Source organism: Tenrec ecaudatus, chromosome 7 (genome assembly GCF_050624435.1).
Source record: "Tenrec ecaudatus isolate mTenEca1 chromosome 7, mTenEca1.hap1, whole genome shotgun sequence".
NCBI classification, from domain to species: Eukaryota; Metazoa; Chordata; class Mammalia; order Afrosoricida; family Tenrecidae; genus Tenrec; species Tenrec ecaudatus.
The window spans coordinates 45,595,933-45,668,021 of record NC_134536.1 but is presented as its reverse complement, the minus strand read 5'-3'; the positions used below and the strand labels follow the sequence as shown (position 1 = coordinate 45,668,021).

General features: G+C 45.8%; 1 non-coding gene across 1 annotated transcript; it reads right to left on the bottom strand.

Annotated features, from left to right (window-relative positions):
- Window positions 1-51,327: 51,327 nt before the first annotated feature.
- LOC142454147 (small nucleolar RNA SNORA81) lies at window positions 51,328-51,492 on the bottom strand. Its single transcript, XR_012785667.1, has one exon. It is a non-coding gene; the product is annotated as a small nucleolar RNA SNORA81 (small nucleolar RNA).
- Between the last annotated feature and the right edge of the window lie 20,597 nt (window positions 51,493-72,089).

Here is a 72,089-nt window from a genome sequence, read left to right as displayed (position 1 = left end):
TATGCCCATGACTACTTCTGATTGTCAGGAGACACTCAATACACATAGACCCAGTGAAACAAAACGGACTGTGTTTGGGGCCCGCTGGAGCTTCTCTTTAGTTATGACTCAGTTCTCATTGTCTTACCTAGCATGATAGTATTCTCTCCCCTGCATGCTTAAGACGTTACATTAAAAATGAGCACCTTCAGATGGAAGAAAACACTTCATGACTCTTGGGGACACATTAGTCTCATGGACTAAGTACGAGGTCCTCTTTGGAAGCGGGCATACGGTCCTCTTCATCAGAGTGTATCTTATGAACTGACGAGTCATTGTGATGTGGTGGGAAGGTGCTAGGATGAGAAGAATGACTCCAATATAGACACTTGCTATGACTGGGTGACTGTACACAGTGCTGTCACAGGTAGGTGAAACCGTTACTTTTGCAGACACAGTCACAGGTAGTTTAAAGATATAGTAGACTTGGGGCCTTTTATTTATTGTATACTGTATTTTCATAAAACAGGAAGCGTAAGCGCATTATCTCGTATCATAAAGATTTCTTGTTTAAATATTGCTGTTAACTGCTTTTGGGGCAACTAGGTATCTACAGAACCCACTGTCATCGGTCAATTCTGCATCAAAGCTGTGAATCTGTACATCTTCACTGGATCTTATGACTGTCTCATCTTTCTCCCCCGAGCAGCTGTTGAGTTTAAACCACCAACCTTTCCATCAGCAAGCCAATGCTAACCTGACAGTGCCATCAGGGCTCCTGCAGGTGTCTGATAATATAGCTGTAGTTTTAGGAGAAATCAAGCACTTTTCTATTGGGGGTGGTTGGGTGTTATGTTGTTATCGTTTCCACCTTAGAATTTGGCATTAGATATTGTGACACCTTATGACAACATCTCAAGCAAGGCTGACTATAATGCAATGGTTTTGTTTTTCTAATACAAAATATATTCTCTTCACACATGGAATAGTAATCTGGTTGGCATCCTGATCATAAAATAAAATCCAAACCCACACTTCTGCTGTTGAGTCGATGACCAAATAGTCTCAACTTTCTCCCATGAAGTGACTTCTGGGTTTGAACCATTGACCTTGAAGTTAGCAGCCCAATGTCTAACCCATAGCATCACCAGGTACTTTTAAGTCAGGAAATGAGACTTGAGTGGTAGTTACATGTTGTGCTGTAATCTGTACGGTCAACAGTTTGAAACTATCAAGTGCTCCATGGAATAACGATGGGATTTTCCACTTCCAAAAGGAGATTTTTGTTTCTATGGTCATAGAAATTCAGTAGCATTTTACAAATTTTAAGCATTTTTTTGTTTTTCCAAGAGAAATGAAAAATGCGCTATATACAGTTGACCCAGCAATACTACTTTAGAGACTCTATTTTACAGAAACAAGGGCAATCATGCAAACTAGCCATGGTGGTGCTGTGGGTTAGGCGCTGAGATGCTAACTGTAAGGAAGCGCCCGTACAGCGTGGTGCCTGGAAACCCCTTTAGGGCTGCCAGGAACCTACGCAACTCAGCAGCAGTAAATTTGGAATGCGCCAAAAATAAATAAATAGATAAATAAATAAACTAACCCTTTTGCCATTGAGTCCATTCCAACTGAGGACAGAGTAGAATTACCCCTGTGGGTTTCTAAGACTGTAAAAGAAAAGAACAGAAAGACCAGTTTTCTCCTGAGGAGCAGTTGGTGGTTTTGAACTGCTGACCTTGTGGGTAGCAGTCCCAAACAGAACCCACTATGCCGCTCAGATTCCTTTGGTTTGGATAAGCACACATAATGGAGGAAGAATCCTGAAGCATTGCGTTTAGTAGCAACAACACAACACAAAACAAAAAAACACCTGGCAATTATTTTAACTGCCTAGGTATGTATGAGAAGAATATTTGAATAACATAAGACATTTTCCATCCTATTGCCCTGTATACGTACAGATAAAATTTTAGATTAAAGTGAGATCATTTTTTAAACATTGCTCTCTTTCGTATTTACACTATCTCCCGGGACGCCCTCCATGCTAACACCGACAACTGTTACTCATTGTACCATGAAATGAATACTCGATTGATTTCACTCATGAGATTGAAATTAGAAAGAAGAAAGCAAATAGAGATTATTGTGTTTTCTTTATACATCTCTGACTTGTTATAATAAGCATGTATTATATTTATTATTAAAAGTTATTTTCACTGAAGTTAAAAAGTATGATAGTAAATGTTTATCCAAAAAGACTAGCTTGATTTCTAGGAGAAAGAGACAATAATTTGAAACCAAATTTCTAAGTATGTTCAGTTTTCAAACTGACTATATTTGCTGACAAATTGGAGATGCGACTATAAAATACTTGTCTGCTTTTGTCTTTTATTTTCATAAACTAGATTCAAAAGTGGTTCAAGAAGTGCAGTTGTCCTAGACTTTTAGATAAACTTAACAGCACTAGAACGAACACATGCTGGCTGGCTTGAGGGGGAAAATAATGGTTGGTATATAAAGTATAGTATATTTTGAAAGTTCAGTCCCAATACTTTAAGGACACATGTAGGATGTGTTTGCATCTACAGATGTGTGTAGAAAACACTCAGCACATATGAATTCAGTAGCGGTAAAGAAGGATGAAGCCAAGCATCTTAACCAATGACACCCACCATTGAATAGCTGTAATGAATTTTAAGTTATTCTCCTCTATCCTTTATTTATATAAATTAAAATTAGTTTATCTTTCAGACCATTGCTATTACTCATTACTTTGTCTAGATAGTCTTGGGATTTTTCACGATTCAAATGCCATTGTAAAAAATGATACTGACATACTTTCCCTTGTCGGGTTACCCTTGTGAGACAGGCATTTTAAGTGTTACAAGGAGGTGCTGTTACTATTACAAAGGTTATGATAGAAAAGATAAAAGGACTTGGTTGGGAACAGTAGCTCCGTACATGAGAAAAAAATGTTGCCCAGTTCCAGAAGCACTGTCACCGGAGTGAAGGGAACATAAATGATCTCAGGTCACCAGATTAGTGCAGATAATGGGGAGCAGCATGTGAAGGCACACAGTCCCTCTATGGCATTAACCAGAGGAATCCACAGCGTGGGGTACTCAGAGCAGAACAGGGGCAGATCTGTCCTGTGAGCTGGTTATCTACAGAGGACTGGGACTGCGTCCAGCCACTCTGATTCTCTAGCGAAGCAAAATGGCTTCATCACGTAGAGCTAATTTGGTAGAGTTCATGAGGTGCACAGAATTGGATCTGAAGCAACGTGTCCAAATGACCTCCCTCCAGATCGCACCAGGGCTCAGAAGCCTGTCATCCCCCTTCGCAGAAACTCTTAGCCTTGCATTTAGGGTAGTTTTTCCTTCTTCCTGAGATGCAGGTTGGGCTCTTCAGAACAGTTCTAACGTAAACAATGATGATGATAACAACATATTGTGTCTGAACATAAGAGGTTTGTTACCAGTTTCAGGATTTCAGGATAGAAGTCATTAACAGTCCTTGTTCAAATAGTAGTCTTCAGTCCTTTCTAGCAGATGGTACTGTGACTGGACATCTTTACAACGTCCCAGTGTGACTCTGATGTCTAATTCTGCCAAGGCCCAGCAGCGGTGGAACATATTACCTTCCCAAGACAGCTCTGCCTTGCACTGCTTTGGCGTTTGCAGAAGTGGACTTCACGCTGAGAGCCCCAGAGCACGCCCCGCAGAGTAATCAATTACATTACTAACAGCCACGATGACCTCAGTGAGCGATGCATGCAGCCAAGAGCAGCTACATGTTACTGTCAGATAATTAGTGTTGGGATTCATTAAAAGTGGGAGTGAGAGCCCGGAAACAACCCATTACTCATTGTCATTGGAGTCATGGGACAGCATAAAAGCTAGCCAAGCAACCACAGAAAGCAAGAAGCAGGAAACAGACAAGAGATCCGTGAATTGGTTACTTGGTCATAGCGCTTTATTACATGCACACAAACTCACTGAAAACACACGTGTGCATGCGTATAACACACACACCCCAAACATACACACATACACTTAACCTATACTTGCACATTCACACACACAAGTTCATTAGCCTTCGTGGTCACTCCCATGATGAAATGGATTCCACAACTTTTCGTGCGTACATTTGCTGACCCATTTCCACACTCATGCTTGGGTCTAAACTTAAGAAATCTAACTACCTTAATAACCAACCCAATTTAAACACAATGAGCCCAAAGCTCTCCCATTCCAAACAATTCATGTCAAGCTATGGGTTCTGGGTAAGATGAAGAATGAGTCAAAGTTCCAAAGTGGGCAGCCACTACTGCGTACATTGCTTTGGAAGTATGGAGAATGTAACTCTTTCATTGTATTTCTCTAATCTAGAGAAATAATTTTAATAGAATTGTAGCCAGGCTCTTTCTTTGTCACATTACTAATTTAGTTTTGGGATCCAAACATACATGTCCATGATGGAAACATTCGTTTGAGGAGATTTCATGTAGTAATTTTTATCTAATTAGGACTCCTGGGGGGAAATGTGGAATATTCACAGCAAAGTTAAAATATATGATTTTCTTGCCCTTCACTTTGTTCACACAATTTCCAAATGAGCCATTATTTAAAATGACCTGCACAATTTGTTGTAACAAATGTGTTAGTCTGGGTTGACTAGAGAAGCAAATCCAGAAACACTCACCTATGTATAAGAAAGAGCTTTATATCAAAGAGTAAATGGATATCAAGAAAGCATCCTAGCCTAGTTCAGATCAAGTCCATAAGTCTGATATGAGCTCATACGTCTGATACTAGTCCATCAATCCCTCTTCAGACTCACACAGCCTCATGGAATGATGCAGAATGCAGGGAAATCACAGGCCTGTGGGTGAAAAGTCTTATGTATCTAATGGCAGTCATCACAGGGCTGGAGCAGGACTTTGTCACATGGCTTGCTAAAGTCTCAGTGTGGCTCCACAAGGCTTGTCACCAGGCATACTTTCTTGTCAACAGAGAGTGTGTGTGTGGCCTGCCTCCAGGGAGGGAGAGAGAGGGAGTTCCCAGAATCCTTATCAGAAGGCCACCGCCACAAGGAGGCATCATCAGGCTGGGACCTAATTGACAGGCTAGACCCCACCCCTACACTTAGTTTTCAAGTTGACGTGAAATTATCTAACTACTACAACATACATTAAAAAAAATTTAAACACCTTTTTCTTTCTTTTTATTGTAACTTAATGTGTGAAAGAAATGCATACATCTAACACTTTCAGATAGATGCTTATTTCGTTTCTATGCTCATTTTAGTTGTTCAATTAGCAATCTTTTAAAAAAGTATTGACCCGCAGTTAGCATATTGCACAGTTCAATAGCTCAATCAGATTAAGGGTTGTGCAGTCATCACCACCATCAACTTTGGAACCGTTTCTTCCTTCTGGTGCCCACTGAGGTGGACGCCCCATTTTCCCCACTCCCCCCTTCTTTGCTCCCAGGCAGTCATCAATGCAGCTACTGTCTTCACAGTTCCAGCCATCCCATTTCCCTATATAGATAAACATGCCGTGAAACGGGGGCAAATAAGGAACCAAAAACAATGACCATTAAAGAAATAGGTGAAGACCTAGGTCTAAAAGAAAGCAGAGAATACATAATGCACATATATGATTGGCACTAGGAATGGTAGCTTACAGCTAAAGCAAGTGAAGCTAATAAAAAGTGGTTCTTGTCAAAGAGAGGAAAGAATTAGGAGGCAAAGGGCATTTTTAGAGGTCTAAATATAGGCATGTAAATATGTAAATACATTTATATATGATGGTGGGGAAATAGATCTATGTGCATATATTGATAGGCTTAGTATTAAGGTAGCAGATGGACATTGGGCCTCCACTCAAGTACTCCCTCAATGCAAGAATACTTTCTTCTATTAAACTGGCATTCCATGATGCTCACCTTCCCAACAGGATCGCTGAAGACAAAGCAGGTGCAGAGGCAAATGTGGTGAAGAAAGCTAATGGTGCCCGGCTATCAAAAGATATAGCATCTGGGGTCTTAAAGGCTTGAAGGTAACAAGCAGCCATCTAGCTCAGAAGTAACAAAGCCCACATGGAAGAAGCACACCAGCCTTTGTGACCATTAAGTGCCGAAGGGTTCAGATATCAAGCATCAAAGAACAAAAATTCAAATCATTGTGAATGAGGAGGAATTTGGAGCGGGGACCCAAAGCCCATCTGTATGCAACTGGTCATCCCCTTACAGAAGGGTCATGGGGAGGAGACAAGCCAGTCAGGGTGCAGTATAGCAACAATGAAACATGCAACTTTCCTCTAGTTCTTAAATGATTCCTCCCCCTTCACCTCCCAGTATCATGATCCCAATTCTGCTTTACAAATCTGGCTAGACCAGAGGATGTACACTGGTACAGATAGGAGCTGGAAACACAGGGAATCCAAGACAGATGATACCTTCAGGACCAGTGGTGAGAGTGGCAATACCGGGAGGGTGGAGTGAAGGGTGGGGTAGAAAGGGCGAATTATTACAAGGATGTACATATTACCCACTCCTTGGGGGACAGACAATAGAAAATGGGTGAAGGGAGATGTTGGACAGTGTAAGGCATGATAATAATAATTTATTAATTATCAAGGGTTCATGAGGGGGAGGTACCGGGAAGGAGGAGAAAAAATGAGGAGCCGATGCCAAGGGCTCAAGTAGAAAGCAAATGTTTTGAGAATGAGGATGGTAACAAATGTACAAATGTGTTTGACACAATGGATGTATGGATGGATTATGATAAGAGTTGCATGAGCCCCTAATAAAATGATTTAAAAATAAATTTTAAAATACTGGTCCTTGTCATCAATGCGTTTAGAGGGGGTGTGCTGGAGCTTTCCGATTTATAATTCTTGTTCACTGTATATTTTCTTTGCGCTCCCTACGTGTGAATCCAACTGTTTACTTCCATATCTCCACTGGGGTATGTTAAGGCCATTCAGGCTCAGCATAAAAAATCCCCCCAATTTTACATATTTATCTACACACACACACACACACACACACACACACACAGTCACCATAATTCTCTGTCATAATCTTTCACCATGAATGTTGTCACCATCCATCCAAATATACATCGGAGTCAAAAATCGAGATTTCAACTCTTTCCTCCAACAATTCCCTTTTATCTAACTAAACATCATTCTTTGTTTTCTTTCTAAATATCTCTGAAGTCTCTTCAATGTTTCTCTGTCTCCTTCACTACCACTTCAATCTGAGATATCGCTATTGTAACAAAAAATGCTGGGGAGGATGCTGTGGGTTATGGATAGTGCAGCTGAACACAAAACCCACGGTTCAAAACCATCAGCTGCTCTGTGGGAGACAGATAAGACTCTATGCTCTAGTAGCTACTTATAATAGTGGAAATGCATAGAGGCAGTTCTACTCTGTCCGATAGGGTCGTTATGAGTTGGAAGTGACTTGGTGGCAGGGAGTGAGCCTACTGCCCTGTTTTCAGGATCCCTAGTGGCACAGTGGTTATGTGTTGGGCTGCTAACCTCAAGGTCAGTAGTTTGGAACCAGGAGCTACTCCTTGGGAGAAAGATGGGGTTTTTGACTCCCCTAAAGAGTTGCAGTCTGACAACTCACGAAGGCAGTTCTACCCTGCCCTATTGGGTTGTTATGGGTTGGCCTCGACTCGATGACAGTGAATGAGAAAATTGCACTCTTTTCGGAGAAAAAAAAACAAACAAACGAACCTCAATGCTAAAAACATTTGTACCAAAGCCTATTACCTAACATAAAGTATAGGCTGGTTCCAGCACCACATAGGGGGCAGTATAGTCCACTTTAGGAAAAGCCTTCCAGTGGCAGGAAGTACAGCAGTTACAGTACCAGCCTCTTCTTTAAACTACTAACGAGCTTGTATGTCTTGAAATTGTGATTTGGGTGAAAGTTCATGGAGCAAATAGGTCTCCATTCAACAATTCATACACATGTTGTTTTGGGATATTGATTACAATCCTGACAATGTAACTCTTAGCCCTTCCTCCCTGTGTTACTCATTCTGTCCTATCCCTTCCTCCAGTCTGAGCTTGACCCCAGAAAAAGTGCCACACTTGCGCTCTTTGTTCTGATTGTTCTAAGGAGCCCATGGGAGCAGTGCGATTGATCACCTGGTGGGCTGGTCTGTCTTTACCTGAAAGTTGACTCAGGAGGGAGATTTCCGTCCCAGGTCTGAAGGGCGTCTCAAGATCATAGCCTTGGGGATTCCATCAATTTCTATCAGACCAGTTGGCTTGGTCATTTTAATTACTGCTTTTTTCTGTTTCACATTTCTCTCCCACTCTTCCTGGGACTCCTATTGAGATCCATTTCAGAGTGGTCGGCAATGGGTGCTGTCGCCATCTAGTTTGTCTAGTCTCAGCGTCATGGAGGTGGTGGCTCACTTTGCACTAATTGTTTCTTTGAGTTTTGGGTTTGTTTGCTTTTTTGCTTTCTTCTTTGCTCTGAAACAGGAGAGATTACACCTTGAGGGCCTCTTACGTGGATTGAGGGCCTCTTACGTGGATTGCAACTTCAGCAAAGAAACCATGACATATACGTAAGCAAATATAAATAATCCTCCTTAAACTATTGAAACTAAATTTACTTCTCATACCAGTAGGAAAGAATCATCCCGTCAGTAACAATGTTATTCACATGTAAGAGGGCATACCATAGTATCACATTTTTGTCTGGCTTCAATTCATTAATCCTGGTTAGCTGCTTGTTGTTCTTCGTTTTAGATTTCACATCTATCAGGTAAACGATAAATTTAAGACACCTAAAAGTAACAATTTATGTCTGAGAGTCCCGGTGGTGTAGATCCGCAGCAACATGTGGTTTCCTTGTGTTGAAAATGAGGGGCACCAGACACCGCTTCCCCGCTCCTGTGCAGCCAACGGGGCCATCAGCAAGAGGCTCTCCCACCTTCGGTCGCCAATGAATTTCTCGCCTCCAGACAGGATTCCTCCAGCTCACCACTCATCTTCAGGATTCAACTCAAACAGCACTTTTTCAGGAAAGACGTTTCCCCCTGAGAGCTAGGAATAGAGCAGTGCCGCTGGTGGGATGTTCATCAATCTCTCAGACACCCAGCAGTCCGGAGGCATCACTACAAAGCCACCCACGGGGGAGGCCCTACAGCGGCACTCTGGCACATAGCACACAGGGTTCTGGAAGCATGGGATCGAGTCCGGAGAGAGGGGTCATTAATAAGCAATGAACAGGAAATCTCCAGGGGTGGGGTGGCAAGGGATACTTGTAGTTGATCAGTTTTGCCGCTTTGTTTTGAACCAGGATGGTTAAACCACCGAGACGTCTTTGAACGACATGGTATTTGCCAGTTCAGAAAACAGGAGGCATCGAAGAGGTTACAAAACAAAACAAGCCAAGCCGGTGGCAGGTTCAAGGCCTTCTCCGCTGGTGGGGCGCGGGCTGGCGGAGGGGCGCGCTGCACTCGCTGATGAGTGTACTTCGGGGTCAAGATCCAGCATGCTCACTGGGGTAGCAAAGACTGGCATCAAAACATTCATCAAAACGCAGGCGGCATTCCAGCTCCTGAGCGCAGTATCAAGCCTGCGCCCGATTGCAGCGTTAGGCCATTAGCCATCTAATGCAAAGCCACGAAGGCTTTCAGCTCTCCCTGGGGACCCCGTGGGAGGAATGTCTACCTTGAGCCGGCAACTCAGACCTGATGTCTGTCAGGCAGCAGCGGTGGCGCAAGCTTCAGGGAGGGCTTCCGTTGTCAAAACAATAATAGCTGTAATTTTCTCTCCCTCTATTTACAGGAAACAAACTCTTCCTTCCTGTCCCCTGCGTGTAGCAGAAAATAGACAAGGCAAGCAGATGCCCAGCGATGGCGGAGGAGGACCCCAGGCTGCAGCTTCCTTGGAGAGAAAACAAGCGCCCCAGAAAGGCTTGGGGTGCAGGAATGGGGAGGCGGAAGGGGGGAGGGAGGTCACATATCCTGATCCTGGGACTCTTCCCGACTTGGCCTTTCCGGACCTGCCTCCTCTCGCTCTCCTCTCCCTTTGTGCCTTCCCCACGGTGGCGCTGAGACTTAAACGAACTAAATATGAGCCGGGAACTCTCCAGCCGTCAGTATTTTTAAACTCCCGGGGCCTCCTGTTTTTAGACTCACGTGACGTCAATTAATTAGACCCAGAGAATTTCTCATGGGAATCCAGGACGCCTCACTGCACCGGCCAAAGCTCAGATGTAGCTCTGAGGGTTCGCCCCGTGTCAAGGTCGCGCGCCCTTTGGACTGCGAATCGCAAGGTCGGCAATTTGAAACCACCAGCTGTTCCGTGGGACGAAGATGAGGCTGCCATCTCCCCTCACTGGCGGTAGTCTCAAAAACCCACAGTGGCAGTGCTGTCCTGTTCTCTGTCACTGGGTGCCGGAATGCCTTTGTGACAGGGACTTTGTGTTTAGTCTGCTAACATGGCCCCTGAAATTCATGTGCTATCCTGAAGACAGGGAAGCAGCGGACCCTGCGAGCGCCCTGGGATGGACCAGGAGAGTCACCACCATGCCCCTCCGGGAGACGCTGTGGTGGGCCTGTGGACATTTGCAGGGTGCCCATGTAGCCAGACGTGGCCTGGAGGTGAACTGCTGGGTGTCTTAGTGAAAATCTGGGGAGCTTGGCAAGGGAGACCCATCGCCACTGAGTCATTTCCAACTGACAGCGATCCCGTGCAGGACTTCAGAGGCTGTCAATCTGGGAGCCGACAGATTTATCTTTCTCTCATGGAGTGGCTGGTGGGTTTGAACCACTGACCTTGCCGTTAATAATCCAACATTTACCCAATAGCATCACCAAGGCTTAAAAAAAATGATATAAGGCAAGGAACTCGGGCGGCACGAGTTCCATTTGGGTTGCTGGCAGAAAGGTCGCCAGTTGTAAACCAACAGTTTCATCCGGGAAAGACCAGGCGTCCTGTTCCCATAAAGATCTACAGCCTCGGAAATCTACAGGGGTAGTTAGACCTTGTTTTAAAGGGTCTCTATGACAGTGGGGTTTCCTCAACTTTCCTCTAGTTCCTTAATGCTTCCTTCCCTCCACTATCATGACCTCAATTCTACCTCAAAAATCAGATTCGATTGCTCTCTTTTTATAAGACATCTCTCAAAAGTTATTTGGAAAAGCATCACTCCCACCGCACCCACACTTCTCGGTGATGGTCTTGTCAGACACAGATGATTAAAGAAGTATTTTCCTTCCTCAAACAGGGTCACAGGCACAGGACCAATGACTTCCAACATATTGCTTGGGGGCGATACAATTCAAACCGTAACACCCTTCATTGGCACGGCCCTCAATATTATTGTCTTTGCCCATTACCCATCTCTCCTCGCGATGTAAGGAGCGCGGATGACTCCCGAGAAATGTCCAGTGATCTCTTTCTGTGATGAATTATAGCCAAGAAAACCTGTTATATGGGGAGTCACAGAACAGAGTAGTCGAATCCACTGCTGTGGAACACAACCACACAATGGCTCTTCAAGGTGTTCTAGAAATATGTGGCCCTGTGCCTGCGCCCCCTCTTGAGGAGGTTTGGCAGCATAGTAGGTTAAGCATTGGGCTGTTAACTGCAAGGTCAGCAGTTCAAAATCAACAGCCACTCTGTGAGAGGAAGTCGAGGGTTACAGTCTCGGACATCCACAGAGGCAGTTCTACTCCTGTATCCTACAGGGTCCCAATGAGTCAGAACTGGAGTTTGGTTTGGGGTTTGGTCCCCACCTTCAGATGTTAGTGTTTCCAGAAAGTGTGTGTCTCTTCTTCCCACCCTCCTGCTGAGGCTCTTTCTCCTGGGATTAAATATATCCTGGGATATATTCTTGGATATATATTCAAATATCCTGGGTAGAAAATGTTTTATTTTATTGAAGAAAATTTCCAAGAGGTTTCTGCACATGAAATAAATTATCTTTGAGGGTTGTATGAATATAGGGGAATGATTCAGGCACATATTAAGTGGGGGAAATTGCCTGTAAAGCCATGATGGAAAATGAAATAGTCCTGGACAGGGCCGTTTCTCATGGAGACTCGCTGCAGGCAGCTGTTTGTATTGTGTGCTGTGTCACCCCAGGGCTCACCATTCACACAGTACTGGCAGATTCCAGCGACTTGTGCTGGAGGGAGACTCCTCTGTTCTGTTTAATACAAGAGCGCTGCCCACTCAGTCCTCACTGTGAGGGTGGGGAACGAAGCTTTCCCACATCTCCCCTTCTCTTGTTCTCCACCTGTTGTCAACTAACCACCCTGCAGAGAGGGCAGACTTTTTGTTGAAGGAGCCCTGGGGGCATAGTTGAAAATGGGAAGGTGAGTGGTTCAAATCCACTAGCTACTCTGCCAGAGAAAGAGGTGGCAATCTGCTTCTGTAAAGATTATGGTTTGGAAATTCTATGGGGCAGTTGCACTGTGTCCTGGGATCATTATGCGTTAGAATGGATTCCTTTAGCAGTGAGCTTTTTAACTTTGTAGCAGATTCCGTTAGAAGCAGAGGCATCTTGGTATACCAGCTACTGAAGTCCCTGAAACTGACCAGGGGGGTGAGGAGACCAGATCACAGTTAGCTCTCCTGTACCAGCATGAGCTGGCTCCGGCACATTCCCCTTTGTAAGTATTACCTTTTAATAAATATCAACACATACTAATTACTCTGTGGGTTAATATTACTATTATCCAGCCTTATACATGTGACATCCCTGAGGCATAGAGAAGTTATGCTACTGCCCAAGGTGACAGACTAGTAAGCAACGGAGCCAGGCAGCCTAACTGCAGAGCGCGGGGGCACGCACACACACACACACACACACACACTTCGCCCCTAGTGCAGACTGCCGAAAGTAGTGCAGGTGCTCAGCAAAGGATTTCTGACTCCTTTGAGTCTACATCCATGCCTCTAAACAAGCAGACCATTTGATGGGATCCATGTAAAATCATTTTACCTAGACACTGGTAGGTGTTTGTGCAGGACTGAATCACACTGATTCCCAAATCTGTGGCGGACATTGATTGTAACATGGTAGTTTTTTTCCCATTCCAATAACAATTGTTCTCAATAAGTATATTACTCCTTAAGGTATTGTAACAGTCAGGGTTCCCCTAAGAAAACCTAACTAACTGACTAATCATGTATCTTTTCATAGTTAGTTATCAGAGAAAGTGATATATATATATATATGACTTTTGAACAAATATTGAAATAGATACTTATTACTGACTGATGGCTGAAGGAAGAACAAATTCATCCATTGCTTTCAGCAACAGTTATTGATAAATTAACAAAAAAAATTAGGTCTAAATATGACTTTGGGGGAAAAGTGACAAATCAGTGTCAGATATAATCAAATAATAAAATGTTTTACATTAACTTTTGTCTGTCGCCTATAGACTATCTGTGAGGGCTTTCCCCAAACAAACCACCCCTGAAAACTCTCAGCAATAAAGTGTTAGGTAAACGTGTCACAAGGTGACAACTTTGAAGGTCAGTCATCCTTTTGGTGTGTAAATATTGTTATAGGAGGTTTTTGTTTTCTTGTTTTGAATTCATCATGCTACTTTGTAATCACATCTGGAACATCATTGCAACAGGCCAAATGAATCACCAGACGACTTAATGTGAGACAGTTAAGATCATTTTGCCTAGAGAGTTCCGTGCGGTTGTACTAGACCGAATCAGACTGACTCCATAGCCAAGCGACATTCGCAGACATTAATTGCGGCAAGGCTTACCATGGGTATCGAAGCATTTGAATTTCCATCCTGCATCTCTGATGACTCCCGCTGTACACGATCCAGTTTATTGAGCACTTGATTTTACCAGTCCGTGCTATTACCATCCCTTCCATGTGTTACATACGGAGAAACATGCACAGCAAGGTCAAATTGCTTCCCAAGGTCACACAGCTAATAAGTGGCACATATGGGATTTGATTCTAGGCCATATGATTCCATAGTTGGCTTTCTTTAACTTTCTTGATGTGTGAAGAGCGTGGAAATCACATAAAGTCAATTTTGACATGCTTCACACTGTGTGTAAACTGGTTTTAGTCATTAGCATTAAACCAATCATGATTGTGAAGATTTTTAACTTGTGAATATGTGGGTTGGAGGTCCAAATGCAAAGTAAAGAATAAAGAAAAAGTGATTTTACTCAGATCATCTAATAATAAACATAATGAAACAAACCAAAGTAACTAAGAATAAATACCCACAAAATCAAAACTCAAACACGGGTATTGAGTCCATTCTAACTGAGGGTCGCCCCCTACACAACTGACAAGAACTGCCCCATAAGGATTTCTTAGCTGTAATTGTGATAGAAGCAGATAGCCAGATCTTTCTTCCACAGAACTCCTGAGGTGGGCCTCAAGTGCCACCTTTGGGAGCAAAGTGCAAACCATTTAATAGCAAAACAGCAAATATACCAAAGTCGTCGCCCTCGTGCTGATAATAGAAAGTAATTAAGATCCTCAGACAATATTTCAACCAGATTGAGTGCTATTCCTAATTACAGCAACATACTGGTTCAAGCCCAGGAGCCACATTAAGCTCCCAGGTCAGGGTCTAAAGAGGTGCCATCTATTAGTGAGTGACTGGAGGGCTTGATTTCATTGGGACACGAAGCACGTTGACTCTCTAGGTTTTGATGCACGATCCTTTGTACAGCCCAAACTCCTTGGCCTGATCCACTCCATCTGGCAGGATATTAGCAAAAGGCTTACAGGAGAATCGATGCTCTGTTTGTTGAGGTTACAGTTATGCTGTTAATCCTCTCTGTTGGCATCTTTAACTCGTCGGCCAGATTATCAAACATTTTATTTCCAAAAAAGACAGATAAAAGAAAAGCCGTGACAACTCTATAAATGGACATTTGGGGGTGTTATCTGTTCAGCTGACTGTCTCCATACGCTCTCACTATCTTCTCTGCTGCAGACACAAGCCACAAGACAGCGAGGATGCAAGGAGTGCTCGGACATATTTCAAATAGAATTATCTCCATTCCTTTTCCTTTGAATGCACCATGAGAAAACTGAGCTCCCAAATGCTCCTCTTGGGTCTGCCTTGACAAAGAGCATTCTTGTTTCTCTGCAGCCAAGAGGCCTGTGAGAAAGGGCAAGAAAAGCCTGCTCTATTTTCAGGAGGAGCACTCTACAGCAAGAATGGGCTTTCTCATGACTGTCAGCTTACAAGGGAATTCCATGGGTCAGGCCTATGCTTAAATCAATCACATGCCTATGTGGGAAAAATTTCAGCTTATCAAACTTTCCATTAGAAAAACATGAGCCTGGACTCTTTCACATATATTCAGGTATTCAAATTATTTCAAAAATATATTTTAAGGTTATATCTGCAAAATAGTATGACCCTTAAGGGTAAATCACTTGCATGTCTTTCTAAGTTCCCAACAAAACTGCATTTCTACGTGCAGCGGCCCATGCCTGTTAGACCCAGGCTGCTTCCTCCCAGCATCCTGCTGAGCTTCCGGGACCTGGGACATGCTCCTGAAGTCGAGCAGTGACTTCTGACTGCGTTTCCATTTGGTCTTGGAGTTACTTACTTGCATAAACTCTGATTTAAATGTAGTGAAGAAAGTGGGGGTGGGGGGGGAGAATTAACTGACTTGTTTATAATCAAGTTATGCCCCTCTCATTAACTAGCTAATTAATAACAACCATATGTCTTAATTAGGGTCAAATTCCCCATGACTGTTTTAGTGCCCACTTTTTCCCTACTGGAATCTGTTATTCTGGAAGGGTCTGCTATAAGCCCTGGGCACCAAATATGTTACTTATCTTCTGATCTCTCTGGTTTCCCTAGATTGAGACTGCTGCTCCTAACTTCCTCTGTGGCAATAGTAAATTCATCATCACCACGTAATTAAAAGGCCTCTTCAAACCATGAGCTACACAAAGACACTCTTTTCATTTCTGCTGGTGTTTTTATCGTCAATGATATTGTCAAATTTTCAGGTGTTTTAGCTACAATATTGTGATAATTAGTTTAGATCTCTATCAGTGTTATAGAGAATTAAGTAGCAATGAAAGGAAAATAATAAGAAGAAAAAGTATCCGATCTCTTACTAATAATGCTGCAACAAACAGTATTGCTCATTCAATGAAGATTTCATAAAACCATTTTCTGTTCTAATGTATACAATCTGAGAAATGTTAGCAAAAAGAAATTTTCTTGGAGGTCAACGTGTAGACTCTACACTCTGTGTCAATCTTTATCTCACTGACCTGAACTTTGTCACAGCCATACAAGAAATATTACAGTTTTCCAGCTGAACATGTTCACGGTCTGTTTCAAAGCAAAAGTAAGAGAATTAATATTGTAAACCGATTAGTACTTGGCTCACATACTCGAAGCCGACGGTCAGGAGAGAACAGATCACGGTGAAGGACATTATGACTGGTGAAGCGACGGGCAGTGAAAAAGAGTTAGACCCTTTCAACGAGAGAGATTGACACAATGGCTGCAACGAAGGACTCAAACATAACACCCCCTGTGAGGATGTGCACGGCCAGGTAGTGCTTAATTCTGTTGTAAATAGAGTCACCAAGAGTTGAACTGGCTTGCAGGTATTTAACACCAATGGCTTCCCATAGTCCACAAGGAGTGACGATGGATCCAAGTAGAATGAAATCATCGACAATTTCAGCTTTGTCTCCCTCTATCAGGCAGTTGTTCCCTGGTCAAGTTCAAAGGATTTGGGTGTTCTTTAGATGCAGTGGGAACCCACACTGAAGGCTGCAGCCTCGTTATTCATCAGAAAGCACCTCGTGTTCTCTGCTTGCAACAAGCAAGAGTCTCACCTGCATACTGCAAGCAGTTAATCCGCCTTTCTCTCACCTTGATGTGTTCTTCTTCAGATAGTTCAATATCTCCGGTTATTTGTTCAACATACATGTTGAATAAGTATTTGTTCAACACACATGTTGAATAAGAAAGGAGAGAACCCCAAAGCACACTGTGTCTGATTTTAAAGCACACAGTATGTCCTTGTTCTGCTCCGGCCACTCATTGCTGGTGTACAGTTTCCACATCATCACAATGAAGCGCTCTAGACCCCATTCCCGTTCTTTTCAATGCTATACAAGCCACACAGTCAAAGGCTTTAAATAGTCAATAAAACCAAGAAACATCTTTTGAGCATCCTCTGCTTTCAGCCAAGAGCCAGTTGACACCTGATCCACCTGGCATCCCTTCTTTCCTGCCCTCTTTTGAGTTGGATTGAATTTCTGGTGGCTCTCTGTTGATGTACTGCTGCAACTGTTGGATGATCTTCAGCAAAATTTTACTTGCATGCGATATATATGACGTTGTTCAATAATTCCCATATTTTGTTGGGTTGCCTTTCTTTGCAATGGGCACAGATGTGAATCACTATCAGTTTACTGGCCAGGTCTTCCAAATTTCTTGGCAGAGACTAATGAGTACTTCCAGCAAGGCATCAGTTTGCATTTTGCATGATGCAAACATTACCATTGGTATCTTATTAATTCCCAGACCCTGCATTTCACTAATAACTTCTGTGTAATTTGAACATCTTCATCAATAGCACTGGCTCTTGATCATATCCTACTACTTGGATGGCTGAATGGCCACCAATTCTACTTGGTATAGTGACTCTGTATTTTCTGTTGTTTCTTGAATCATTCGATATTTCGCCCATGGAATCCTTCAACATTTCCACTCATGTTTCGAATATTTTCTTCAGTTCTCAACTTGAAATATACTGACAGTGTTCCTCCTTTTGTTTTTCTAACTAGAGTCTTCGTGCATCTTGTTTTAAAACTTTCCCTTTCGTTATAGCACTTTGCTTTTTCTTCTCAGGCTACCCTTTGACATTGTCAGTCCAGTTCGTTTGTCTTAGCTGCTATACATTCAAGAGAAAATTTCAGAGTCCCTTTTGACATCAGTTTTGTCTTTTCTGTCTTTTGAATGGCCTTTTGCTTTCTGCTTTTATGGTGGTCTTAATGTCCTCCCATAACTCATTTCATCCTGTGTTCGATGCATTAAACATGCCCATTTTAATTTTTCAATTACTCTCCTTCCTCTTTCCTTCCAACTTTCACATTCCTGTCACTAGTGAGCGTCATTGCATCTTGATGGAAGGTTAGGTCAATATCAGACTGAAGAAATTAGTAGGATTATTCATGATTTTCTTCACTGGCTTTAGTGGTTGATGTGTATAACAGCTACCCTGGTTGGTTGTCGTGGTTAGGTAACACTATGTCGGTTCCAACTTAGTGAACCTGTGCACAACAAAATAAAACAGTGTCTGGTCCTGCTGCATCCTTGCAATTGTGGTTATGTTTGAGTCAATCAATGTCCTTGAGGATCTTCCTCTTTTTGCTGATTTTGTGCTTTTCCAAGCATGGCTTCTTTCTCTAGGGACAGACCTCTCCTGATAGCATGCCCTAAGTACCGAGATGGAATCCTCTTGTCTTCATTTCTAAGGACCATTCTCATTTTACTGGCCTTCCATTTAGTCCTATAGATCTTATCTTTTTACAGATAGTTTTATACTTCAAGGCATATCTTAAACTGTTCTCTTTGATGATGAATGCCATACTATTCCTCTTGAATTTATTGTTTTATGTGATTAAACATGGAGAATACCAGTGCATTTCAACTCAGGGATGCCTAGAATATCAATCTGTATGCGTTCCACTTCATTCTTTACAACTTCCATTTTTTTCTAGATTCATACTTCGTATACATTCCATGTTCTTATTATTGATGTTTGAATCTGTTTCTCCCCATTTTCAATTGCTCCTCCTCAGCAAATCTGAGATCCCACAGCTCCGCTCCCTTCCTCCACATCATTGATGTTGACTCTGCTTGGAGCTCTTGTCCGCTCCCTTCCTCCATATCATTGATGTTGACTCTGCTTGGAGCTCTTGTCTGCTCCCTCCCTCCATATCACCGATGTTGACTCTGCTTGGAGCTCTTGTCCGCTCCCTCCCTCCATATCACCGATGTTGACTCTGCTTGGAGCTCTTGTCCAGTTGTAGTGTGAGAGCCTTCCACTCTGAAGGGCCCCTTTTCTGGCACAGTATGAGACAGTGTCCGAGGATACCCACAAAATTTCCAGTGGTTAATCCCTCAGAAGAGAACTGCCAGTTCCTTCTTCATATACTGTTCTTAGTCTGGATGCCTTATGGAAATTGTCCACCATGGGTGACCCTGGTGGTATTGGAAATACCGATGGTATAGCTCACAGCAAGCTTCATACCAACATGTAAGCCACCACAGTACAACAAACTGACAGACAAATGATGGCGTTTCTGCCACAGTCAGAGTAAAACTAAACCTATAGTAGGAGGTGAGCAAGGTAAATATCATAAGGGGAACATTTCCTAGAAATCTTATTGTGCAGATGATAGACATGGGAACAGTAGCTGAAAGAGTATGTGATCCAACTAAGACATGTCATTAAAAAACTAGTGTTATATTATGGGGTTTACTCATGTGACTTTTCTAGGAAGAATAGCATGGTGCATTGTATCTGTATTAGATACACATTCTAGGTCAATGGTTCTCTACCTTCCTAACGCTGCGACCCTTTAATACAGTTCTTGATGTTGTGGTGACCCCCAACCATAAAATTATTTTTGTTGCTACTTCATAAGTATAATTTTGCTACTGTTATGAATCATAATGGAAATATCTGATATGCAGGATGTATTTTCATTGTTACAAATTGAACATAATTAAAGCATAGTGATTAATCACAAAATCAACATGTAATTATATATTGTGAAATAGTTACGTGCTTTTTGGCTGGTCTTAGGCGACCCCTGTGAAAGGGTCATTTGACCCAAAGGGGTTGCGACCCTCGGCTGAGAACCGCTGTTCTAGGTGCTCCCTTACCCTTGGTTTGGCCACGCTGTTTCCAGTGCTTTTAGTGCCGCCTCATTCCCAGACCTCGGACTATCACTTAGGACTTGTCCTCTTCCCACTGGCTGATCCACACTCACAGTGTACTTCTTTAGAGAAATCTATAGTTCTCTAAAAGGTATGAAGGGAAGTGGCCAATTATCAGATGTAGATTGACCCCTGATCACCCCCGCCAGACCTCACACACTCCATTTTAGCCTGATGTTTGACCCGCTTGCAAAAATGAAAAACACCCTTCTGGAAATTGTTCTTCAACATAGAAAGCATTCTATGGCTTCAAGGTGATGTCGCTGGGACATCCACTCACTTGGACCACGTTTTCAAGGTAAAGGCGACCTGGTTATCGGGCGTGAATACTTTCCTGGACCGATGAATGTATGTATTTTCATCTCCAGGGCCACCCAGTCTCACACGTGGCTCCTGCATCCATTCCTGACCCTTTATGTTTTCAGTGCTTCCTTTTGTCTCATTCTCCCAGCAGCAGGGGCAGCATCTCGGTGGGGCTTTGGGAAGTTCTCCCTGGCAGGACACGGAGCGCGCACACAGTCATTGATTTGCGTCTGGACTGTCACGCAGAAAGAACGTAGGGTGAGTGTGGCTTCCTCGCAGCTGTGTGCATTCCCGGTCAGAGTCGGCTGCTGGGCCAAGAGTGATTTCAGAAGGAAGGGCTGCCTTGTCAGCTCTGAGGAAATGGTGTCAAACAAATACACTGCTCCCAGACCTCCGGGTCAACACACTGTGTCAGGTCATGGCTCCAACAGCTAATTCTTCTGCCCCTTCTTGCCATTGTTTGGCAAGATTAATGGTAGCAGCAGGTGAGAGATGTGGCTTCTGAGATGGTGGGGGGGGGAGGGTGCTGACAAGAAGTGTGAGAGCAATTGGAGTACCTACCCCTCCAGGAGGCCACTGGCATGAATTAATTGACTTCCTCCTCTGAGCTAAAAACAGGCCACGAGAGACGAAATTATCAACCCAGGAAAGAGATGGTGTTTATAGTGTCTGCTTCTCTTACAAAAACAGAGGAAAGGAAAGATTGTTGTTCCCATCTTTTGCAGCCTGTGACCTTTCTTAACCTCTGTGTATCTTGCTCGCTCTTCCGGAAACAGCAGAACCTAGTAGGATGTTGGGCATTGAAGTTGCCTGTGTGTTGTGAGTAGTCGCGTAGTGTTTACAAAGCACAGCTCTTCAGTTCAGGGTGGTTTTCTCCTGCCTCTTTTCTTGCTCACTCTCCCTCATTCTTGCTCTTTCTTTTTCCTAAAGCTTCAGGAAGCTAAAAAATGTGCATGCCATTACATATCATAATTTCAATTATGTGATGGGTATGATTGAGTGGTCCTTGGCAGATTGAGTGAACAGTGTAACCATCATGGCGATGCAGTTGTAGAACTTCTATCTCCCCCTGTTTGTCGTCCTCCTGCATCCCCAGTCCCAGGCAGCCATGAACCCATTTCCGGTCCCCATGGTTGTGCTTTGGCTGGACAGTTCATACATATAGATAACCAGGTGACATCGGGTTTTTTGGTGGGTCTTTGACTTAGCATAATATGTTTAGAGTTCATTTAAGCTGTCTTTTGTATCAGGACTTCATGACTCCACCACCGCACTGTGGTGATCATGAAAAATGCGGCTTTCATAGTCACATAAAGGAAGTTAAGGGGACATCTGCTTTCATTCCTCCCAGGTAGGTCGCTATGAGCGGAATTGCTCGGTCTTGGCGTAATGACAAACTATTTGCCAAAGTGGCTGCGTAATTTGACCTTCCCACGAGTAACATAGGAGTGCTCTCATTTCTCCACGGGATCACCACCGTTCCCAAAGAGCCCTCCCTTTTCATACTGCAAAAGGCAGGCGATGACCCGGCATCCTCTGTTACAGAAGTTAGACTTAGGGAATTGTTTTCCTGGTTGTTGTGGTCTTACTTAGTTCCACAGACCTAGCAGGAAACCTTGCCGGAAAAAGTTTCCAAGGAAAAAGTGCTGAGTAAAATGATAGCCATTGCACTTTTAAGAGAGAAACGCTGTTTTTAAAAACATATTTATCTTAAAGACTACTACTAATGAACAACTCCTATTGTTTTATAGTTTTCTGAAGAAGAAAGAGGAGGAGGAGGAGAAGGAAAGAGAGAAACAGAGAGAAAAGGAAAATTCCAGGCTGTATATTTGGGGCCCTCAGGAGAGAATATGCCTTTGAAAAACAAAGCATGTCTGAACAGGTAAAGTAGACAGCCATAGCTATAAACAAATTTATAAGGATAAAAATGGATTAACTTGGAAAATATTGTTTAAAAAGCAATACAAATTATTCCAAACTACACAAACGTTGTTAACGATATGAATGGCTGGTGAGGAATGACCACTCTTCAGTGGGGAGTTTTCATGTAGTTTACGTGGAGACACAGGTAACATTTTTTAGAGAACTTCATGAAATCCTAAACATATAAGGAAAAATTAACGAGCTGCCCACGGAAGTCCTAAAGAGTGCAGGGAAGAGAACGGGCTCCATAAAGCACCAACCTGACCTACAGCTTGAGTCATAACAGGCGAGGTGACGCGAGGATGCCCTTTCTCAGGAGGCTTTACCATTGCTTATTTCTCCAGTGCAATTAAAACAACCAAATGTGCGTGAGAATATTTTCCTCTGGCTTGACTCTCGACCTCACTCTGTTTTCTCACACCCCCAGTCACGCTCTCTTCTCTAGCTTTTCTACCTGAATGGGCCTCTGAGCATATTGCTCCTGCACAGAACTAGCCATCCCCCTTCTTCAAAATGCTACTCAGACAGCAGTGGGATGCTCTACACTTGTTAGAATGGCTACAATCCTAAACACTGGTGAGGCTATGGGGCAACAGGCCCACGCATTGTTGGTGAGCCTGCTAAACAGGGACAGCCACTTTGAAAGTAAGCTAGGAAAGCTAACCATACGGCCACCATAGGTTTCAGAAATTTCACTCTGACATATTTATCCACATGGTTGAAAGGTTATGGCCACATAAAAAACCTGCACATGGATATACTCACTCACTGCCATCGAGTTAATTCCAACTCCTGGCTACCCTATAGGACAGGGTGGGACTGCTCCTGTGGTTTTCCAAAACTTCATCTTTCTCCTGCAGAGCAGCTGGCGGTTTTGAACTGCTGACCCTGAGGTTTGCAGCCCAGTGCATAGCCACGATGTCATAAGAGCTCCCACATGACTATAGTTTGATATAGCTTTATAACTGTCAAAGTTGGATGCAACTAGAATGACCATCACAAAAGGTGAATGAATAACCAGATTGCAGTGTGTTTGTACAATAGAGTATTCCAAAACAAAAACCCCACACTCACTGCCATTGAGTGGATGTAGACTCATAGCAACCCCGGTGAGTTTCTGAGACAGTGACTGCTTATGGGATTAGAAAGTCTATCTTTCTTACTCAGCAATAGAAAGAAATGAACTATCAAGCTAAAGAAAGATCTGGAGCCTTAAATGGATACTGTTATGTAAAAACACCAGACTGGCAAAGCTATCTGCAGGAAAACCAGCAAAAACCAGAGCCCGTGCAAGGTGGAAACCCAACAGAGGAGAAACATTAAAATAGTTCCCGCTAAACCAAGGGATCAGAAAGTGCTAAGACAGTGTCCTGTGAAAGGCAGAGAGCATGTGAGACTCAGGAAAACTAGGCAGTCCTATTGAGTTCTGTGTGTCCCTCATACTGCATGATTGCAACCATGATATTTTGGGAAAGGCAAACCAGAGATAGTAAAAAGATCGCGATTTGCCAGAGGTTCAGGAGCGACTGAAAGAATAGGTAGAGGACAAGATATTTTTAGGTGAGCAAAACTATTTTTTAGACGACTGGAATAGTGGTGTCAGAGTGGGCGGTTAAGAGTTGGGCTGCTATGTGCAAGGTCAGCTATTCCAAACCACCTCTGTTCCCCGGAGAGGGATGGAGCTTTCTGCTCCATAAAGATTTCCAGCTTCAGAAACCCACGGAAACCTTGCTTCTCTCTCCTGCAGGGATGATATGAGTTGAAATGGACTCGATGCAGTGAGTTTGTTTTTGTGATTTCAAGGTGAATACAGCCTTGGAGGGGCTGTGGGTTAGGTGCTGGTATGCTAACTTCAAGATTGGCAGGTTCAAACCCTATCTAGAGTCAGCAGTCTCAGAAACCCTATACAGGATCTCTGTGAGTCAAAATCAATTCCATGGTCGTGAGTTGGTTTTCTATTTGTCTGGTTTCATGGGAATGAATTGTGTTTTGCATTTCTCCAAATCTACAAATCCTACAGTGCAAAGCATGAATTCTAATGTAAACTACAAACTTTAATTACTGGATCAATATTGGTTCATCAATACTGGTAACAAACGTCCCATAAGAATACAAGATCTTAATGGAGACACAGGATGCATGGGAGTGGGGGGTAGGAATCTGTACTTTCTGCATGACTTTTCCCAAAGCCCAAAAGGGCCTTAAAATAGTCATTTAAAAGAGAAAACAGTCTATTAAAAGCAAGACTAGCACAAGCAAACACTGCGCTCATCGCCTCACTGTGTCCATGGAGCAAGCACAGCAAGCAGCTCACGGAGACCACGAGACCCACTTGCCAACTGGGCCTCTCTCACACATCCCGGTCTGTCGCCTTGCCGCTCAGGCAGTAAAAAGGCACACTGGCATCTTCAGCTCAAAAAGACAATTGTCTCAAGCCATTTGCATTTGCAGAGCATTCTGGTTACGATGGAGGCGGTCTGGCAGCGGCACAGGAGTAGCTACACTCCAGGCTGCTAACCGAGAACCTAAAGATCAGAGCCCCCAGGCATTCGGTCCACAGCAGAAAGAAGGGGCAGGCTGCTACCATAAGGTTTCTGAGAGACAAACCCTGTGGGAAGTTCTACCTATAGTGTCGATATAAATCAGAATCAACTCCATGAAGTTAGTGTATTGCATTTTCTGGTGACAATATGTTTTGAAGGAAGACCATGAAGTATTATCTCAGATTTTTAAAAAATAAAATTGAGACAAAAATCATTTCTGGAGGAACTACCCAACACTCAAAACCAAGTCAATTTCTACTCAGAAGAGACCCCAGGACAGAGAGAACTGGCCCGTTGGGTTTCTGAGGCCGGGATACTTCCCGGGAGGAGAAAGCCTCGCCTTTATCCCTTGGAGTCAGGACAGTGCCTGTGGAAACACACAGGGAGAGACAGCAGGAAGAACGTGCAAAGGAGAAGGTGGGATTGCATACCGGCTAGGATGTGGAAATCGAGCGCAAACCCAAGTGTTCCAGATCTGCAAATCGCAAGAATTGAGGTAAGGGGTACTAAGGAGCCCTGATGGTGAGTTGATTCAGTGGCATGGATAGATCAAATTCCCCAGCAGGCCCTGGGAGAAGAGAAATGACAATCTACTTCCCAAAGGATCCTGCTCTTGCTGCTCCCTGCCATCAGTCAGTTTTGGCTCTTAGGGAACCCACAGAACGGAGTGTAACTGCCTCTTTGGGTTTCTAAGACTGTAATTCTTGGAGGAGATTTACTTGAAGTAGAAAGTTGATAACCTCATCTTTCTCCCACACAGCAACTGGTAGGTTTGAACTGCTCACCGTGTGGTTACCAGTCCACCATTAACCAACTATACAACACCAAGGCTAGAAAACCCTCCTGGATAGTTCAATTCTGTCACATAAGCTCACTTGGAATCAAAATTACTCAGACAGCACCGAACAGTAACATGGTAATACTATCAGTATACTCAAAACCAAAACAAACTCACTGCCAACTCATAGAGACCAATAGGGTCGTGATAGACCTATAGGGCATGGTAGAACTGCCTCTGTGGGTGTCCAAGACTGTAACACTTTACAGGGATAGAAAGCCTCATCTTTCTCCCAAGGAGTAACTGGTGGTCTCGTACTACTGACCTTGCTGTTAGCAGCTCAAAATGTCACCGATCAGGCTACCAGGATTCAATTAAGTAAGCGGAGATGTGGGTCAAGGAGAGAAAAGCACTAAGTTCTGTTTTTGTTGCCTTATTGCCAGAGATCGGAAGAGGAAATGTCAGTAGGCACTTGGAGATGCTTTTGCCTAATACAAATGAAGCATCCTGTTTTGCTTTGTTCTTAAGCGGTATTTAAATCTCATCCCCCCCAGTGTCCTTCCCTCCCAGGAAAAGGGACTATGCGCCACACTCTCAAAACCTGCTGCCACAGGAAACTCTTTTGACAGATTCCGTTTGGGAGAGGCCAATCGTTTTCCTTGCAGTATGACGTGTGAAGTAATTTGGAACTTCCAAAGACAATTTGTCTTTGTGCGTCAGGTAGGAGGAAGAGGGCCGGTCTATGAAGTGTTTACTCGAGACTCCGTTTTATCTGTGGCCACAGACACTTCACCGTCTCACGCGGGCTGCTATTCTTGCTGTTTTCCAACCCCACAGGATGGCACCAAGACGTCCTTGCCTGGTAATAAACACAGACTCACCCTGGCACAGCTTCAGCCCCATCACTACTGCATCACTACTTTTCTAACCGGTGGCAAAAGCTTAGGAAGGACCAGAGTCCAGGCCCGGAGCCCTGGTGATGGCACAGGGTGTGTGCCCAGGGGGGCTGAGGAGTTGAGATGCTGGGTGGGATGGGAAGCTTTGCACACTGCCAGGAAGGGAGTGTGTGGGTGGCCAACATGCCCCATCCAGCTGCTGGCTCTCAGGAAGAGCGATGCATCTGCCACCCAGTGAATGATAGGGTAGCTAGCGCAGAGAAGGAGACGCATGTCCGCCCCATCTTTCCAACCAGGCTGCCTGGTGCCCTTCCACTGTTCTTAGGCAAAAAGCCAGCATCTGGGGTCTTGGAAACTTCTTGACAAAGACACCCTCGGTAAAGGAGCTCCAGCTGAGCCATCAGGGCCCCTTCTGCCACTCACAGGGCCAACAGGAACAACTCATCACGAAGTCCCTTTAGACTCCTGGCGACCCCGTGCGTGTCCCAGCAGAACTGCGCCCCACTGGTTCTCCATGGCTGACTAGCCAGAAGGAACGCATGCAAATGGACACATGCACCACTTGTAGCACCCAGCGATCCCTCAGTGGGCCCCACTATTGCTCATTGTCAATGAGAAAGCTTCAACTCCTAGGGACCCTGTGTGACAGAGTCAAAGTGTCTCAGAGGGTTTCCAAGGCTGTTGGGCATTGGGCTATTAACTGGAAGGTCAGCAGTTCAAAACTACTAGCCACTCCAAGGGAAAAGGCTGAGGCTTTTTGCGTCCTGTAAAGAGTCAGGAGCCCACAGGGGGCCGTTGCACTCTGTCCTATAGGGTCACCATCAGTGGAAATGCCCGTGCCGTGGCACCGAGAATCTTGATGGGCATCAACTGCCACCTCTTCCTCCTGCAGAGCAGCTGCTGGGTTGAAACTTCTGACGACATTTAACCACTGTGCTGTCAGGGGCTGGGAATGCAGAGGTGTAGACACCGGCCTTCCTTCCCTCCTGCAGCTGACCTCTTTCAGGAGGGAAGGGAGGGGCTGAAGGCTGATAAACTAGGACTAAGCCACTGCCCTATCTCGGGAACCCTGCCTGGAGGTCAGCTGCCTGATTGTCACCCTGGAATCCTGCTGAGGGCTATTCCTGGCTCTGGCCCTAACCTCCTCTCTAACCTGCCAGTCGCCCTTGATGGCCCTGCTGCTCAATTACCCCTTTCATCAAAGCCTGGATGACCTCCATGACACAAGCCAGGGGGGAGGTCGCAATATGCCTCTGACTCCCACCACTTGGGAGAAGGCCAGTGTTTGCAATGAGCAAATTTAAAGGACACCCACCTTCTGCTCACTAATTCAAGCACAGATATAGGCATACACAAAGCACACAGGATCTGATAAAATGGATAGAGGGAACATGTATATTTAAATTCTTCTCATGATTTATGCTTTGAAACATGATCCCTGTGATCCTAGTTCCACTTTTGCTTTGGCCAACACTGCGTAGGCAATGCTGCCATTCTCCGGAGCCTAGGGCATCCTCACAAATGCTGACTAGGTTACACTGACAAAGCAAAAATGTGTGACGTCCTCAAAATGATGTGAGGGGCCGAGCTGCCTCTCTAATGCCATACAGGATTCAGTATGCCACATGGGTTAAGACTGATCTGTTTGCACAAGTATGGTGTAACTTTCTATAGGGCAAAGGTGGTTTACAGCTCTGTGCACTCTCAACACGTGGTGCCTTATACAGAGAGAGCCCTGGCAGGGCAAAAGTCAGCACTTAGTGTGAGCCAAAAGGTTGGTGGTTTGGACCCACCCAGGGTCTGTGCCTGAGAAAGGCCAGGCAATCCTAGAAAACACCACAGGGCAGTTCTACACTGTCACGTGACCTCTCTATGAGTTGAACTTGACTTGACAGCTGCTAGGAACAACCGTATAAGAGACGTGGGGCCTTAGCAATTGAGTGATAGAATTCTTGCCTGTCAGGTTTCATTGCTGGCCAGGGTACCCCCTGCACAAGTCCTACCCATCTGTCACTGGAGACTTGCAACTTGTAATGATAGGATACTGGGGAAATTTCATGGAAAAGTCAAAGGAACTGCACCTGAAAATCAGCCATGGGAAAGCTCGCGGATCACAGTGGCCCAATCTGCTAACCAACGGGGCAGTGTTTTTTGTTTTTTTAGTGTGAGGTGCAACTGTGAGTCGGTGGCAACTGGTATGAGTATAGCTGACAACAGTGTATAATAGGTGCGTTTCTCTGAAATCTCAGAAACAAAATTAGAACCCAATGATAAATGGGACCCGTCGAGGGTCCCCAGGGTAAATGAAACCCCATTGTATCATCGTGAGGCCAAATCTGTTTAACCGCACCTAACAACCACAATGAAGAATAAAAGTGAAACTTTAAGATAAAAAGAGAGTCAACACTTCTACTGGAATTATAATGTCATAAAAGCAGGCGGTGTGACTCGGAAAGACATATCCAAGGTCAAAAGGAGGCCCTGAGTGAGGGCCTGTGAGGTAAGTACGAAAAGAAGGGGATGGATGATGATCTGGGGGGGGGGGGGACCAAACTTTTGGAAAAGAAAGAGAACTTCTGATTTGATTTTGCACTACTGCGACTGTAAGCAGGTCGCAGATGAACGTGTTCTGTGTCTAGAGATTCAAAAATCAAAGGATTGCCAGAGGAGGCAGTTGTACATCTGAAGAAATATAACTCTGCACATCAGACAGGTGAGACTTTGCCAAAGTGTTTTTGAAAACAAAGCAGAAAGGGGCTTGATGCTGGAGGACAACAGAAGTAGAGCGAGATGTACAGCCAATTGTAACTCCATTCAGCTCTTTCTTCTGAAGCTTCGCTTGATAGAAGACTCTCCATGCACAACCTTAGAGTCAGGAGAGAAGAACCACGGGATCTATAACTACCGCCCCCCCTTTCTTTTCTGCCGGAGAAGAGATGAAACTGGATCTACAAGGCTGAAGAAGGAAATTCTCGACTGTTGTGAGTAAGAATTAAGATGATGTTGCTGTAAACTCACATGAGGATGGACATCTGCTTGAAGTACGCGATGCTAGAACATACAGAGATTCAGGATTTCTTAATTCAGGCAGCAGGCGTTACGGCAGCAGAAGCAGTGAATTTGGCACATGATTGGGTCGTTATCCTTGTCTTAGCTCTCTTTCTGAGTCACTTTCCCATCGCTCACTTGTTTTTCTATCTCTCTACGCTCAACGCCCACATACTGCTCTCAATAGTCAACAGTAGACACACACGCACGCGCGTGCACATGGCCATCAAGTCAAGGCCGAGGGTAGCTCTAGCCCTGTGGGTTTCTGAGACTTTCTGAGAGCAGAAGCCACATCTTTCTCCTGAGGAGCAGCTCGTGGTTTCTACTTGCTGCCCTGCGGTTAGCAGCCCCATGCTTAACCTCCAAACCTCTAGGACTCCTCGCCTCACCGAAAAACCCAAACTCACTGCCATCGAGCGATGCCAACGCATGTGGCCCCAGGACAGGGTCGAACTGCCTCTGCGGGTTTCCAAGAGTGTACATATTTTATTTATTTTTAAACAGTTTTATTGGCACATAATCCACATAGCACACAAGTTCACAGTTCAATAAGACTGTGCCTCTTGGTGGATGTAGAGAGTCTCATCTTTTCTCCTCTGAAGTCACTGGTGGTTTCAAACTGTTGGTCTTTTGGTTTGTAGTCCAACATGTAACCCACTATGCTACCGGGCTGCACCCATGTAGATTCAGTCTTTGGAGCCGGGTATAACAAAGAACTGGGGATGTATGTTGCAGAAAGGTTCAGCCATTTGCTCCAAGGACAGAAAGAGAACGTCAGAGCTGAGTCTGGGACTCAAATTCTCAAGCCTCTGATTCCCGTAGGTGCTTTGGAGGTTCGGTGGTAGAATTCTCACCCTTACTTTAAACCGTTCATGCTCCACCCTGCCAAGGCACAAGATGGTGAAAGAAGATTTGGCATCTATCTCCACCCTATCCCCTTTGCTCCTATTTTCAAGTAGCTCTTCATTTCTCAAGGGCTCAGTGAAAATACTCAAGGAAATACAAACAGACAAAACCCCTCCACTTAGACAGAAAGGGGGATTTAGCGTAGCCAGCGGAGAGTGTTAAAAATGGCAAATCACAAATTGGACATGTTAGAGCATAGACATCCTGAAGTGGAAATGGGGAAGGCAATTTGGGGAGAGGGGAAAAGAGACAGAAAAATATGAGCATGGCTTTCCTAGGGAAAAGAGACTTACCTTGAGGGTGAATTTAAGTGGGCTTCTCCCTTTAGGGAAAGTGGTGGCTGGTGGGATGAAACAGCGGGCTCCCTCTGCCCTGGACCTGGATCAAAGGGGAGAGGAAGTCAGGGCTGACACAGTGTGTCCTGGATATTGAACGCTTCCCTTGGGAAAAATAATGCCTTATTCAGATCTGCACCCTGAGTCTCAGGCACAAGCATCCAAAGAGCTGATGCTAAAAAAATACTGGTGGACTGACTCACTTACAGCCCCTGTGGCTTTTGGAGGCTATAAATCTTCACCGGAGCAGAAAGTATCATTTGACTCCTGAGGATGGGCTGGTTGACCTTGAAGTAAGCAGTCCCATGTGTAATCCTCTAGGAAGTCAGCCAGGCTCCTATCCAAGCAAAACCCTATGGCAAGAAATTGCTGGCCCTCGAATGTAGGTTGCTATCGCTTGTGTGCCACCGAGTCATTTCCAATATATAGTGACCGCATTACTCCGGGTGGACTAGAGAAACTAATCCTGAGATACTCATATGTGAGTAAGAGAGATCTTTATATCAAAGAACATTGTCCAATAATAAAATATCCCAGCCCAGTCCAGATCAAGTCCATAAGTCCAATATTATCCCATCTGTCAAAACTAGTCCATAAATTCCTCTTCAGACTCATGCAGCACATGCAATGATGCTGAATGCAGGAAGATCACAGGCCAGTGGGTGCAAAGTCTTATGATCCAGTGGTGGTTGAAGCATCTCAGCACTAGCGTGGGTCCCCATGTGGCTCCTCCAGTTCCAGGGCTCTGGCTGTATCACTGTAGCTCCATGTGGCTGATCAGCAGGAAGACAAAGCAAGAGGGTATGCATCTGGCCACCAGTGAGCTAGCTATCTCCTTCGCATCTCCAAATGAGGACATCAAGCTGTGACCTGATTGACAGGCTAAACTCTGCCCCTTCCCAAGTTGACAGATTATGTAACTGCCACAGTGACCCTACACGAGAGTGTCCATAGGTCTCCTAGGCTTGTGAGAACAGATTGCTAGTCTTTTCTCCTGTGGACACAGGGGGATTTGAACTGCCAAACGGTTTATTAATAGCTGAGCACATAGCCCTTGGGCTACCAGGGCTCCTTCTAATATATGTTCTAAACGTTAAGACCAATCTCGCTCCCATCTAGTTGATTCTGACTCATCACAACCCTAAATTGGGCTTCTGAGTCTGCACATCTTTACAGGAGCAGAGAGCCTCATTTTGTCTCTGTGGAGAGGCTGATGGCTTTGAATCACTGAGCTTGTGGTTAGCAGCACAATGCTTATCCTACATCACCACCAGGACACCTTTCTAGTATGAGTTAGGGATGAGAAATTAATAGTAAAAATATAATTGGGCTCAAGTAATAAGCACCAGTGGTATTAAGAAACATACCATTGAGGTCATTGCTCCGGGGACCTTGAAAGTCAGCGCAAACAGAGAAAGCATTGTGAAGCACATGGAGAGAGTGAGTATTCTCCCATAATACAAATAGCTGGTTAGCTGCAAAGAGAGTCGGCTTATATCTGGAAATCCTAATGTAACACTGAAATGTGCACTAAGAGGCACACTCTTAACTAGTCCCTGAGTGGACAGAGTCCTGAGCTCGTGGACAGCAGACCTCATTTAAACTCTCGCTCTGCCAGCAACCCCCTGTGACCCTGGCAAGTCACGTAGCAGTTGAGCTTCCTGCATGATCTCAAACCCCGGGGAGAGAAGGACACGCACTGCCACTTGTACCCAACGTTGTTGTGAAAGCCTCACAGACAGTATTTCCAAGGATTGTATGCATTTCGTAAAACAGCAAATGCAACTAATTTTAATATCTTTTAATATTTGGGGAGGGGGGAAAGCTCCACTTTTATAGTCTTGCACAATCTTTGTCAGAACACAGACATATTTTAAAAATATGTATGATATTAAATCTCGAGTGATAAAGAAAAGACATATGGTATGCATACCCTCATAGTTTAAAAAATTTCATGGGAGAAATGTTCTGCCTGCCAACCACATGGCAAGCTGTATTCAACATTTTTCCCTTGCTTATTCTATTTAAAGTATTGCATATTTAGCTATAAGCATGTAATTGTACACATACATTTATTTTTTAGTTTGCAGTCACTCTATGTGACTCAGGATCTTATTTAGGGCATTTTTGGGGCCTTATGAAAAATAATGCAAATAAAAATTCTTAAATACTAGTGATTTTTCCTCTCAGGGGAGTAAAAGCTTGTGGTTAATGAGTTCAGAATTTGTCTTTCTAGAGACTTTTCATGAGTGTTACTGCCGCCCATTTGAGCAAGACGGGGGAAAGGCCACAGCCAGGAAAGTTGTGTCAACTTTTCCACCAGAAGGGATCATGGGAGAGTTGACCTTCTTCTCAAAGGAAAAGAGAGGAAAGAGAAAGATAGTGGGATGATGTGGTAGTTACATGATTTCGTGTCAACTTGAAGATATGAAAGGGGGGTGCGTGGGGAGTAGAGCTGAGCCTGCCAATTAGGTCACAGCTTAATGACCTCATTTGGAGGTTCCACTAAGATAAATACATCTGAAGGCGAGTATCTCTCTCTCTCTGCCTTTCTCTCTTGGCCTTCACCTTTGGGTGGACAAACCACCGTGAGACCTGCTCCAGTCCTGTGATGCTTCCACCGCCATTGGATCCACAAGATTTTTCACTCACCAGCCTGTCTTCTTCCTGAATTCTGCATCATTGCTTGTGGCTGCGTGCATCTGAAGAGGGACTTACGGACTAGTACCGACTTACGGACTTGTGTTGGACTGGGCTGGGATGTTTTCCTGATATAAAGCTCTTTCTCACACATTTCTGTGGATTTGTTTTTCTAGTCAACCCAGCCTAACACAAACTAGAACCTGAGTAGCACTACTTTTTACTTTACCCACATAGAGAAAATAGAGATGTGATGAGATAAATTAAGTGAAAAAAAAATTGCCCACCATTGATTATTTCTTGGGTGCCTGGTTGGTATGTTTGCAACTTGGACATTTCAAGTCTGTACAAAAAAGTGAGGTCAATTATAATAAAGATAAGAGTTAAAAACAATGGTAGAACCACATTTCTATGAGAACCAAGTCCACATAGTCTGTGAAAAATGCACGACCGTCTTTGTACAACGCACGTTTAATTTCTTAGTCTAACTCTAAAAGAAGAGTCAGATGGCCACAATTTAAAAAGTGGAACCCAAAGCAACTGAGTGCTATTTGTAATACCTAATACTTATCACAGGGGGGCCAGATGGCACTATGGGCTAGATGTTAGGATCTCAACTCAAGATTGGCAGTTCAAACCCACTAGCCCTTCAGAGGGAGAAGATAAAGAAACTCAGTTAATACTGAGTCACCAGCCATGAGATAGCAGCGAGTTTGAAGGTGTACAATGGTTTAAATGCATCTCTACTCCAAAGTTGTTTTTTTTCTACATATGAAAATACAGGGATATCAAATAAAATAGTTTTACTATTTACTTTTCTATTTAAATAATGTCATGTTTTCTGATCTTAAAATTTAGCTTATCAAATATTGACTTTTTATATCATTAAAAAATGTCACAGGATCTCAGCAAGTTGTTTTATGTTGGGCTCTAGCACTCGTGAGCTATCAGGGGAAATAATGGTAAATTAACTTCAGGCGTGTGTGCCTGGTTTTCATTTGTGCCTCAAAACTCAGGCTGCAGGGGCATTCCCGTCAGATTCCTTACTGCACGTCTCAATGATGGGATTTATTTGATTCTAGATCTGTAAAGCACGAATCATTTTGTGTGTGTGTGTGTGTGTGTGTGTGTGTGTGTGTGTAAAATCCGGTAAGTACGAGGTTATAGGTATACCTGATTTCAGCGTTCTGTAAACGTGACCAATCTCTCTGTGTGACAGGACCACACTCTGCACTTAATCTGCAAGCAATCCAGGCACTTGCAGAAAGGCTTCTGTCAGAGAAGTGGGTGCCTGTGACATCTGAGAGCGAGTCAGTAGATCTGACACATTGGGCAGCTTAGGGAACCACTTCACAGACACAGGAGCAGGATGCTCTGTGTATGACTCAGATGAGGCAATTGGTCCTCCACTCTTTCTAAAAGCAAACGGTAGTGGAGGCAGGAGAACATCATTTGCCTATTGTCATGCATTAAATTGTCTCCTCCTCCCTGCAGCGAAGATAACTGGGGGTCCTAACCTCCAGCACGTGTAAATATAAACCTGTTTGGAGATAGAGGCTTTGAAGATATGATCAGTTTAGTTAATATGAGATCATGCTGGAGGAGGAGGATTCTAATCCTTTATGACTGGTATCCTCAAAAGACAAGCGACACAGAGGCAGGGAAGCCAAGAAAGCAGATCACGTTACTCTGGCCCAGCGAGGCGAGGAATGCCTGGAGCTAGCAGGTCTAGGGACAGATTCTTTCAAAGCCTCCAGAGGAACCAGCATGGCTGATATCTTGCCTTGCATTTCTAGTCTCCAGGACAGTGGGAGAATATATTTCTGTTTTTTTTTTTTAACTTAAACCATTCAGCTGGTGGCTTGTTACAGCAGCTCGAGGCAGCCAATACATCTATGAAGGTGCCAAGTGGCTGCACATAGCCAGGGAAAACCCCACATTCACGGCTGACGGCACATTAAGGGTCAACCTGGGTCCAGGTCCTACAGGGTGGAAATGAATCCAGGTCCCACGCTCCTGTCCTGATGACAGCTCACGGGCATTCTCGCCCTTAGCCCCGCCCGTCCAGAGCTGGGTCAGAGCTGAGATGAGACACCAGTTCGTAGAATGCCAAAGAGGCAAACAAGGACCTTGTTGGCTCTCCCTGCCCCTAGGCTTGTTGATTTACTAGAATGATTCACAGAGTTTATGGAGAATATAAATATTTAGGACAAATTAATCATAAAAAAGACATAAATAAAGAAGGGGTTCTAGTAGAGAGCTTCCATGTCCCAAAGAGGGTTACACTCCCCTCTCTGGTGCATGGTCGCCAACCAGGAAGCCCTGTCTCAGCCTTAGAGCTCAGAGCACTTTTGGCCTCTCACATGGCCACGATGGGCTTTATCATGCCTCCCGAGCCTTACTCCGTCTCATTCCCCAGAGGGTCTATCTTGGTCTGGTTGGCTCCAACTCCTCAGTCTCAAATTTTGTTTTGCTTGAAAGACTTAAGAACCCAAATAGGTTCTTGCAAGGTGTTTGCATGCCTCACACTGGCTTTAGGAAGAAGAGAGATAGCAAGCAAGTTCGTTAATCTAAATATGTCAGCAACTTCCATATTAAAAATACCAATGGGAAGCAGTCTGAGCCCATTCTGGGGAAAAGTGCAAGGATCCCTGATGGTACAGTGGTTAAGCTTTCAGATGCTAACTGAGAGATGGGCAGTTTGAACCCACGAACTGCTCTGTGGAAGAATAAGCCGAGTGTTTCCGTAAAGATTACAGCTTTAGAAAGCTTGAGGCTGCCCTACAGGGTGGATAGGGGTCAGATTTGAGGCAAAGGGTTTTTGGAGTGAATCTGGCCAGGAAGCATGGATGCAAAGGGCTCATTTCTTTTCTTGAGTGAGGGTATGACGGTACCATGCACATGCGACAGCAACACAAAAATGGAGGGAATGGGGAAGAAGTCTTTTAATGGAATAAGTATCACTCGTCATTACAATATAAAGTTTTGAAGCCTGAGGCCTTGTTCAGATGATAATATTAAACAAATTCTTGTGCAAACCTGGCTCTAGCCTTATGGGTAGATTACATTTTCTTATTTTAAACCCTTCTGCATTTTAAAGTTAGATATAGCAGGAGTTTAAAAAGCAAACCTCAGAAAAGTTAAAAAGAAATCCAGATATAGAACTAGAATGCCCAGATTCTCAGGAAATAGAATCTAATATATGTATTCTTTTAATATTCTCATATTTTAAAAAGGGAGATGATCTGCTTTGGTTGCTATCCTTGTTACATGCCTTTGAGTTGAATCGGATCCGTAACAACCATATAAACAACAGAGGGGAAGACTGCTCTGTCCGGTGCCATCCTCGCAATGGTTTTGTCTGAGCCCCCTGTGGAAGCCACCGTGGGAGTCCACATCATTAAAGGTCTTCCTCCTTTTCACTGCCCCTCTACTTGACCAAGGATGATGTCCTTTTTCAGGGAGGAGGCTCTCTGGATTACATGCCCACGGCTGTGAGAGGAAGTCTGCCTATCTTTGCTTCTAAGAAGCATTCTGGCTCTAATTCCTCCAAGAAAGATTTGTTTCTTCCCTTGACAGTCCACAGTACCTTCAATATTCTTTCCCGACATAATTCAAATGTATCAACTGTTCTTTGCTTTTCTTTATTTATTGCCCAGCTGCCATACGCGTGTGAGTCCACTGAAAATTCTACAATTTTGGTCATGTGCAACGTAGTCCTCAAAACGACATCCTTTCTTTTCAAAGCTTTAGAAAGGTCCTGGGCATGATTGCTGAAGACAAATGGGTGCATAAGCAAATATGGCGAAGAAAGCCAATGGTGCACAGTAGCAAAAGATACAGCATCGGGGGTCTTAAAGGCTTGAAGTTAAACAAGCAACCACCTTGCAGAGAAGCAACAAGCCCATATGGAAGAAGCACACCCGTCTGTGTGATCATGAGGTGTTGATGGGATCAGGTAACAGGCATCAGAAGACCCAAAATGCACAAACACATATGTTGTTGAGAACAAAGGGCATCAGAGCAGAGGCCCAAATGCCATCTGTAGACAATAGGATATCCCCTCACAGAAGGGTCACAAGGAAGGGATGAATCAACCAGGGCACAGTATAGCACCAATGAAACACACAACATTCCCCTGATTCTTTGAGGCTTCCTCACCTCCCACTATCATGACCCCAGTCCTTCATAAGTTCTGGCTAGACTGGAGCATGTACACAGGTCCAGATAAGAGCTCATGACACATGGAATCCAGGTCAGATAAACCCCTCAGGAACAGAAATGGGAATAGCAATACCAAGAAGGTAGGCGGCAGGTGGGGAGAGGAAGGGAGGAAAGGGGAATTGATTGTAATGATTGACTCATAACCACCCCCACCCCTCACCAAGGGGGGTGGACAACAGAAATGTGGCTGAAGGGTGACAGTGGTTGGTGTAAGATATGAAAATAAGAATTTATAATTTATCAAGGGTTCACAAGGGTGGGAGGGTTTGGGAAAAAGAGGAGCTGATACCAAGGGCTCAAAGAGAAAGCAAATGTTTAGAAAATGATGATGGCAACATATATATAAATATGCTAGATTCAATTGATGTAAGGATTGTTATAAGAGCTCTAAGAGCCCCAATAAAATGATATTTAAAAATAAATAGGTAAAATTAAAAAAAATTAATGAAAAGTTTCCATGCAGCAGATGTACCAAATACAATGTTTCCTTGGATTGCTTCACTGCGGATTCCATGAGCACTGCTTTTGTATCCAAGCAAGACGACATCCTTGATAACGCCAAATCTTTCTCGGTTTATCATGAGGTTACCCATTGTTCCCGTAGTGAGGATTTTGTTTTACACCCAATCATAATTCATACTGAAGGCTGCACTCTTTTCTCTCTTTTTTTGGAGGGAGGGCTCCTTCTAAAAAATTTCTGTCTTTTTTTCTGAATCTTACAGATATTTTTATTGAGAGCTCTTACAGATATTATAGCAATCCATAATTCAATCAGATCAAGCGTAATGTTACAAATGCTACTACCATCCTTTTCAAAACATTTTCTTTCTTCTTGAACTCTTTGATATCAGCTCCCCCTTATCCCCTTCTTCTCCCAACACTTCCCCCCAGGAACCCTTATTATTACGTACAATTATTATATTATATACAGGTACACTGCCATATCTTACATGCATCTGTTCACCCATGATTCTGCTATCCGTTCCTCTCGAGCAAGGTAATACAGTCACCACTGCTATCAGCTCCTCCTCCCCATCTCCCTTCCCATTCGTGCCCTCAGGGAAGGCTGCAATCTTGATCTTCATCAGCAGGTGCTTCAAGTCCTCCCCATTTTCAGCAAGCAAGGTTGTGTCACCTGCATATCGCATGCTGTTAGTAAGTTCTCCTCCATTCTTGATATCATACTCTTCTTCATATTATCCAATTTCCCTGAAATAATTTTCCCAACTATTTGCTCAGCATGCAGATTGAATAAGTATGGTGAGAGGGTACAATCCTGACACACACACCTTTCCTGATTTTATTTTTAAACATCATTTTACTGGGGGCTTTAATAACCGTCCATCCATCAATTGTATCGAGCATATTTGTACAGATGCTGCCATCCTTATTTCCTACCCATGTACTTTCTATTTGAGCTCTTGCTATCAGCTCTTTTTCCCTCCCTCCCACACCCCTTTATTTAAACCATACAGTGTTCCTTGTTCTGTTCGCACACTGCCTCTTGATCCATGTACAGGTTTACATGAGCACAAGGACGTGCTCTGGAATTCCCATTCTTCTCAAAGTTATCCAAAGGTTTTTTATGACTCACACAGTCAAACGCCTTTCCGCAGAAAATGAAGGCCAAGTAAACACCTTTCTGGTATTATGGTATTATCCATCTGAAATCAGCAGCGATATCCCCGATTTCATGTCCTCTTCTGTATTGGGGCTGAGCCTCTGGCAGCTCCCTGTCAGGGTACTGCTGCGACCATTGTTGCATGATCGTCGGTAAAACTGTACTTCCATGTGATAGCAATGATACTGTTCCATAATTTGCACATTCTGTTGGGTCACCTTTCATTGGAATAGGTCCAGATATGGATCTCTTCCAGTCGGCTGAACAAGCAACTGTCTTCCAAATTTCCTGACACAGACAAGGGAGGGTTTTCAGTGCTTCTTCGTCTTATTGATCTTATTGGTGTTCTATCAATTCCTGAAGGCCTGCTTTTGGCTAAAGCCTTCTGTGCACTTCCAGGATCACTGGTTCGTGATCAGATATCACCCCTCAAAATACTGGGACGTAGACTAGTTCTTTTGGGTACAGTGAATCTGTGTATGCTTTACATCTTCTTTCGATGCTTTCTGCATTATTCAATATTATTCCCATAGAATATTTCAATATTACAACTCAAGATTTGAACTTGTTCTTGAGTTCTTTCTGTTTAAGATATGCTAAGTGTTCTTCCTATGTATTTTTCTCTCTAAGTATTTTCACATTTCATTATAATATGTTACCTCATTTTCTGAAACTGCCTTTGGAAATTTCTGGTTAACTACTTCGTCATTTCTTCCATTGGTCTTTGCTACTCTATGATAAAAGAGCTATTTTCATCCGCGTTGATATTTCTCCCATGTTTTTTATGGCCTTTTGCTTTCTTCATGCATGAGTTCCTTGATGTCACCCACAGCTTGTCATTAGTGCTCAATGGGCTAAATCTGGTTTTAAGATGTTCTTGATGATCAGGTAAGATATGTGTTCACTCCCATGGGCTTATTTTAACTTTCTTCAACTTCAACCTGAAATTATATAGGAGCAATTGATGGTCTGTTCCACAGTTGGCCCCTGCCTTTAGTTGCTGACAATGAGCTTCTCCATCATTTCTTCCCACAGATGTGGTCAATTTGATTTCTGTGCACTCCATCAGGAGAAGTTCACGTGTGTAGTCACCTTTTGTCTTGCTGGAAAAAGGTGTTGGGAATGAAATAATTGGTCTTTCTTTCTGTGAGCTCCAGCTTTATATCTATCACCAGGATTGTGGCAGTTATATAATTTCAGTTTCAACTTGAAAAGATATAACAGTGTAGAGGTGGTATGCAACCTGTCAGGCAGGTCACAATTTGTTGGCGCCTCCTTGTGGGCGTGGCCTTCTCATAAGGAGGGCCACAAAACCTTCCTCCCACTCTCTCCCTTGACCTTCCTGCTTGTTGCCCACTAGAGACCTGCTGGAGCCATAACATGTTTCCACCAAACTTGGATCTCCATAACTTTGCACTCACCAGCCTGTGATCTTCCTGCATTCTGCATCATTGCATATGACTGTGTGAGTCTGAAGAGGGATTTATGGACTGGTAACAGACTTATGGCCTTGAGTTGGAGTGGGCTGGGATGTTTACTTGCTATATAATTAATTACTTTTTGATATAAAGCCTTTTTTAAAAAAAATTTATTGGGGCTGATATAATTCTTTTCACAGTTCATACATATACATACATCAATTGTATAAAGCACATCTGTACAGTCTTTGCCCTAATCATTTTTTTCTCTTTTCTTCTTTTACATTTTATTAGGGACTCAAACAACTCTTACCACAATCCATACATATACATACATCAATTGTATAAAGCACATCCATACATTCCCTGCCCCAATCATTCTCAAGGCATTTGCTCTCCACTTAAGCCCCTTGCATCAGGTCCTCTTCCCCCCCCCCCCTCCCCATTCCCCCCTCCCTCATATGCCCTTGGTAATTTATACATCGTTATTTTGTCATATCTTGCCCTATCCGGAGTCTCCCTTCCCCCCTTCTCTGCTGTCCCTCTCCCAGGGAAGAGGTCACATGTGGATCCTTGTAATCAGTTCCCCCTTTCCAACCCACTCACCCTCCACTCTCCCAGCATCGTCCCTCACACCCTTGGTCCTGAAGGTATCATCCACCCTGGATTCCCTGTACCTCCAACCCTCATATGTACCAGTGTACAGCCTCTGTCCTATCCAGCCCTGCAAGGTAGAATTTGGATCATGGTAGTTGGGGGGAGGAAGCATCCAGGATCTGGGGGAAAGCTGTGTTCTTCATCGATACTACCTCACACCCTAATTAACCCATCTCCTCTCCTAAACCCCTCTATGAGGGGATCTCCATTGGCCGACACTTGGGCCTTGGGTCTCCACTCTGCACTTCCCCCTTCATTTAATATGATATATATATATACATATATACACATACATACACACACTTATATCTTTTTTTTTTTTTTTGCATGATGCCTTATACCTGGTCCCTTGGGCACCTCGTGATCGCACTGGCCGGTGTGCTTCTTCCATGTGGGCTTATTTGCTTCTGAGCTAGATGGCCGCTTGTTCACCTTCAAGTCTTTAAGACCCCAGACACTATCTCTTTTGATAGCCGGGCACCATCAGCTTTCTTCACCACCTTTGCTTATGCACCCATTTGTCTTCAGCGATCCTATCATGGAGGTGTGCAGTCATAAAGCCTTTTCTTACACATATATGAGTGTCACTGGATTTGTTTTTTTAGTCAACTCTGCCTAATGTAAAGACCATATTTTCAAATTACAGTTTTGTCCTCTTTGTTTCCAACTTTGGCATTCTAATTGCCAATAATCATCAATATATGTTGATTGCATATTTGATCAATTTCAGACTGAAGACATTGGTAATATTCATCATTTTCTTCATCACTAGCTTTAAGAGTTGGCTCATATTTTTTAATAACACCTGTATTGGTTGGGTTTCCTCATATGTGGGTAAATATTATTCATGCATAGACAGCAATGTACTTCAAGATACACCTTGAAATGTGCTCTTGGAGGAGGAATGGCCTGCCATTCCTCTTGAATCTGTTATTCTCGGCATGGTAAACCATTCTGATTGAAAATGGCCCACACCAGCCCATTTCAGTTCACTAACACCTAGGATATCAGTCTTTATGGGATTCATTTCATTTTTGATGATTTTCATTTTTTTCTAGATTCATATTTTGTGCATTGCCAGTTCCAGTTGTTAATAAATGTTTATAGATATTTCTTGTCTTTTGAGTAGTGCCCCATCAGCAAAGAAGGTCCCAACGGCTTCATTTCTGCAGGCTTTGCTGCATCCTCATCATTATTGTTGACTCTACTTTAAGAAGACAAGCTCTTCCTCAGTCCTATTTTGAGTGTCTTTTGACCTGAGGGGGCATCTTCTGGCCCTATCTCTGACAATACTCTGCCTCCACTTGTAAGGCTTCCAGTATCTGACAACATTCTGCTGCTACCATGAAGTTTTTCAGTGGAAATTCCTCTGAAGTACACAGCCTATTCTTTTGTCAGTCTAGTCTTAGTCTGGACGTTCTGCTAAAGCCTGTTCACATTGAGTGGTCCTGCTGGGACCTGAAATACCAGGAACTACCTTCCAGCATCACAGCAACACATAAGCCACCGCAGTACAACACGTGGACAGACACGTGGTGGTTACTGTTGATTTCACTTTGAATGCATCCCCTTGCCTTTATCAATATAGATATACATAATTAAGTCTCCAGTTTATCTCATGCTTTCCAAGATATCACCCCTGATTATCCCAATAGATCCTGAAACAATGACAGCAATTATGGTTTTAAGATTTGGGGAATATTTAATAGAAAAGTAAGTTCCTATGTTTAATTATAGTGAAGGAATTATAATAAATTAGCCATCATCCTACAGATATACATATTTAATATTTTGTACCTGAGCTTATTAGAGTACTTGCTAAGCATTAATATTCTCTGTTGTGATAACTTGGTTTGAATTTCTCTATTCTACCTAGATTCTTTTTAATTTCTGATTCATTCATTTTCCTTCTGAATGATGTTGAAAATCACAGTAACATTTACATTTAAATTAAATTTAAATTTGACATTTACACAGCAACATTTAGATTTTCATCATTTGTCATCATTAAGGACATTTAAATAATGGCTTTAGGAAATGACAACTGAGAATGGAATAAAAAGTTTGCAGCACTAATATCAATGTTGGTAGAATTTTGACAAATGAATTACTTTATAGTTAAGTCCTGTGATAATTACCATAATAATATATGATTGATACATGCCTGCTTTAAATGAGCTTAGATCAAGAGAGATAGAGTAGATCTCATTCTATGTGGTGTTGTTGAATTCTTTTATCGTTTGCATCTTGCCTTGCCAGTGAGTCAGTTTATTTTTAGTTCAGCTAGATTGTATACCAAAGACAAGTTCTTGTTCAAGTTGAGGAGAATATTAATACCAACAACTGCCAATATTTACTGGGCACTTTCCACATTCTAAGCACTTGCTAACCATTTACATATATGGATCATTTAATCCTCACAACTCTACCAGTTAAAAACAAGAGCAAGTCCAAAAGTATTGCTACCAGAGATCCAGTTCACACATGCAAGGGTTTATTAAAAAGAACAAAATAAATGCGTCTCTGTGATTAGTGGATGTCTGCAGACAAATTCTCTGTAATACACTGTGTTTGTCTTATTAAGGGTACCTTCCGAAAAAAAATGACTTTTTTTTTTTTATCCTGGGGTAAAATGTCTTTAGGTCAGGAGTAATGTTAAATTTTTGAGGAAACTCAAGTGGACTTCTCAAGTCACGGAAGCTTTGTTAAAAAAGTGTACGAGAAGTCCATGGCCTCAGGTAAAACAGCCGTTGCTAGCACTGGCGGCTGAAGTTCGGACCTAAGGGGAGAAGACCACAGGACTGCCATGGGTATGGCAGCTGCTGGCATTGGATCTTGCATGACGTGGTGTTTACCATTTTAAGTGAGTACCTGGGACTCAGTATGCTCTTGGCTCCACAGGTGCCCAGACCAGTGCATGGAGATCTGCTAGCTTACCCGTCTCTCCATTCATCTTGTAACTAAGATCAAGTGAATGGAGATGATTTTACAGGATGAATCAGAACTGGAGACACGTTTTTGGAATTTCCAGTATGATCCAGAGCGCCGGGTCTAACCGAGGGAATACACTGGGCCAAGGGAAAGGACAGGAGGAGAGGTCCACTCAGAAGCTTATGGCAAATGTTTCCTGAGACTCCAAAGTGGCCATCTTGACCCAGGATTAATAACAACAGGGGTTACTTAGGAAGGTGGTTTCAGAAAATCTAACACAGAGAAACAGGACAGGAAAGGTGCACAGAAGCATTTTTTTCTGTCATAAAAGTGTAACTGCTCATCTAGAGGAAGTAGGGCTGTCCTACGAGAATTTCCAAAGGAAGCTGTACCCCATTTGCTCTGCCCTGCTCTGGCCCCGCCAGGCTTCCTTTAGCTCCCTATGCTCGGAGAACTCTTGAGGTTGCCCGAACTGCCATTTTAAAATGGTATAAATCAGAGTGCAGATTTATTGAGGAAGGGTTAGAGAGATGGAAATAACACTTTCAGAAGTCCATATATACCTAGATGAAGGCTGTCAAGACACAATAACCTCACATTGTGATATTTCTAATAAAATTTCCTATGATGTGGTAACAATGTTTGTTTGTTTAAGCTTACCTACATATATTTACTGCCTTTCAAGGATTCTAATATGTACTTTTGATCCTCCCAATTCTAACATCTCTGAAATTAAAGCACATCTTGCAAACACAAACCATAGACTTTCTGTTTCTTAGTTATATATTAAGTTATAGTACATCTTGAAATCAATAATGATTTAGAATTGATGATGCATCATTATTTCCCTCATTTACCCGTATTTTGAATTACCGTTAATATATGTGTCCAGGGTCACATGACTAAAGGGACTCAGGGCATCTGGCTACAGAAGATATACTGGAAGCTGCTCTGGCCTCCCAAGCTGTCAGCTCGGAGAGTTCCTCTTTGGGGTCATCTTACAGAATCAGAAGTCCTCCCTTGGGATGGAGAAATTCACATAATTTGTATTTACACTCACCTATAAATTATATGAAAATCAGTCAAACTAAGAATCAAGATGAAAAAACTTAGAGCTGACTCATAGCAACCCCCTAGGGAAGGGTAGATCTGCCCCCGTGTTTCTGAGGCTGTAACACCCCCCCCATATTTATTTCCTTTATTTATTTATATATTCTAGCAGTTTTATTGGCATTTTATCCACATCGTACAATTCAATAATTCAATCATATCAAGAAGAGTTGTACGATCATCAATCAATTCTAGAACATTCTCTTCTTCCTTGTACCCACTGTAATTCATGTAATTATTTTTAAATTGTGTCAAAAATATATACAATAAAACCTTCTCCAATTCAACAACTTCTACATGAATAATTCTGTGCCACCAATTATATTCTGTGTGCTGTACAACCATTATTGATAGTCTTTTCCAAATTATTCTGCCAGCATTAACATAAACTCGATGTTCACTAAGTGAAAACTATTCCTCCTTCACCCATGATAACCGTGGGGCAAGTTTGGTTTCTTTTGTGATACTTGGTCAGTTGACCTCCCTCTTGAACCATCTTGATTTTGTTCTAGGCTCAAATATTTCTCACTTGTTCTAGGAGAAAACCTCTTCTCTGGCTTTTTAATATTGGTGGAGTTCTCTGTTTTCTTCTCTTTACCTTGTAATTTCCTTCCTGCTATTTGGTTTTTGTTTCCATTGGGTCTCCCAGTTTGTCAGTCACAGAAGGAGTGGATGCATAGAGACAATTACTGATGGAATGGGTTATCAGGAGCGTAGGGCCCAGGGAGGGGCAGGGTACTTGAGGAGTAGACAATGAAGGCAGGAGGGGTAGGAGAGTATTAGCACTGATTGTGATGATGTATATACTCTTTTGAAAAAGTGGTTTAACTAGGGAAGTGTATGATATGTGAATATTACATCAAGAAAGCTACCAAAAAAAGGCTATACCTTTCTAGGGGAATAGATAGTCGGGTCTTTTTCCAGCAGGGCGGCGGGTGGTTTTGAACTGCTGTCCTTGCAGTTAGAGCCCCGCTTGTAAACAGTCCACCACCAAGGTTCCTGTCAGGATTAGAAAAAGATCATTAAAAATACTTTGTTAAAGATAAAAATAAGAAGAAACAGAAATAAAGAATTGATGGTGAGGCGGCCACCGCTGTCTTTGAATTATGTTGTTGTGGCTCAAACGTTCACATGGAAAAACTTCCCTTTCAGACCAGTGTCAGTCTGGTCCCATAAAGAGTCACAGTCTAGACAATCCTAAGGAGCCCTTTTTGTCTCTTTTCCGGGGTCTCCATGAGTTAGAATCCACTGTGAGTTGAGAGCATGGTTTGTTAATCAGGAAAAAGGCATGCATTTATTTAATCAATTCTCAAATATAATTTGTGTTTGAGATTGAACCTAATAACAAACAGCAGACGAGAGTCGAGTTATTTTTTAAAAAAAACTTTTCTTCTTTCTTTTACTATAAATTTAAGTTGAACATAGAATTTTCTGTGGCTTTGAGCTAAATTTAGAATCAAAAGCATTGAGGACATAGTCGCTAGGTTGTGGAAAGACTTACTACTCACATTATTTTTGATAGTTCTTTTCATCCTTGTATTATTGTTAAATCAAATATTTTACAAACTGACATGCCGTGAGAAAAAGTCAGAACTCCTGCAGATATTCACTAACTCCGGTGTCTCCACTTTACAAAGCACTACATGCCTTCAGGGGCAGCCTATGTTTAACATTGTTTGGGGGCTGACTGTTATTCATGCCATAGTTGTTCATTGTTAATTAATTGTCTTAGATGTGCTGTCCCGGGCACCCCACGTCACGCAGCAGAAATGCTTGATAGGGTTCCCGAGGCCGACTGTCAACATTTTCTCCTGTGGAGCCACCGAGTGGTTTTGAACCACCAGCCTTTTCAGTGGACAGCTGAGTGCTCAGCCACTGCTCCATCAGAGCCCCTGCATGGCATCCTACCCCAAAGCCTAACCTCTACTGCCACCCAGTCGATTGTGACTGAACCACTCTGTTTCGGGGTTCTGCAATGGGAGCAGAGTTAACGTTCCCTTGCAGGGGGCTGGTGGGATAGATACAGCTACAGAGACTAATTTTCAGACTGTTTACCTCATTATTGCCTCTTCTGAGAATCTATGAACCACTAATTTCCTTGCGCTTCTTTGAGATCTTAGTTCTTCAGCTCGTTAATATCTTGTTGATTTGATTGCTGTTGCTATAGTTATGCACACAGGCAGAGTTCGAAGGGCAGGATATTTGAAGGTGCTTTTAAAACACACAGGCATCCCAATCCTTAAAACAAATCCGAAATAAAATGTCAGTGTAGTCACCAAGATGAAGGAGAACCACTGCCTTTCCTACATTTAGGATGTACATTGCATCAGACTGAACACTACTGACCATTCCCGACTTCTCAGTGGGAACCAGAAAGGTGGCCATGCGCTCCCACTGATAGCAGTGTGGACGTATGGACACGTTACAGACACCTTCACGACATTAGGAAGATACGAAGGGTGCAGGTTCCTGGTTCTACTTGCCATCCCAAGAGGCAATGCTTCCAAGACATTGAATGCGCACACAGTCATACAAGTAAATGTTCTTTTTCCTTCTTCCCTTCTCTTCCCTGGCCTCTGCTTTACACATTCCTCCTTCCTTCCCTTCCCTTCCCCTCTGTCCCTTCTTTGTGTTCATTTCCCTCCCCTTCTTCCTTTCCGTTATCCCCCACCTTCCTGCTGTCCTTATTGCAAGCCTATTGAATGCAATGTGGTACTATACTAAATGTTCTATTGATTTTGAAAATTTTAACACCGTCTCTTAGAGATCATTACATACTAAAACACGATGAACCTCGCAATCTTCTTAGATTTTTAGTTAGGGCCTTGAATAGATTTATTAAAATAGATTAAATATCCATCTCCTACCAGCACCTGTGAGAAGACAATGTTTTGCTACTATTCAGAAAGTCACCATGAGCTGGAGCCAACTGGGTGGTGACCAATAAAGTGGATAACATCAAAGTTACATCACCTCACTGATGAATAAATATGTTTACAGTACAAATCTTTAGTAGAGGTACAACTTTTGCGTGGAGGAATATGTTCATTAGAACTCTAATCGGTACTATTTGCTAATTAAGGAGTACACTGACTGAAACGTGAAATAAAACATCAGACCGTGTCAGTGGGAGAACGGCTTCTAGAGTAAGGGCATCTGCTCTTGTTTGTCATTTTCAGTTATTCGGGTTTTTATCTTTGTCCTTTGCCAACATCGTCAAAGGTTACCTGCTGAGGGGCAAGTCCCAAGTCCCGGGAGTGTGGCAAAGTCTCACAAAATGGTTCAATTCTGATGGCAGATAATTTGTCCATAGAAATGCTGGCTCTGTTCCACCTCTGTCTTCTCTTATTTTTGCAATCATTTTGGCTACTGATGTTCAAAACAAATATGTCTTCAATATAGTCACTGAACTCTGTAGGATTTGGATCATCTTTTTGCATGCTTTTATAAGCCAGAATGAGAGACAGCAACACAAGTCAGTCTCTTGCTGTGGGCACCACAACTTCTAAAGGGCATCCTGCCTGGACATCAATCCACAGCGAAGAAGCTCTGTCCCGTGGGCGCCTTGGAGACTGCCCGCATGACTGGCTGCATCATGTGACCGTTAGCAGTAAATTTAAATTTAAACCAGAGGCAAAACAGGGTATTTCTGCTGCAACAATTGAAATCCCTCCAAATCCTGTGGATGCTTTCTCTCCATTAGACTCTTGACCCTCCTTTGTCAGCTAAGCATGCTTGGTCTGAAACTCATAAGCTGAGTATCAACTTATCCCAGAAAACCCTTCTACTGACTCTCTCAAGGGCCCGGACAGTGACACTTCCCATTTTAAGAAAGTGTACATGGAAGAAGTCAAATGTTGTGATCAAAATTCTACCCAGCATAGAGGGGTCACAGAAATGTCCCTGGTTTACTTTGTCGTGGCTGCTCAATCAGGCAAGGGAACTCCCCCCTTGAAGATGGTTTTGTGCCATGTGGTGAAAATGCTGCCCAGTGTCTTTAAAGGGTACCCTGATACGGGAGGATAGGACAGGACCAAGTGAGTTTATGCAATAAAGGACTCACTGCTGTGCCTTTGGCTGTGCTGGCCATGGAGGATCAGGTCCTAAGAGAACTCAGTGTCTGGCATTTCTTCAACCACACCTCTAGAGCGCTAACATGACAGACTCTGGGCTTAGCAATTCATTGCTTCTTTTCCCCACTGGCCAGCAAAGACCATCTTCAGGGAGACAGCCAATCTGGAATTCACGAGACAACAAAATAGCCAGAAATGCCAATTTGTTTTAAATCAAGGGGTGGCACTGTATGATGGCATATTGGTTGGCCAGCCTTTTATTAGCCAGCTCTTAGAGCCACATTGACTTTGGGGAGCAGGGGAGGGAGTCCCCAGTTCCGTGTGTAACAGAGGAGCCAAGGAATAAATCGGGGGTGGGGTGGTGGTGGTGGTGGTGCTGGTGGCAGGGAGACTGGTAAAGAAAAAACACAAGGAAACTAGTATCTCAAATCGGTTCTGAGCCAAGCACAGAGAGGTGGAAGAGGTCCATAATCAATATGGTCATGGAAACCACTGTAAACAACAAAGGGAGAAGCAAAGGAATGACAATGGGGGCGCAGGGGGGGGTGGGGGAGTGGGGGGGTGGAGTGCAAAAAAACAAGGGGATGGCTGACCTGAAAGACTTTGGTTCTTCAGAATAACAAAAGTGGTAATGATCTGACCAGGTGGCAAGACAAGTGGCAGGAGCTGAACACATAGGGGGCCTATTGAAATGAGCCAGAAGTGAGACAGAGTGTTTAAGGCCAAGCAGTGAGCTAAGTGCTTTGTTTAAAAAAAAAAAACTTTCACAGAGGAAAAGAATAAATGGCAGTGTAATGATCTCACTCAGACCCAGACCCAGGTATGGCATGAGCAGGTAACTGTTCATCCTGAGCGCCACAACATCTGGAAGTTTTTGTACTTTGTAGACTTTGCAGCTGGGTAGGTTAAAAAGCAACAAGAACATAGAAAAACAGGCCAGCAAAACAAAACAAATGAGACAACTGACAGACGGACAGAGACTCTCAGTGATGGTTGCTAGCTGACATCTAATTGGCCCTTAGCTCTTGGTGATACCAGAGAGGTGACAGACTCCAGGTGACAACAGACCAAAACTCTGCCCAGTCCTGCTATTTCCAGGATGAGCTGAGGCCCAGACTCCTGTGGCCCATGGGGTGGTAATGGTCCTGCTTTAACAGAAGTAAACAGTTAAGCTTCTCTTCCTAGTCCATCTGAGTCGGGAAGCACCACTGAAACCTGGTCAGCATCTCTGGGACACAAACCTACACTGACAGGGGGTGGCTGGGCTTGAGGAGCATTGGCTGAGAGTCCCTACATCTGGTGCAGGGAAGGGAGTATTCCACCACGGAACCATAATTGCTCTTTACAGGCCCTGGAAGAGAGGCATTCTGTCAGCCCTCACAATGTAATGCAGTTCCTCCCCATTGCCTCTTGGGAAAGGCTGAGGCTGGCTGAGTTTTATCTCTTGTCCTTTCTCTCAGGAGGATGGACATGATGTGCAGGCTAACCTCTCCGTGTAAAAGGAGCTGATTCCGAGTCGTCGAAGCCTCACATCTATCCATTGACATCTGGGAACCAAGGGGCTGACCATCTCACACACGTGTCCTGTGACCTCGGAAGATGAGCAGGCATGGAAGGTTCTTTTGGAGAGATTATTAGGACATGCAGTACTCAAGGCTTCGTGTGAGTGAGATTTTAGGAAAGAATCAGAACAATAGTTCTGATTCCTTACTCTCATTTTCAAATAACCTACAAGAGAACTAAGGATGGCGAAAATAGGGGGAGAGAGCAGGTGTTACTGGAGTGATCACAAACATTTTACAAGAACCTAGCCCTTCAAAAACAACTGCTTTTTTTTTTCCTTTTTTAAATCCCAGCATTTCGACACAGAAAGGATTTTCAATGTTTTGTATTCATAGAACTTAGAAATAACTTTTTTTCAGCATTAAAAAAGTCTCTACTAGTCTCAGAAAGATTTATCGCACAAATCATGAGACAAAGGACACTGGACGTTAGGAGGGGCCAGCTCAGCCTTTTCAGACCTCACACAGTCTGACTCGCCGTCTTGCGTGGCCTCTGCTGGCGTAATTACCAAAACCTACTTTCGACCATCTTAACACAATGCTTGAACGCGGAGGAGGAAATAAATTGTATCTATCTATTGAAATTTGGTTTTTGAGGCATCATAATTTATGTTCAATCTTACATAAGTTAATGACATAAGTCTAGTCACTTTTACAAAATATAAAAATTTAATGGACAGCGAAGAAAGCCTTTTGTTGCTAACACAGCAGTCATTTGGGATCTGCTCTTACTCTCTCCTGAATTGGTCCGGAGACACATGATGATGCAAAGGAAAGAAGAAGCAGAAAGCACCCATCCCCCTCCCTACACATATAACAAGTTCCCTCATGTCTAATACCCCCAGCCCAGGGGTCCCACATTTTTCATTAAAGCAGCACCAAAACATATGGGTAAGAAAAGCAAAGAGCACAGAGAAAGAGTCGAAGAGCTACAGAATTCAAAGAAAACACACCCACATCTAACTGCCTAGGAAATTTCAATAAAAATCAGATGTGATTTTTCAACATGTATTTTGTTGAAATAAAATCTAAGGAAAACACAAGAGTTTTTCTATGTGGTGGCAACAAAATTTTATTTCCTTGGGTGGCACGAATTTTGGGGCTTCTGGTTCACACACCCCTAGAGGGATTTTTTAAATTAATATTAGGGCAGCTTAGTAATAGCTGGGTGGCATACATGGTCCAGTGAAGCATTTTCGTGAAAGCCACGAAATATACCAGCACTCCTGCAGATATCAAAGGATGTGAATGGTATTAACCCTCTGTGGGTGTGGTCCGTACTTGAGGTTATTACCAAACAGCCCAATTAAGGGTATGTTGTTGTTTTCCAGGGAAGGGGGAGGAGGAATGGGTATGGTGATTAACTTAATTCTATGACTCTGTCCACCGCCCTCCCCCAAATAAAAACCAAACCCACTCCTGGTGAGTAGAATTCTGAGCTGTTTTGATCCCAGAGCACAGAGTAAAATTGTTCCATAGAGTTTGCAAGGTTGTAAATCTTTATGGAGACAGACTGTCACATATTTTTCTTACTTCAGTGCCCTAGAAAACTCAGTTTATCCTTTTCTACTGAGCGTCTAAGATGCATTGCCTTTTTGACCTGATAGGTTACATGAAATCTATTTAAATGCTTTCTCTGGTGATGATTTCAGGCTTTCAGGGAAGACCTATGAAAAGACTGCCAGAGCTGAAATCCAAACTAACTCAACAGGGCTGCGATCTTGGGCGAGTCGTCTAGTTTTTTGACCCCAAAATGGTAACTATTATGCCGTGCCCTATATTTGATAGAGTGATTGTGCAGATTAAGATGAGATGAGATGTGCTAAAACAAACAAACAATTCTTAGAGTGGAGGAGATGTAGATGTAGTTCCAGAAGATAAGAAAGAAAGATTTAGGTGAATGTTTACCATCAATCTGAGGTGTCTTTAAATGAAACACACTCCTGATATCAGACTTTAGAAAGTTGTTTCTTTTTCCTTTAAGTACAGTGCAGGACAAGTCATCCACGGCCACTCGTCTGTGGAATACAGATAGACCTTGACCATCAAGGACGCGTCTCACAGAACTCAGAGATCAGGAAGAAAGGACGGGGAGGAGACAATAGGGGAATGAAGGGAAAAGAAAGAGGAAAAGCAGGAGAGAGATAGACAGGGGGTGGGGGGCGGGGGGACTCAGGCAAGACCAAGAAGGTGGTAAGTGTGCAGTTCAGAAAGCGTGCCTGCACTCTCCTGCCTGCACAAACTGTAGCCCAGAGCCACTCCTGCCTGCACGCACTGTAGCCCAGTGTGCCACTCCTGCCTGCACGCACTGTAACCCAGTGCCACTCCTGCCTGCACACAGTGTATGTAGCCCAGTGCCAGTCCAGGCAGCACACGCTGTAGCCCAGTGCCACTCCTGCCTGCACACACTGTAAGCCAGTGCCACTCCTGCCTGCACACACTGTAACCCAGAGCCACTCCTGCCTGCACACACTGCAGCCCAGTGCCACTCCTGCCTGCACGCACTGTAGCCCAGTGCCACTCCTGCCTGCACGCACTGTAGCCCAGTGTGCCACTCCTGCCTGCACGCACTGTAACCCAGTGCCACTCCTGCCTGCACACAGTGTATGTAGCCCAGTGCCAGTCTAGCCAGCAAACGCTGTAGCCCAGTGCCACTCCTGCCTGCACACACTGTAAGCCAGTGCCACTCCTGCCTGCACACACTGTAACCCAGAGCCACTCCTGCCTGCACACACTGCAGCCCAGTGCCACTCCTGCCTGCACGCACTGTAGCCCAGTGCCACTCCTGCCTGCACACAGTGTATCCCAGTGCCAATCCTGCCTGTACACACTGTATCGCAGTGCCACTCCTGCCTGCACACACTGTATGTAGCCCAGTGCCAGTCCAGCCAGCACACGCTGTAGCCCAGTGCCACTCCTGCCTGCACACACTGTAACCCAGTGCCACTCCTGCCTGCACACACTGTAACCCAGAGCCACTCCTGCCTGCACACACTGCAGCCCAGTGCCAATCCTGCCTGCACGCACTGTAGCCCAGAGCCACTCCTGCCTGCACACACTGTAGCCAAGTGCCACTCCTGCCTGCACAAACGGTAGCCAAATGTGCCACTCCTGCCAGCACGCACTGTAGCCCAGTGTGCCACTCCTGCCTGCACGCACTGTAACCCAGTGCCACTCCTGCCTGCACGCACTGTAGCCCAGTGCCACTCCTGCCTGCACACACTGTAACCCAGTGCCACTCCTGCCTGCACACACTGTAACCCAGAGCCACTCCTGCCTGCACACACTGCAGCCCAGTGCCACTCCTGCCTGCACGCACTGTAGCCCAGAGCCACCCCTGCCTGCACACACTGTAGCCCAGTGCCACTCCTGCCTGCACAAACGGTAGCCAAATGTGCCACTCCTGCCTGCACACACTGTAGGCCAGTGAAACTCCTGCCTTTACACACTGTAGCCCAGTGTTACACCTGCCTGCACACACTGTATGTAGCCCAGTGCCACACCTGCCTGCACGCACTGTAGCACAGTGCCACTCCTGCGTGCACACAATGTAGCCCAGTGTGCCACTCCTACCTGCACACACTGTAGCCCAGTGCCACTCCTGCCTGCACACACTGTAGCCCAGTGAGCCACACCTGTCTGCACACACTGCAGCCCAGTGCCACTCCTGCCTGCACACAGTGTAGCCCAGTGCCACTCCTGCCTGCACACAGTGTAGCCCAGTGCCACTCCTGCCTGCACACACTGTAGCCCAGTGCCACTCCTGCCTGCACACACTGTAGCCCAGTGCCACTCCTGCCTGCACACACTGTAGCGCAGTGCCACTCCTGCCTGCACACACTGTAGCCCAGTGCCACTCCTGCCTGCACGCACTGTAGCCCAGTGTGCCACTCCTGCCTGCACACACTGTAGCCCAGTGTGCCACTCCTGCCTGCACACACTGTAGCCCAGTGCCACTCCTGCCTGCACACACTGTAGCACAGTGCCACTCCTGCCTGCACACACTGTAGCCCAGTGCCACTCCTGCCTGCACACACTGTAGCCCAGTGCCACTCCTGCCTGCATGCACTGTAGCCCAGTGTGCCACTCCTTCCTGCACACACTGTAGCCCAGTGTAGCACTACTGCCTGCACACACTAGCCCAGTGCCACTCCTGCCTGCACACACTGTAGCCCAGTGCCACTCTTGCCTGCACACACTGTAGCCCAGTGCCACTCCTGTCTGTACACACTGTAGCCCAGTGTGCAACCCCTGCATGCACACTGTAGCCCAGTGCCACTCCTGCCTGCACACACTGTAGCCCAGTGCCACTCCTGCCTGCACACACTATAGCCCAGTGCAACTCCTGCCCGCACACACTGTAGCCCAGTGTGCCACTCCTGCCTGCACACACTGTAGCCCAGTGCCACTCCTGCCTGCACACTCTGTAGCCCAGTGTGCCACTCCTACCTGCACACACTGTAGCCCAGTGCCACTCCTGCCTGCACACACTGTAGCCAAGTGAGCCACACCTGTCTGCACACAGTGTAGACCAGTGCCACTCCTGCCTGCACAAAGTGTAGCCCAGTGCCACTCCTGCCTGCACACAATGTAGCCCAGTGCCACTCCTGCCTATACACACTTTATCACAGTGCCACTCCTGCCTGAACACACTGTATGTAGCCCATTGCCACTCCTACCTGCACACACTGTAGCCCAGTGCCACCCCTGCCTGCACGCACTGTAGTCCAGTGCCACTCCTGCCTGCACACACTGTAGCCCAGTGTGGCACTCCTGCCTGCACACACTAGCCCAGTGCCACTCCTGCCTGCACGCACTGTAGCCCAGTGCCACGCCTGCCTGCACACACTGTAACCCAGTGCCACTCCTGCCTGCACACACTGTAGCCCAGTGCCACTCCTGCTTGCACACACTGCAGCCCAGTGCCACTCCTGCCTGCACGCACTGTACCCCAGTGCCACCCGTGCTTGCACACACTGTATGTCACCCAGTGCCACTCTTGCCTGCACGCACTGCAGCCCAGTGTGCCACTCCTGCCTGCACACACTGTAGCCCAGTGCCACTCCTGCCTGCACACACTGTGGCCCAGGTGCCACTCCTGCCTGCACACACTTTAGCCTAGTGTGCCACTCCTGCCTGCACACACTGTAGCCCAGTGTGGCATTCCTGCCTGCACACACTAGCCCAGTGCCACTCCTGCCTGCACGCACTGTAGCCCAGTGCCACGCCTGCCTGCACACACTGTAACCCAGTGCCACTCCTGCCTGCACACACTGTAGCCCAGTGCCACTCCTGCCTGCACACACTGTAGCCCAGTGCCACTCCTGCCTGCACGCACTGTAGCCCAGTGCCACTCCTGCCTGCACGCACTGTAGCCCAGTGCCACCCCTGCTTGCACACACTGTATGTTGCCCAGTGCCACTCCTGCCTGCACGCACTGCAGCCCAGTGTGCCACTCAGGCCTGCACACACTGTAGCCCAGTGCCACTCCTGCCTGCACACACTGTGGCCCAGTGCCACTCCTGCTTGCACACACTGTAGCCCAGTGCTACTCTGGCCTGCACACACTGTAGCCCAGTGCCACTCCTGCCTGCACACACTGTAGCCCAGTGTGGCACTCCTGCCTGCACACACTAGCCCAGTGCCACTCCTGCCTGCACGCACTGTAGCCCAGTGCCACGCCTGCCTGCACACGCTGTAACCCAGTGCCACTCCTGCCTGCACACACTGTAGCCCAGTGCCACTCCTGCCTGCACACACTATAGCCCAGTGCCACTCCTGCCTGCACGCACTGTAGCCCAGTGCCACTCCTGCCTGCACACACTGCAGCCCAGTGCCACTCCTGCCTGCACGCACTGTAGCCCAGTGCCACCCCTGCTTGCACACACTGTATGTTGCCCAGTGCCACTCCTGCCTGCACGCACTGCAGCCCAGTGTGCCACTCCTGCCTGCACACACTGTAGCCCAGTGTCACTCCTGCCTGCACACACTGTGGCCCAGTGCCACTCCTGCTTGCACACACTGTAGCCCAGTGCTACTCTGGCCTGCACACACTGTAGCCCAGTGCCACTCCTGCCTGCACACACTGTAGCCCAGTGTGGCACTCCTGCCTGCACACACTAGCCCAGTGCCACTCCTGCCTGCACGCACTGTAGCCCAGTGCCACGCCTGCCTGCACACACTGTAACCCAGTGCCACTCCTGCCTGCACACACTGTAGCCCAGTGCCACTCCTGCTTGCACACACTGCAGCCCAGTGCCACTCCTGCCTGCATGCACTGTAGCCCAGTGCCACCCCTGCTTGCACACACTGTATGTCGCCCAGTGCCACTCCTGCCTGCACGCACTGCAGCCCAGTGTGCCACTCCTGCCTGCACACACTGTAGCCCAGTGTCACTCCTGCCTGCACACACTGTGGCCCAGTGCCACTCCTGCTTGCACACACTGTAGCCCAGTGCTACTCTGGCCTGCACACACTGTAGCCCAGTGCCACTCCTGCCTGCACACACTGTAGCCCAGTGTGGCACTCCTGCCTGCACACACTAGCCCAGTGCCACTCCTGCCTGCACGCACTGTAGCCCAGTGCCACGCCTGCCTGCACACACTGTAACCCAGTGCCACTCCTGCCTGCACACACTGTAGCCCAGTGCCACTCCTGCTTGCACACACTGCAGCCCAGTGCCACTCCTGCCTGCACGCACTGTAGCCCAGTGCCACCCCTGCTTGCACACACTGTCTGTCGCCCAGTGCCACTCCTGCCTGCACGCACTGCAGCCCAGTGTGCCACTCCTGCCCGCACACACTGTAGCCCAGTGCCACTCCTGCCTGCACACATTGTGGCCCAGTGCCACTCCTGCTTGCACACACTGTAGCCCAGTGCTACTCCGGCCTGCACACACTGTAGCCCAGTGCCACTCCTGCCTGCACACACTGTAGCCCATTGTCACTCCTTCCTGCACGCACTGCAGCCCAGTGTGCCACTCCTGCCTGCACACATTGTGGCCCAGTGCCACTCCTGCTTGCACACACTGTAGCCCAGTGCTACTCCTGCCTGCACACACTGTAGCCCAGTGCCACTCCTGCCTGCACGCACTGTAGCCCAGTGCCACTCCTGCCTGCACACACTAGCCCCGTGACACTCCTTCCTGCACGCACTGTAGCCCAGTGCAACGCCTGCCTGCACACACTGTAACCCAGTGCCACTCCTGCCTGCACACACTGTAGCCCAGTGTCACTCCTGCCTGTACACACTGTAGCCCAGTGCTACTCCTGCCTGCACGCACTGTAGCCCAGTGCCACTCCTGCCTACACACACTGTAGCCCAATGCCACTCCTGCCTGCACACACTGTAGGCCAGTGCCACTCCGGCCTGTACACACTGTAGCCCAGCGTGCCACTCCTGCTTGCACACACTAGCCCAGTGCCACTCCTGCCTGTACACACTGTAGCCCAGTGTGCCACTCCTGCCTGCACTCACTGTAGCCCAGTGCCACTCCTGCCTGCACACATTGTGGCCCAGTGCCACTCCTGCTTGCACACACTGTAGCCCAGTGCTACTCCGGCCTGCACACACTGTAGCCCAGTGCCACTCCTGCCTGCACACACTGTAGCCCATTGCCACTCCTGCCTGCACACACTGTATGTAGCCCATTGTCACTCCTGCCTGCACGCACTGTAGCCCAGTGCCACTCCTGCCTGCACATACTAGCCCCGTGACACTCCTGCCTGCACGCACTGTAGCCCAGTGCAACGCCTGCCTGCACACACTGTAACCCAGTGCCACTCCTGCCTGCACACACTGTAGCCCAGTGCCACTCCTGCCTGCACACACTGTAGCCCAGTGCTACTCCTGCCTGCACGCACTGTAGCCCAGTGCCACTCCTGCCTACACACACTGTAGCCCAGTGCCACTCCTGCCTGCACACACTGTAGCCCAGTGCTACTCCTGCCTGCACGCACTGTAGCCCAGTGCCACTCCTGCCTGCACACACTGCAGCCCAGTGCCACTCCTGCCTGCACGCACTGTAGCCCAGTGCCACCCCTGCTTGCACACACTGTATGTTGCCCAGTGCCACTCCTGCCTGCACGCACTGCAGCCCAGTGTGCCACTCCTGCCTGCACACACTGTAGCCCAGTGTCACTCCTGCCTGCACACACTGTGGCCCAGTGCCACTCCTGCTTGCACACACTGTAGCCCAGTGCTACTCTGGCCTGCACACACTGTAGCCCAGTGCCACTCCTGCCTGCACACACTGTAGCCCAGTGTGGCACTCCTGCCTGCACACACTAGCCCAGTGCCACTCCTGCCTGCACGCACTGTAGCCCAGTGCCACGCCTGCCTGCACACACTGTAACCCAGTGCCACTCCTGCCTGCACACACTGTAGCCCAGTGCCACTCCTGCTTGCACACACTGCAGCCCAGTGCCACTCCTGCCTGCACGCACTGTAGCCCAGTGCCACCCCTGCTTGCACACACTGTATGTCGCCCAGTGCCACTCCTGCCTGCACGCACTGCAGCCCAGTGTGCCACTCCTGCCTGCACACACTGTAGCCCAGTGTCACTCCTGCCTGCACACACTGTGGCCCAGTGCCACTCCTGCTTGCACACACTGTAGCCCAGTGCTACTCTGGCCTGCACACACTGTAGCCCAGTGCCACTCCTGCCTGCACACACTGTAGCCCAGTGTGGCACTCCTGCCTGCACACACTAGCCCAGTGCCACTCCTGCCTGCACGCACTGTAGCCCAGTGCCACGCCTGCCTGCACACACTGTAACCCAGTGCCACTCCTGCCTGCACACACTGTAGCCCAGTGCCACTCCTGCTTGCACACACTGCAGCCCAGTGCCACTCCTGCCTGCACGCACTGTAGCCCAGTGCCACCCCTGCTTGCACACACTGTCTGTCGCCCAGTGCCACTCCTGCCTGCACGCACTGCAGCCCAGTGTGCCACTCCTGCCCGCACACACTGTAGCCCAGTGCCACTCCTGCCTGCACACATTGTGGCCCAGTGCCACTCCTGCTTGCACACACTGTAGCCCAGTGCTACTCCGGCCTGCACACACTGTAGCCCAGTGCCACTCCTGCCTGCACACACTGTAGCCCATTGTCACTCCTTCCTGCACGCACTGCAGCCCAGTGTGCCACTCCTGCCTGCACACATTGTGGCCCAGTGCCACTCCTGCTTGCACACACTGTAGCCCAGTGCTACTCCTGCCTGCACACACTGTAGCCCAGTGCCACTCCTGCCTGCACGCACTGTAGCCCAGTGCCACTCCTGCCTGCACACACTAGCCCCGTGACACTCCTTCCTGCACGCACTGTAGCCCAGTGCAACGCCTGCCTGCACACACTGTAACCCAGTGCCACTCCTGCCTGCACACACTGTAGCCCAGTGTCACTCCTGCCTGTACACACTGTAGCCCAGTGGTACTCCTGCCTGCACGCACTGTAGCCCAGTGCCACTCCTGCCTACACACACTGTAGCCCAATGCCACTCCTGCCTGCACACACTGTAGGCCAGTGCCACTCCGGCCTGTACACACTGTAGCCCAGCGTGCCACTCCTGCTTGCACACACTAGCCCAGTGCCACTCCTGCCTGTACACACTGTAGCCCAGTGTGCCACTCCTGCCTGCACTCACTGTAGCCCAGTGCCACTCCTGCCTGCACACATTGTGGCCCAGTGCCACTCCTGCTTGCACACACTGTAGCCCAGTGCTACTCCGGCCTGCACACACTGTAGCCCAGTGCCACTCCTGCCTGCACACACTGTAGCCCATTGCCACTCCTGCCTGCACACACTGTATGTAGCCCATTGTCACTCCTGCCTGCACGCACTGTAGCCCAGTGCCACTCCTGCCTGCACATACTAGCCCCGTGACACTCCTGCCTGCACGCACTGTAGCCCAGTGCAACGCCTGCCTGCACACACTGTAACCCAGTGCCACTCCTGCCTGCACACACTGTAGCCCAGTGCCACTCCTGCCTGCACACACTGTAGCCCAGTGCTACTCCTGCCTGCACGCACTGTAGCCCAGTGCCACTCCTGCCTACACACACTGTAGCCCAGTGCCACTCCTGCCTGCACACACTGTAGCCCAGTGCTACTCTGGCCTGCACACACTGTAGCCCAGTGCCACTCCTGCCTGCACACACTGTAGCCCAGTGTGGCACTCCTGCCTGCACACACTAGCCCAGTGCCACTCCTGCCTGCACGCACTGTAGCCCAGTGCCACGCCTGCCTGCACACGCTGTAACCCAGTGCCACTCCTGCCTGCACACACTGTAGCCCAGTGCCACTCCTGCCTGCACACACTATAGCCCAGTGCCACTCCTGCCTGCACGCACTGTAGCCCAGTGCCACTCCTGCCTGCACACACTGCAGCCCAGTGCCACTCCTGCCTGCACGCACTGTAGCCCAGTGCCACCCCTGCTTGCACACACTGTATGTTGCCCAGTGCCACTCCTGCCTGCACGCACTGCAGCCCAGTGTGCCACTCCTGCCTGCACACACTGTAGCCCAGTGTCACTCCTGCCTGCACACACTGTGGCCCAGTGCCACTCCTGCTTGCACACACTGTAGCCCAGTGCTACTCTGGCCTGCACACACTGTAGCCCAGTGCCACTCCTGCCTGCACACACTGTAGCCCAGTGTGGCACTCCTGCCTGCACACACTAGCCCAGTGCCACTCCTGCCTGCACGCACTGTAGCCCAGTGCCACGCCTGCCTGCACACACTGTAACCCAGTGCCACTCCTGCCTGCACACACTGTAGCCCAGTGCCACTCCTGCTTGCACACACTGCAGCCCAGTGCCACTCCTGCCTGCACGCACTGTAGCCCAGTGCCACCCCTGCTTGCACACACTGTATGTCGCCCAGTGCCACTCCTGCCTGCACGCACTGCAGCCCAGTGTGCCACTCCTGCCTGCACACACTGTAGCCCAGTGCCACTCCTGCCTGCACGCACTGCAGCCCAGTGTGCCACTCCTGCCCGCACACACTGTAGCCCAGTGCCACTCCTGCCTGCACACATTGTGGCCCAGTGCCACTCCTGCTTGCACACACTGTAGCCCAGTGCTACTCCGGCCTGCACACACTGTAGCCCAGTGCCACTCCTGCCTGCACACACTGTAGCCCAGTGCCACTCCTGCCTGCACGCACTGTAGCCCAGTGCCACTCCTGCCTGCACACACTAGCCCCGTGACACTCCTTCCTGCACGCACTGTAGCCCAGTGCAACGCCTGCCTGCACACACTGTAACCCAGTGCCACTCCTGCCTGCACACACTGTAGCCCAGTGTCACTCCTGCCTGTACACACTGTAGCCCAGTGGTACTCCTGCCTGCACGCACTGTAGCCCAGTGCCACTCCTGCCTACACACACTGTAGCCCAGTGCCACTCCTGCCTGCACACACTGTAGGCCAGTGCCACTCCGGCCTGTACACACTGTAGCCCAGCGTGCCACTCCTGCTTGCACACACTAGCCCAGTGCCACTCCTGCCTGTACACACTGTAGCCCAGTGTGCCACTCCTGCCTGCACTCACTGTAGCCCAGTGCCACTCCTGCCTGCACACATTGTGGCCCAGTGCCACTCCTGCTTGCACACACTGTAGCCCAGTGCTACTCCGGCCTGCACACACTGTAGCCCAGTGCCACTCCTGCCTGCACACACTGTAGCCCATTGCCACTCCTGCCTGCACACACTGTATGTAGCCCATTGTCACTCCTGCCTGCACGCACTGTAGCCCAGTGCCACTCCTGCCTGCACATACTAGCCCCGTGACACTCCTGCCTGCACGCACTGTAGCCCAGTGCAACGCCTGCCTGCACACACTGTAACCCAGTGCCACTCCTGCCTGCACACACTGTAGCCCAGTGCCACTCCTGCCTGCACACACTGTAGCCCAGTGCTACTCCTGCCTGCACGCACTGTAGCCCAGTGCCACTCCTGCCTACACACACTGTAGCCCAGTGCCACTCCTGCCTGCACACACTGTAGGCCAGTGCCACTCCGGCCTGTACACACTGTAGCCCAGCGTGCCACTCCTGCTTGCACACACTAGCCCAGTGCCACTCCTGCCTGTACACACTGTAGCCCAGTGTGCCACTCCTGCCTGCACTCACTGTAGCCCAATACCACTCCTGCCTGCCCACACTTTATGTAGTCCAGTGCCACTCCTGCCTGCACGCACTGTAGCCCAGTGTGCCACTCCTGCCTGCACACACTGTAGCCCAGTGCCACTCCTGCCTGCACGCACTGTAGCCCAGTGCTACTCCTGCCTGCACACACTGTATGTAGCCCAGTGCCATTATTTGGGCATTCGCTGGTTTTTTAATCTGAGGCTTTGGCTGCCTTTCATCTCCTGCATCTGATGTCGTCCATCCTTAGGAGGTGCTTAAGGGACTGAGGACCACAAAGACTCACTCAAAAGAAGATTAAGATAAATAACAGGTTGGAGGACGGTTTTGTCCCTTTCTTTTGACTTGAGGCCTTTGATAATATTTTCTCATTTATTTCTGTTGAAAGCAAATTACCATTCCTCTTCTGGAGTCAAAATCCGGAATGGCAGTGTCAGCAGGAAAAGTCAAGTTCCTCTGCACGAGATGGCAGGACATGTGAGGGTGCCAACAACCCCAACCCTGCTTTTCCAACCTGCACAGGCCTTCCTCCAGGTCACGCATGGGATCAGCACCTACCACGTGCACACATTACTGTCCCTGGGGCTTCCTCAGTGAACCCAAATGGAAAAAAAATCTCTGCTCTCAAGACGCTGATGTTTTTGACGATAAGAAATTGGGTGACAAATCAGAGATGCTGCATGACATACTTTGTCAGAGATGTTACTTTAAGTAGTTATAGGAACATAGTAAACCTAAGAATATGATCTAGGGTATTTTTGAAATCAGCAAATGAATGATTTGAAAGTCATAAACCAGGCCGACTTCCAACACTGTAACAGACACGGTGTATAGCACTGCGCAGCTGCAACGAAGACACGAGAGCCCAAGTGAACAGATACAAGGAAGAATCACAGAACCCCAAGCTTTCGGGATACTCACCCCTGGGGCAAGAGCAGACAGAGAGGGGCAAATGGATGGATTCTCAGCTGGCCTGGCAAGCCTTGCCATCTTCAGCTTCGGCATGCAGTGTTACATCAAGACAATGGCCTGGCAGCAGAAGTGCACATTATTGGCTGGTGGCAAGAACAGTATTCTTGTGCTCTGTACCCCCTGAACAACCAGAAACATGGTCAGTGTGTTAGTCTGGGTCCATTAGAGAAACAAATCCACAGAAACTCATATGTATAAGAGAGAGTTTAAGAACACATCCCAACCCAGTGCTACCCAAGCCCACAAGTCCAACATTAACCCATATGTCATCCTCCATCTCACAAAACACACACAATGACACCAACTGCAGGAGGAAAGCCAAATCAGTGAGCGTGCAAGCATGTCAGTGCTGGCAGGGGTCTCCAGGTGGCTTCTCCAGCACCCAGGCATTAGGGTAGGTCCATGTGGCTTCTCCTTGGGGATTTCTTGCAGGAAGTGAGCCATGCTAGTTGAAGCAGGGAACTGGCTAAGGCAGCTGCACCCTGGTCTGACCGTCAGAAAGCAAGAGACCCGAGAACTAGAAAGGCGAGGCTTGCCGAGCCATTTATCTCTCCACCGTTCAATTAACCCCACATGTGTTTATTGGCCAGGTTGGCACAATAAACTTTAACTTTATCTCAGTCAGATACCAATGTCACCCACCCAGCAGTTGTTACACACAGTCCCTGTCCTACCTGATGCTTGAGACACACTCTTGTGGATTGAGCACTCCATATCTGGAGATAAGTAAAGTCTGCCTCATCAGAAGAGTAGAAAGCAGAGTATCAAACAAGTGACCTATCTCTGGCCACCCTGGGTTGGCAAGAACTCCTTCCCTAAGCTCCTCCTCTACCTCAACTGCCCTGCACAGTGCAAGACCAGCATCCTGACCTCAAACACTCTCAGAACCTGCAGACTACATTTGCATCAGGTAGCTGATATTAGACAATTTCTAAGCAGGCAGAAATTCATTCCAGGACTGGGCTTCCCACCCTCCTGCCCCTCAACCTCCGCGGTGTGAGCTCTTGGGCTGGCAGATGCCCTCCTTACACAGTTTTCTTCTCCCGGGGTCCTGCCTCTGCCCCTGCCCAAGTTTTCCCCATCATTTGTTTTTCTTATATGTCTTTCATTTTTATTCTTTCTTTTTTTCCCCTTCTTTACTTCTGTTTCTCTTTTCTTCCTCATTTTTCATTTATCTTAATCTTCCAGGCCAAGTTTCAACAAGACAACAGTGAGTTTATTTTTTTTATTTTAATTCTCCCCTTCCTTAGTTTTGTTTATTTTATTTTGTTTTTTTTTCAGGATGTGGTTTTTTATATATATATATTTTTAATTGGGGGCTCATACAACTTTTATCCCAATCCATACATATATCCATTGTGTCAAACACATCGTACATGTGTTGTCATCATCTTTTTCAAAACATTTTCTTTCTGCTTGAGGCCTGGCATCAGCTAATCCCCACTCCCTTCTTTCCCCACCCCCATGTCCTCTTGATAATTTATAAATTCTTTTTTCAAATAGTTATGAGTAGATTTCCTTCTTTTATTAAAAAAGAGTTTTATTATCACATAATTCCCATGTCATATAACTCAATAGTTCATTTACATTGCCAAGGGGCATACAAACATCACCACAGTCAACTGCAGACCATGTCTTTTTGTACTCACTGTTGTTAGCTGCCCATTTCCTCCCAGTCTCCCCTGCAAGACATTCAGGAAACCATTCATCTCTACAGATTACCCATGCTGAGTCTCACATACAGGAAAATGTACCCCCCAAAAGCTACCATATATACTCGAGCAACAGCCGACCCGAATATAATCCGAGGGACTTAATTTTACCCAAAAAACCTGGGAAAATTTATTAACTCGAGTATAAGCCTAGGGTGGGAACTGCAGCAGCTACTGGTAAATTCAAAATCAAAATAGATACCAATAAAATTACATTAATTGAGGCATTAGTAGGTTAAATGTTTTTGAGTATTTATTTCAAAGAAAAAAAGTAAACTAGCTCTTTTAGTGGAAAAGAGGGTCCACAAAAACAATATGGTATCAGCAATAACTATACACACTGTGTGACTGTATGTACTGATTACTACATACGCTGCCTCACCGCATGCACACAGCACAGCCTGTAGAGGTTGAGGCCTAGCGCAGGCTGATGAAATTCCAGAATGTGAGGACAGGACTGTTTGCACAGAGCAGCCTGTGTTAGCTCATAACATACACGCTGCGTGTGCACGCACTGTGTTGCTGCATGCACTGCGTCACTGCATACGCAGCATTACCGCACATGTATGGGAAGTGTGAACGCAACCCACGCAGCAACACAGTGTGTACACAACGCAGCGTGTATATTGTGAGCCCTAGCACAGGCTGCTCTAGGCAAGCATAGTCAACCCTGGTCCAGATAGGGGTTAATAAGAAAATTCAAAATTAAATATAGCGGACTAAACACTGTAAATAAATGTACTGTATATCCAAGACCAGAGATATACCAGGATTTGTATTCAGTAATGCTTTAGGCGATCAAGAGGGTGTGACCAAGCACAGGTACGACTGTAAAGGCTACGTCATTGGTCACAGCCCTGGAGAAGCGCGGGAGAAGAAGAGCGGCTGCATCCGACATTCATCTGACAAGGACGCGGTGCCCCCCAGGGACCAGCACACAAAAGCAGGCAGATTCTCGCCCAGTACAGCACGGACAACACAGAGCCTGCCAGCATGCAGGAGAAAGAGCGGTGATATCAGCAGTCATTGGAGCTCCCACAGAGGCTGCAGGCGCCTGCAGATGAGCAGGAGAAGTGGAGAACACCGCACTGCACCTGAGAACAGGTAAGTGGAACCCTCAGTCGAGTATGAGCTGAGGGGGGCTTTTTAAGCATAAAAAATGTGCTGAAAAACTCGGCTTGTACACTAGTATATACGGTAACAACAATAACAAAGTAAAACAGGAAAACCTCAATCAAAAAGAAAGCAAATTAAGGCCAAAATTATAAGGAGTGTGAGGAAGCAGAGGGTAGATGGACTAACATTTACTTATTACTTCAATGCCCACCTGACCTATTAAGATATGCATGAAATGTTTTGAAAATAATCATGGTAACACATGTACAAATGTGCTTGACACAATGGATGGATGGATGGATTGTGATAAGAGCTTCAGAGCCCCCAATGAAATTATTTTTAAAATAAATAAATAAAAGAATCCAAACAAGTAAAACAAAACAAAAAGGAGACGTGCATTATTCTGGCAGGACTGTGTCTGACATAGTCAATGGATGTAATTGTAAGCTCTGCTTGACCACCCACTCTCCTTATTTGTGTAAATGGTTCCCAGTCACATCTGGATTCGTCTGTGCAAACCAATAATCCACATATTAGAATTTGGAGTTAGCCTATATTTGTTTAATCTCCCTTTCTCAATTCTCTTTTAAATACCTTACCTTGGGCTAAGCCAATGACATTATAAAAAGAAGCCCTTATGCTCCAGAGAGATGATCGATAAGATTCTCTACAGTAAAATAACAAGATCTCAAAGGCGAGCCAGACAGAAAGCAGAAATTTAGGAATGGATCTTGGGTTTATACTTTATCCTAGCTCTGGCCCTGCCTGATACTTGTCCTCATGAAGAAAACAGGCAAGATAGAGGTGCTGTAGCAAAGCATGGTGAAGAATTGGATGGTGCCCAGCTATCGAAACCAAAAGCAACTGGGATCGTAAAGGCTTTTTTTTTCAAACAAGCAGCCATCTAAGTGTGATGCCAACTACGTCCACATGGAAGAAGCAAATCAGTATCTGTGATCCAAAGAGTGGGGAAAATAAAATCCAAATCTGAAAGCGGGAATGGTAGCAGAGCTTAAACTGTGCCCTTTTGTTTTTCAGAGGCGACTGCAGACAGTGGGAGCCCCAAATACATTCTCGGGATCGACACCGGGAAGAAGCCTCCAGTGACTCCCTCCTAACCACCAGTGAAGGATGGAAATAGCGTGGTGATCAGACAGAGTGTACTGTAGAGGCGACCATAGCAGATTAAAATGAAAAATCTGACTGGAAGGGCTAAGACCTTGTCATGTGATCTCTTTTTGTGTATACACGGTACGCTTCCTTTGTTTTGCTGTTGGGGTGTAGTTCTTTCTTTGTTCCAGATTGGGGCTCATCTCTGCTGTATTTTGTTCTTAGTGGTAGCATTCTTGACCTTCGATGGCATCTTTCTATGATTTTTGGTATATGAAACCCAGGCTGGGTGACTCTGTGGAGACCGGGACTTGAGTAAGTGTTCCTGAGGCGTGCCGGGGAGGGAAGAGCTAATGGGTAGCCAACATCAAGCAGGACAAGAAGGAAGAAAATGTTTTGAATGATTGTGGTAGTGATTGTACAACACCGCTTGATATGACTAAACTATTGGATGGTATGAAGCCTGGATTATGTCCCAATAAAATGATTTGGGGCGGGGGGGGGGTAGGTGGGAAGCAAGGTGTTAAATTTTAATCTAAGATTTCCTTCTTAAAAGAAGGAGCCATTGATTATGGAGGTAAATTTTTTTTTAAAGAGCTGTTTGCCACAATTCTTACAGGAATGAGAGGCAAACGGCGCCACCATGCTGAGTCAGATTCTCACCACCCAAAACAACCCAAAAAGGCCACCTCCAGCACTGCAGGCTGCGTCTTCCTCCCTGAAGCGTGTACTTAGAAGTGGACGTTTTATGATTTTTTTCCCCCTAAAGTGGCTTTAGAAGTGGAAACTAGGGCGGTTCATAGAAGAAGCAGTGCCTAGACAGCAGAAGAACGTGAAATAGTAGGATTTTCTACAAATGTAGCTGAGAAATATATTCCCATCACCCGACTGCAGCCTTCTGCAGCTCTTAGTGTTGTTCTACTTGAATTAAGTGGAATCTAAGTGGAAACACTCATTCAGGTCTTTCTTGAATCCCTCAGCTGACAGTTGCTGGGTCTCTCTTGCCCTTAGAAGTTAATTGATCGGCACAGGTTCCTCAGCCATAATCCTTTTGTGGCAGAGCCTTACTTTAAAATTGCATAATATACCTCTACCATGTATGGAAGCATCCTCTGCCCAGCATTATGCTAAGTGCTTTCAAGTCCCAGGAAAATCTCATGAGAAAAAAATGTTCAGGGGAGGTTAAAGAAATCACGAGGCAGGCCAACAACTAGGCCATTGCTGGCAGACTTTGCTTCAGATCCTGCCTGACTCTATAGCCTTATCAATTATCGAAAAGTTTTTTTTTTGTTGGTGTTGCTCTGTTTGTCCAGTGCTTTTTATTAAGTCCCTTGATAAAGATAAAAGCATGAATTGAAAATTTTCATCAAAACTGGACTGATAGATTTGCAAAAAAGTAAATGGAGATGAGCATACAAATAGGTCACACTCAAGTCTCTGGTTCCAGGAAATCCAACAGTGGTGAAAAAAAACCCTAAAGTTTCCTCCTGGGCGGACCTGCAACTCTGTACTTCCTCTTTCTCAGGCCATGCTGCCTTGAAAGATCATACATCTGGGATACTCATACACCCAATGTACCACATCCAAACTTTGTCCCACTCCTAAACGGGCTCCCATAAGACCAGAGTTTTTACAACCGAAGATGATGACCCGTTAGTGTACCATGAAATCAATTCATCGGGTCAAGAACAATGTATTTTTAAATAAATTGGAGTGCATATCTTCCCTTACCCTTCAACCCTTTCCCAATATTTTAGACTTGACTGGGGCTTTTCCTGGGTTCATATTGGGTGGAGTTAGCTTCTTTTCAGTTTAATTTTGCTTGAGGTAGCAATTATTCCACATTTAGTTTACTGAAATCAGCATAAATCTTTCCCAAGAAAACGCTCCCTTACAGAGGGTCCTGAAAAAAGAGACTTTGTTTTCCTGTGAATTGTTTATATAATAATCAACTCAGGGTCTAATAATAGGCTTTATAACCAGCCTTGAGTAGGCCTAGACTCCAATAATTTCTTGTTAATTGTCTCTCCCCCCGACCCCCCAGCTAATTGCTGCCTCCTCTGTGCCAACCAGATCCAAAGTATCTCCCCAGAGCTTGGGAAGGGCACTTTGAAGCTCCTGCTGCCGCTCAAACGTACCTAGGCCTGCGAGGGTGAGAATCAGTGTACGTCCCACCCCCTCCCGCAAACCGCTCTCAAATATTTGTCCTCTGTGCTTTGTCCCTAAACAAACAACATTTAACTAAGTATGGTATAAAAGATTACTGTTTGACACGACTGATAAATAAACTGGTGACCGCAATGATGAGGGAGAAGTAAGAGTATTTTGTGGTCTTGGATTGCACATCCTCTTTCAGTGAAAACAAACTTCAGAAGACAAAGCTTATCAAAAGAGGGAAATAAATCTAAAATAGGGAAATTAAAGTTCTGACAGCAGAACTTTCGCTGCCACAGAGAGAGAACATGTTTTTAATATTTCATCGATTGCTCCTCATCAGGTAGAATTATTCTTCAGATAAAGATTAAGAGTGAAAGTACAGCTCAACTATTGTTTTTTCATTTACTTTCTTTTTATTAAATTATATTTTCACCCACCTGATTCCTTACCCCTCAGATCTAAATATTGATCTCAGTGGTTAAAAAGAGAAAAAGTAAAACTGAATTGGACTTGGAGTCTTTCATAACACACACGTTCATTTCAGACATTAAAAAATCATATTTGGATGCTAATAAAAAGAGAAATATTAGTCTGATGCCTAGATTTTCCTGATCAAAAGAAATTTAATACGGATAAAGCAAACACCCCAAAAGAAACACCAAAGTATGAAATCAGTGGTATACTGTGGGTTCAGATAAATTGACAACTTTTCAATTTGTATAAGATCTTAATATCTAATAAAGCAATGCATATGTAATACCCACTTGCCATCAGTTGGATTCTGACTCATTTCAACTTAGTTACTGCCATCAAGTTGATTCTAACTCAGTGACCTTAGAGGACCGGGTAGAACTGCCTGTGCGTTTCTGAGATGGTAATTCTTTACTGGAGTAGAAAGCCTCATCTTTCTCCTGTCGAACAGCTGGTGGTCTTGAACCGCTGACCTGGTTGTTAGCAGTCCATTATACCACCAGTGTTCCCATTCTGACTCATGGCAACATTACATTGGATTTCAGAGACTGTAAATCTCTACAAGAGCAGATAGGATAGACTCAACTGTCTCTGGAAGAGTGACTGGTGGGTTTGAACTCCTGATCTTTCCAATTGTTAGCCTAGTGATTACCCAACAATGCCACTAAGACATCTCGGTTTATAGTAGTTCAAGTTAATTCACAAGAATCCATCCATTCTAACATTTTATTGCCAGTATCTTGGGAAATTTAAGGAAATTTTCCTTGCTTAGGATTGATGGCATACTTCTTTTGAATAAAGAATTATATCCAAATAATTTTATACAGTGTCTACAACTTGGGCATATTTAAAATCATATTTATCTTTCTCAAAAATAAAAATGTAATCTCGACAATATACTGTGTCCTTGTATCTCTTCTAAAGGTATCACATATGTTTGAAGAGGTATTCAGGAGAAGCTTTCAAAATTCCACTCATATTAAGAGTTTTCTGAATCATCCACAATCAAAATGTGATTGTGAACAATTTGTTGACTGTGGTAGTAATGGAAGGCAACATGAAAACATAAAATGACTCATTTCAGGTCCCAACGCCATCTCCAAGGGCATCCACAATAATCATAGTTTAAAGACGTCAATGTTTTCCCTAGATATACAACGTTCAAGGTTCTAAAAGGACTTTCTTAGTGCTAAGATTTAGTAGATAAACCAGTATTCACTTTTTCCATTGTGCCCTTCAAGTACTCTCTTTAAGAAGATTGATCTTGATAAACAAGCTGCCATCTAGCTCAGAAGCAACAAAGTCCACATGGAAGAACACACCAGCCTGTGTGATCGAGTGGTCCCAAAGGGATCAGTTACCAGGCATCAAAGAACAAAAAATCATATCATTGACTGCACACCTCCATGATAGGATCGCTGAAGACAAATGGGTGCATAAGCAAATGTGGTGAAGAAAGCTGATGGTGCCCGGC